The sequence below is a fragment of the Aristolochia californica genome, unplaced genomic scaffold (assembly GCF_029961685.1).
Source record: "Aristolochia californica isolate CCGP_79_NKW_82.1479 unplaced genomic scaffold, dmAriCali1.0.hap1 SCAF_1, whole genome shotgun sequence".
Lineage (NCBI taxonomy): Eukaryota > Viridiplantae > Streptophyta > Magnoliopsida > Piperales > Aristolochiaceae > Aristolochia > Aristolochia californica.
Genome location: NW_027181770.1, coordinates 56449763 through 56521851, shown reverse-complemented (window position 1 = coordinate 56521851; position 72089 = coordinate 56449763). Strand labels below are relative to the sequence as shown.

Genomic DNA, 72089 nt, shown 5'->3' with positions numbered 1-72089 from the left:
AATAACTTTTTCCTTTTCAAATTTAAAAATAGTGGGGAATATTGTATGTTTTATACACTTGAAAACAAATGCACAAGAAAGTCTTATATGCGCATGTGACTTACCTTTGAAGTTCAGTTCCACATTGCTAAAAGCCATGTAAATTTTAAGGCTTAAATGCTACAACATCTCACTTGTTGGCATGTGAAACACATGCACGTGTGCGTGTGAGACACCCAAGCTCACACGTATGTATGGTTTCACATGAGTTACAACTTGCTACACTTGTAAGCCTATACACACGTGCATGCATGTGGGTCACACATGTGATCTATGGAGCTAATCTAAACCATCAAATAATGTGGTTACAATTTTGGATGGTTAGAAGAATCGTATATGTACAGGGAGGTTTTACTCCAAATTGCAAAAGAGTTCTATAATCAGAGCTTCAAAACGTAGGAGATATACATAATAGAAAAAAGAGAATCCTGGTTGTGTTCGTGTGTTGTAGTTCTTGAGTTATTCTTTGTTTATTGAAAGAAAACAAAAAAAAAAAGAAGTTTCATTTGATCCATAATTTCAGTTTGTGGGTGGTTCGACAAATATCGGTACCAGCAGCTTTATTATATTGAATTTATTTGTATTATTTAAGTTTTAGGAGTGATTATTTCATTCTTTCCTCCCAGTGGTGTTCGTCAGTTAATTCGAAATTGTTGGGCAGATTTTAGGGTATTTCTGTAATCTGAAACGCGTTCCTTCCACTCGCATTTCCTCCCCGAGCGTAAAACATGGAGAATGATTTCTCGGAGATCCAGCTTTCAGATCTCGCATCGGAAGCTGCAACGAAAAATGCAGGATCTCTACGCGTCTCCTCAGCGCAGCTTTTTTCTGTAAACTTTTCTTCTTCCTGAATTATCTTTATTTTTAGTTTTTTAATCTCTTTTGGACTTGTTCTCCGATCATATCTGTCACACTAGCAATATTTTCATTCTCAGTGATGACATTTCGAATTTGATCCGCCTCTGCTGGAAGCTTTTGCATTTGAAATTCAGTATCCTGAACTTGTCAATTTTTTGATTCTGAAGCTAGGTATTTAATTGGGAGATCATGGATCTAGCGAGAAGCCCTAGAGATGGGATGGGCAGGCTGGTTCTTCTCCTTCTTTCCATTGCTCTGGTCTCGTTCATGATTTCACATGTTTCTGCTCAGGTAGTTGAAACTTTTCCGCTCTTTTATGGGTGGGGTCTGTTCTTGTACATCTTTCATGCTTGACTATGTTATTGGTTTGACCTTAGGACCTTGGGGAAGAGGCTGGCGATAAATTAGCGAACGAGTCTTTCAGAGTTTTGGATCGGCGTAGTAAAGTAAGTTTCGTTATAAAGTTTTATTTCCTTCTATAGGCCTTTTTTTTTTTTTTTCATGTAGAGGTAGATGGACTTTTTAGTTTTGTACGCGTCAATTTCAGGAGAAACCTTTTTACAGGAATCCGGGGGTAATTTCGCTTGTTAGATAGAAAGCTCTTGAGACCATTATGAAAAAAATCATCTTTGTTATAGTTTATTGTGTTCCTTTCTTTTTGGTGGATGTATTCTTGTCTAATCGTTGTCTAATCGTTGTGACCTGCCGACAAGCAAAGACTAAACTACTTGACAAAAGTGGAACTTCGCTATCTTTGTTGGAACTAGTTTACTTTTTTATTATAAACCATGTAATCATCTGTTGAGTTTCTTGTGCAGATAGTGTTACCTGCCACCAGAGAAGGAAGGGCTGCTGGAAATGATGAAGGAGAGTTCTCTGTCAAGAGTGTTGATGGCCTTGGGCTTTTTGATGCTCTTTTTGCAAGTTTATCAATGATCATGGTCAGCGAGGTTGGCATTCTCAACCTTAGAGTCAAGTACTTGCCCGGATTCGTTGGTTGATCTTTCTGTGATATAAATTCTGCACACTAACATAATTGTTTACAGATCGGGGATGAGACATTTATAATAGCAGCACTCATGGCAATGCGCCATCCCAAGTCAATTGTTTTATCTGGTGCACTCAGTGCACTTGTTGTGATGACGGTAAGCCACAATTACTAAAATGTGGAACTTGAATCTTTACTTAATATTCTAGGGAGGCATATTTATGTTTCATATCTTCTAAAACATGCATACATTGTCCTAGGTGCTTTCAACTGGACTTGGTAGGATAGTTCCCAACTTGATTTCAAGGAAGCACACTAACAGTGCTGCTACAGGTATTCTCTTTTTTGTCTTTGATCTGATCTTCCAATTATTTTAGTTTGAGACGGAAGTGTCATTTGGAAGGAAATAGAGTTATTAATTGGCAAGTTTTGTATGACCGATAGAAACTAAATTTCTTGTTGCGTCTGATAGTTCCAACTATAAATTGATATGAAAAGCATCTGATATTCGGTTGTTACCTTGACCAGGTTATATAAGTACAAATGCTGCAGTTGAAGATAATAACACTTCTAGATATGGCAAAATTCTTAGTGTTGCCAGTGCCATATCTGTGGAAATTTAACTCTGTTCGCTAGATCCTGTCCATTTAATATTTTTATAAAAATTTCCATGTTTTTCATCACTACTTTTTTTAACAGTGTTTGCTTATTTATAACATGATCAACCAAGTAGTTTGTCGAGCAAGTTTATCACAGCCTTTGGAAGGCCTGCTTACATAAGCAAGTCTACTGTTATGTGCTCAATGGCTGTATAGCATTACATGCTACAAGGTGCTGAACGTATATCCCATTATTACTTAAGCTGCTCTATTTATATTTTTAATAATTTTATATGCCCAAGATGCTAAGATTAGTTGCAGTTTTTTTGTTGGTGTTACTTTTAGCATCTGAAATGGTACCTGACTTTTAAGTGCCCATTTGATTGTACTGAACTGTTGCTAAAGAGGTGCTACATGAGTATTAATTAACAACTTTTGGTGTTTGAGGGATCTTCCCAGAGGATGAAAACAGAAAAAATTAGTAGTTTAAATAAAGTGTTCCCGTCTAGAGTTCAAAAGAATTGGCATCCTTGAGTCCAAAAATCCTTTTCATTATTTCATTATTTAAGTTTTAAATTGACCAATCTGAAAGGTGATTAAGTTTCATGGCATGAGTTGGACTTACCGAGTCTTCCACCCATGTAGTAAAAGTATCAGTGGCAACCAAAATGGTATAGGCTGTTTTGTTGTGTATGAAGTTTCTATGTATTTTCTAAATTTCTTTCATTTTTCAGAAAAGTTATTATTGCTCTGAAACGGAGAATGAACACAAGGGCTTATTGGTTGAGTAATGGGATTGAATATGGTCGTGTGATAATTTTGTTCATTCTTTTTCTGGAATTGAAGTTGTATAATATTAAGTTTGGTTAGCTTGTAGCTCATTGTGCATATGGTGTTTGCTGGAATGCCAGTTTGCTGCTCTTTCTTAAACATTTAAAGACTAGGAAAGCATGCTTGTCTCAAGATTTTAGCTTTGGTTGTGACTTGTATTGTAAAATGACCACTTGCGACTCTAGAATATTTGTATACCATTGACCAATGGAAAAACATCTTTAAAGTCTTGTAGGCTGTTAGCTTGTTTGTGAGCCTACCCTCTTTTTCTCTTCATATTTGTTTCTTTTTATGCAGTTCTTTATGCTTTCTTTGGGCTCCGGCTGCTTTATATTGCTTGGAGATCAACAGAATCTAAGGCATCGCAGAAAAAGGAAATGGAGGAGGTGTGTATTTATTTTCTTAATGCATGAAGCTGCTATTATGCTTTAGGGCTGCTTGACGGTCAATATAAAAGCATCTTCTTGACTCATTAGTTTGAAGTCTTCTTCTGAGGAGGGTGGATATTTTCTTCCATGTTTTTGCACAGAGTGTGATCTAATTCTTGAAGGAAGGCTTCAGTGACTGCGGATACTACTTTTGTCGTGCCTTGGACTGTACAACTTATATGTTAGTCAACGATAACATTTGCTTTCTATGACTAAAATTTCATCTTAATTTTGTGAATTGAGTATTTGACTCAATTGCCACATTTTTGAGGTTTTTCTTTTATTTTATACTTTTTTTTTTTTTGGGGGGGGGGGGGGTTGGGGTGGTGTTCTATAATGAGATCTTGCATGATTCTATTCACATTGCGTTTGAAGGAGTACTTTGCATGAAATTAAAGTCCAAAAGAAAAGACTTTCATTTTCTCCTATGAAATACTAGTTTCTTTTCCTGTTTTTTAATAGTAGACGGCTATTATTAAGAAAATTATAGATATTTAATGATAAAATAGTAATGGTGGCATTTGGAGTGAATGACTATATTGTGATACTCTGAAAATAGACGTGTAAAACAGTTGGGTGTAACCAACCTTTGCTGGACTTAAGTCCAGAATTGTTACCCTTGCTGACTATGCTGGAAATAATTGTGACATTTATTTATTTTATGTTGCAGTTGTATTTTGTTGGAATCTGTCAGTTGAAAGACCATGTAGTTGAAAATAATTGTGACATTTATTTATTTTATGTTGCAGTTGTATTTTGTTGGAATCTGTCAGTTTTACAGATTTTATAGGTCTATGCAAAATTTCTTTTGTTTTGTTTTCTGATTTTATTTGGTATGTTGGCCTTTTTGTGTTTCAATATTATCTGTATTATTTATAGACTTTTTTATTCTTCCCTCCCAATGAATGAGTGGCTTGGTATACTCATGGTGTGCTTTATAACACTCGAAAGTCTGCTATGTATTGGTCTTATCAGTCTGTCTGAACCTTCTGGTCAAGCTGTGTTCATCAATATGAAAAATTTCCTTAACTACTGATATGCTGAGAATTATCTAGTAGATCATGGGTTTAAGCTCCAAGGCTTACTTGTAATCTATTTACTGATTTAATTATTTAAAAAAATCAGGTTGATACTCATCTGCATTTTCATACTTTGGGTTTGTTTGTAGAATGACTGGTATACAAACACTTGGCAGACATGATTCAACCTAAGTTTCATTATCATTTAAAATTTGGATATGGTATTGATCAAAAGATAAAGTGTGGAACAGAATAGTTCTTATCTGGCTGTGATGATACCTTGATTTGGTTATCTAGATGCTGCATTAGTTCTTATCTGGCTGTGATGATACCTTGTTTTGGTTATCTAGATGCTGCATTGAACTAAATTTATGTAGGTAGAGGAAAAGCTTGAGAGCGGTCAGGGGAAAACATTCTTCCGTCGTTTCTTTTCAAGATTTTGTACACCAATATTTTTAGAGGTATCCATTTTATTCAAATTATTTCTTGGGAAAATATCTATTTAAATGGCATAATATATTTATTCTTTGTGCAACAGTCTTTTGTTTTAACCTTTTTAGCTGAATGGGGGGATCGTAGCCAGATAGCAACTATTGCGGTAAGCTGATCTATAACTTTCTTTCACATTCTCATTATTGTATTTGGCTTTGATTTTTTCGTATTTGCATATTTACCTTTCTGAAGAGGGAGTATGTGAGGATACTCGATATGGGTCTTGAGCATCAGATCATGGATCGTGCAAATGAGAGCTGCAGTTGTTGACTACTCAATAAAGTTTTAGCGATTTCCTCCTTTATTCTTTATGATTTATCCAGATCTTAGGGCATATTTTCCAGATTTTGTGTTACTTTAGACATATGATTTAACTAAATAAGTCTCATGTTTCGATTGTGACCTAGGTGATAAGGTTGCTCTTTTGTAGTGTACCTTATTGAATGAAAGAGCTATTTTACCAAATCAATAGGAATTACTTGTACTAGTGTCTTGGTTTTTTGTGTAGGAGAGCCAATTAATCTTTAATGATAATCCACAGCTTGGTCACAACCATGATCGTGGCTAATGGCTCTGCATGGATTATAATTACCCAGACAAAAAAGGATCATTATAGCAAAAACAAGAAAGGCAATTTTTTTAATTTTACACTCTTGGGGCTTTTTTTAGAATTTATTTTTCACCATAGTTGCTTGGACTAATCAAATGGTGGTTTTCGTCCTGTATGCTGCTTCCTATTTGTCAGTAACACATTCAGCTTTAACACACACATACGCCCTATGAAAAAAAGGAAAACGGTGGACAAAGTTACCTGATGGCTCTGAGGTCTCCCAAATAATGTTGTTTGTGCTTCTGCTAAAAGAGCAACAATCTTTTAACTTGTTTGGCAATCATTCAGAAAAAAGAAAAAGATTATTCTGATGATCATATTGTTGTGATTATGTTCCAAGTCATCTTCTTCGTCTGTGTTCCAATTGAGTTCTTCCTTCTGTGACTTGCTCTCACTCTGGTTACGTTTATATTATGAACTTGCAGCTGGCAACCCACAAGAATGCAATCGGTGTTGCTGTGGGAGCAACAATAGGACACACAATTTGTACGTCAATTGCAGTGGTAGGAGGGAGCATGCTGGCTTCCAAAATTTCACAACGTACGGTTGCAACCATTGGAGGGTTCCTCTTCCTCGCCTTCTCCTTGTCATCATACTTCTATCCTCCCCTGTAATTGTACAATGTATACGTGGTAATTCTTTCTGAGCTTTTCTGCTGGTCCATCAGTTGTATTTCAATATTATTTAGAGTAATTCAATACAAGGCCAGTTATATTCAATTTTGTATGTGATGCACCAGTTTGTCTTTCTGCTTGAATTACTTAAAAAAATGGGTGTTTTTTTGTTTTTCTGTTTTGCCGAGATACAGGGGAGATCATTCGCGATGGTGTTGACAAAGCCATTGGAGATGGGTTTTTGGGGTGGGAAACATGATTCCGTAGAATGAAACGTTCTCTGGAAGATCCAGAAACGCTTAAAAATATGTATTTCTTGTGATTTCAAGAGGGAAGGGAGGCTGGATTAAGTAGAGAGAAAAGACGCTGGATTTAAAAATATGTTTTTCTTGTGATTTCAAGAGGGAAGGGAGGCTGGATTAAGTAGAGAGAAAAGACGCTGGATTTTAAGTAGGGCTCTAATTCTAAATGGATTGTATTTTGTCTGGAAATATTTGTATTTCTGGCTTCAATCCCTTCAGGTATCTGAGATCTGAAAATCCCAGGAACTATTCCAAGACAGATTTCCGAATCCGATTTGTCTAGAATAACATCCAGATTCAGATGCTATTCAAATAAGAAAAATAAAAAAATAGTAAAAAAAGTAAAAATCAATAAGATAACATGGCCAAAATACAACCTAGTCAATTACATTGAAAAGGAATGAAAAAGAGTAGAAAGAAACAAAGTTTGGATTCTAGTACTTAAAACCCAAAATCAACAAATTATAAGAACTAAATGGGTCTTTTAAGAACAAAGCCAATGAGAAAAATTAGGCAGTGAAAAACAAAACTAGGTAAGTTGCCAAGGGATATAACCAAGAAGAAATTGATCTCAAAGAGACCTACGCACCTGTGGCAAGACTAGAGGCAATTAGAATCTTATTAGCCTATGCTTGTCATATAATACTTAAATTGTACCAAATGGATGTCAAGAACTCATTCTTAAATAGGCATATTCAAGAAGAGGTAGGAGTTGAACAACCCGAAGGATTCAAAGACATGAGTAAGCTTGACTATGTATACAAATTACATAAAACATTATATGGGTTAAAACAAGTTCCTAGAGCGTGGTATGAAAGATTAAGTGAATTCTTAGAGAAAAACGATTATAAGAGAGGTAGTGTGGATAAGACTATTTACTAAGAACCATGATTAAAATTTGATTATTGTTCAAATTTATGTGGATGGTATCATACATGTTTTACAAACCCCTCTCAATGTTAAGAATTTGTTAGAGTAATGAAAAATGAGTTTGAAATGAGTTTAATGGGTGAATTCACATTCTTCCTTGGATTTCAAGTAATGCAAAACCAAAAATGGAACTTTCATATATTAGTCCAAATACACTAAAGGATTGATTAAGAGATTCAATATATTAAAAATCTTAAGTCAATTAGCACACCCATGAGTTCGTCCTGGAAACTTGACTCAGACAACTTAGGTAGTGCCTTAGATAAAAAAACTTTATAGAAGCATGATAATATCCTTACTCTACCTATCAGTTGTAGACCGGACATAAATATTTTTGGTATTACCTATGTGCTATATTTTAATCCGACCCTAGAGAATCTCACTGAGTGGTTGTGAAAATTTTTTTTTTTTACTTGGAAAATCAAAATTAGGTTTTTGTTACTCAAACTCATTAGTCATTGATCTAGTAGGTTACTCAGTTTTCAGATGCAAAATTGATAGAAAGAGTACGAGTGGTAGTTGCCTACTACTTGGTAATATGCTTCTCTTGATTTTCTGAGAAACTACATTCAATTATCTTATCAACCACCAAGGTTGAATACATAACTTGTAAAAGTTTTTGTGCTCAACTTCTTTGGATAAAACAATAAGTAGATGATTATGACTTCAAAGTGAAATTCCAGTCCATTGCGATAATATGAATATTATAAGTCTAAGTAAGAACTTGGTTCACCACTCTTGATGAAAACATAGAGAAATAAGACATCACTTCATCAGAGAATTGGTACAAACCAAAATAATCATAATTGAATTTGTTCCCACTGAAAATCAACTAGGTGGACATTTTCACAAAGCCATTAGGATTTGATCGGTTCTCAAAGCTTTGAGGAGAACTAGGCATGAACACCCCACCTTCATCCACTTAGGTTGATCAAATTGAGTTTAAAAGACTCATCCCACAAAATCAGTGCCATAAAAGTGAAATGAAAACCAAACAATTACATTTCAATCACTTTGCAAAGGGCATTGATCAATCAGTGCATACTAGTTGATTGATTAACTTAAGTGATTGATCGATCAATTTATAGAGAAAGATCAATCATTCATAGTACCAAATGAAAAGTTGAAAATTTTGAAATGATGATTCACTTCATTTTTTTATTCTCAACTCTCTCAAACTCCAAACCCTAAATCTTTTGACTTCTTAGAGCCTTTCCTTTTCGATTTCATCCGATTTTAGAGGTTTTCCAACTCAAAATCCAAAAACGGCACATATTTCTTTACTCAATGCTCTTCAACTCCAAAAATCCGACTTTCAAGATGGTTAGGACCAAGTTCATGGGAAAAAAGCGTACTCCTTTGAAGGAACAAGACACATGTGATGAAAAGCCCAACTGGAGGGAATATTTTTGGATTCAACAACAATGGAATAAGTACTTTCAATACTTTCAATACTTCATTTCTTAGAGCATTGTGGAAGCAAGTAAAGTGTACTTGGATTTTTGTAGAAGGGAGATTCATGATTTTGTGGAGTTATTCTTTCCTTACATTGGATTATTGGAGAGTGAGTAGGTTGTTTACTCTTTGTTGGTAAAAGTTTTTTACTTAAATTTGGAGGTAGAGGAACTCTCTCCAAGAAATTTGAGAATCACCTCATACGTTAAGAAGACGATCACATCTATACAGTCCATAGAACTCAATGATGTCCATGGACAACTTTGATGGGCATAAGAAGGTACATAAAAGAAAATTGGCTCAAAAGATGTACAAATCCGTGTACCGACTCAGCGTAGGGCGTTGATTAAGCTCCACAACTTAACAATCCCTTTTCTACCCTTCTATTTAAGAAGAAATAGTTGGGCACAATATCTTCTCGATACCTTGTTATATTACCTTGTCATTACTCAACGTATGACGTTGATTAGGCTCTACAACTTAGCAATCCATTTTCTACCTTTCTATATTAAAAGTAGTTGGGCGTATTATCTTCTTAGTACCTTGCTTTTCACAAAAATGCATGTTTTCTACCCTCGTCTGATATTGACAAGGTATTGAGATATTTAAATATGGGCATGACATTTGTATAAGAGCCCTTTGCTTGGAGCTCTTTTTAAATATCTGAGAATTCTCTCCAAAGCTTGCCAGTGAATAAGCTACGGTTTATGCTTGTACTAACTAACCACACTAATTGCATGTAAAGTATTTGGTCTAGTCACAGTGAGATAAATAAGTTTTTTCACTAGTCTTTGATATTTTCCCACATCAATTTGAAGTTCTCATTTAATATTTATTTATATTGTTGTCCTTAGAAAACTAATTTTAATTTTTACTATATTATAATTAAACGCACATACTTCCATACTAGATATACCCAAAGGTAATTAGGTAACTAAATCATAATAAGCATACCAATGTATAAAATATGATTGATTGCTTATGTTGTTATTATATTTATTTAACTTATCTTAGTATGTCGATTACTAGATATACTGAAAAAGTAATTAGGTAACAAAATCATATTAAGCATACCAATGCATAAAATATGATTGGCTGCTTATATTATTATTATTATATTTATTTAACTTATCTTAGTATGTTGATACCATCACACTACAATTTTTGAGTTGGACTACTTTGATTTTTAATAAGCTTAAAAAGTATTTGATTGAATCTTATTTTTAAGTTCTTTCTATTGAAAAAATAATATCAACACACAATTAAACGAATAAAAATATAAGAAAATAAGCATATTACTAAATGTTAATGTGTTATGTTTAAGTAATAAAATTTTAATAATTTTAATATATTTTACATAAGAAATTAATTAAATATTATCCTTAGTTTTTTATATTTGAAATTTTCATAATCGACCCTTATTTCCATTCCTTGTGTATCCATAATACATTCTGAGAAAATTTAAGCCACCATGAACGAGTAAATGGATGAGTGCAGGAATGAGAGAGCTTCAAGATATTCAAAACCAAAACCCAAGAGAGAGAGCCAAGGCGAGGGACAAATTTTTTATGTGTATTGAATGAATTATAGAAGGATTACAATATGGTTTATATAGGTTTTTCAAAAACCTTAAAAGGAGAAATAAATCACAAGGACTTCATCTTACAAGTTGTAATCTAGGTGTCTTTACATAATTACATAAATCAATTCGAGATAGAGTTCAATAATTCATTACTTCTTCCTTTGATTTTGGATCTTCTTTCTTTGATTGAGTAATTTGAGATAATTTATCTCCTTGATTGATTTGATCATGATTTGTAGAAGATCCTAGAGTTTGATGTAGTGGGACCCACATGTGAGAGATTGAATTCTCTAGAACCATGCATGGGGACATCTGTTTTTGAGTGGTTGAGGTAGACATCACCCTTACATGGTTTTGCGTAGGCGATTTGTCTCTCTTTACCTTTTGTGCCACCTTTAAATGAGCACGGTCTTCCTTTGTAGTGAAGGGCTTCAGTATAACTTGGAATAATGTATCTCTTCTTGTATTTGTATTTGTATGTTCATATTTCTTTGTTGCTTTTCACATTCCAGTTTCCACAAAGACCAATACTTTATGTTTCTTCGATATCAATTAGAACATTGGTTTTGAGATCATGCCTTTTTTTTATACAAAGGAAAATATAAAAAAGTGTCTATGAAATCCTTGAAGCAATAAGCACCATTGCTACAAACCAAGCAATAGATTCTCAATTGACAATTTGCATGCCAATGTTAGCAATAGCTTCTAAGAGGAATCGATACTCACAATCAAGATCCAAATCCATTAACTGCCACTGACTTGCCATTCTTAAATTTAACCACGTTTTAACATTCCTTTACAAATCAAAATGTTGTGAACTGAAAGGCAGAGAGATCAGGAATAGAATTAGTATTATTATCAGCTACATGAAGCAGTAAACTCTGAAGATTGAGTAGAATTTCCCATATTTAAACTGGGGGTTTCCCCGGGCCTCTTCAGCAACAATGTGAAATCTACTAATGGAAGATTGTAAGAGGGAAAAGCTACTCACAAAGATCAAAGCATATTGACCATTTGACACTTTTACTGTGAAAAAAAATATCAGAACTAAAGAGGGATGACCATTGACCACTTAGTATCATCTCTTAATACAGTGACTAATGGAATATGAGTCTAAGGTTATCTTTGACATCCAGATGGGTAACAATTAACATTTACAGTACCATCATATATGAGCTTATCAAAGTTACAATGATTTAATAATATAGGCACTAATATGCTTTCCATCGACGGATCCCCACTAATTACTTAGTGGTGAGGCTAGAGTTTGTATCCCACTAAGTAGGCTAGATCATGAAAAATCGTCCATAAATAACAGTAAGAAACACACTTAGATTCAGAGAAACTGGCACTGTTCTCTTAGCCTTCTTGGTTGTGCAAGTTTTCTGGTTAGTTAGTCATTACTAGTGGCTAAATTTTCTTTCCTGTTGTCGGCTTCCTTTGATATATAACTAGCCTTGTGAAACTGTAGTGCAGAAAGAGAATGAAGATCTCCTTTCCATTACTACTCCTCATTGCCTTAGCTTCAGCCTTTTTCATCACCAAAACCCATGCATACGGAGGAAGAGTTGCAGGCGATGCGAGACAGACTGTACCAGGTATAGCTGCACTGAACCGTTTCCGCCGTAATGATCCCAAGATGGAGATCGCTGTGAGTCATGTCGTTGCTGGAAAATCTGATTCAGAAGTGATGTTAGTTGATACCCAAGGCAGCACAGATGACTCTAGCCCTGATGGCGGCCCTCGTACTTTAAGCTTTGAAGCTTACTGTAAAGCTATAGGAGGCTGTCGGAAACCACCCAAGTAATTTGCTATGCATAGGAGTGTCCGTTTATGTTCTTGAAATAAAGTGGAAGCATGTGATCGTCCTAGTCGATCAGATTGGGCTACTTCTGCATCCACGATTGCTCAGTTTACTTGCTAGGTAAGTGTTATCGTAGTCTCTGTCCTAACATGGCCATTTATAAACTAAGGAAGCCTTAGTCATGTATGAAAGTCGCATCAGGGCCTAGACTTCTTGCTCCTGGTTCTTAATATTCAAGTTTAGAAACGTGAACAAGCTTCCAAATTCAGAATTTATATTCCTATCCTGGGAGATGTAAATCTTTTGAGCCATAGTAGATTTATCACAATATCACGTCGTGAAAATTCGTATTTCATTTTTTACTAAGGCTACAATTACAAAAATCCTGCAGTTGTAGGTTGGGATATGAAACCTTTCTTCAACTTATAAAGGTGTTTCCAGAGTCAGCTTATAAGATAGTTTCTCAAATGTTCAAAAAACTTGATGCTAGAGCTAGAAAGTGACATTTTTTCATGTCATATAACTAAGTAAAAATATGTCCAAATTTGAAAAAATCCATTAAGTTCTATTTTTCTACTGAACAAATGGTAAGTCACTTACATCATTTAGAGACCTATAGCTCTTAGATTTGGGCATGAAAATATGATAGTTTGGTCGATTCCTTTTACTTTGGTCTGACTCCTTTTCCTTTGAAGCTCTTCTCTCTGCACAATGTGGTTGACTCATTTTTTTTTTTTTCATTCAAAACTCTGTTTAAAGGGTCCAACTTCTTTGGGGTTTGACACTTCAAGACTTCAACTTTCCTACTAATGTGGTAAACTCTTTTGGATTTTGGCACTTGAAGACTTCAATTCTCCTACTAAAGTAGTTGATTCCTTACTATGGTTGACTCTTCTTGTCACTTCTAGGTTGGCTAATTGCATAAGATAATTTTCTCTGTATTGTATGGTTAAATGGTGCTACGAAGTCATTCAAGCGGTGTACTTTCTAGTGGCTTCTTGTTATCTTTTGTGTATGAGTCACTAGAATATTCTTTGGCCAGTCGAACTATTATGCTGCTAATAATTTCCTTTTAAGCTTCTTGAGCTAGTCATTTTGGGATGGACCTTGGACCCAACTTCACATATTAAACTCTAGAATTCAACATGGTATCAGAGCTAGAATTGTAGGGTTTAAAGTAAAGTTGATCAAGTTATGAAAGTTTAGTGGAAAGGAAATTCAATTCATCCTTTTAGCAACAAAGGTTTGGTTAGTTTTGAAGAGGAGAAAAAAGCTAAAGTCAATTTAGCAAGTTCTTTCCTTAATCAGACAAGTTTTACCTTATGTGTCATATTACGAGGGATTAAATTCAAGTTTTTAATAGTCACAAAGTTATTTTTACTCAAGCTTTATTATCCCTCTCAAAATTTGTTTTTTCTTCATATTTAATGGTTGAAATCACTTTTTTTGTCACGTGCATGAGTTTCACATGACAAAAAAAATTGGCTTGAATATGGATTGTGACATGCAATAAGCTACCAACATGACATTTGATTCTTCCAATGTGGATAACTCTCTCTAGAAAGATTAGATAGAGAAACTATTTATTGGGATAGAAAGTACACTCACATATATGATTTTTTATATATAATTTCCTATACAAATTCTTGATCTTGATGGAATTAAAGATCCTGCAAATTGAAATTTTCTACTACGAAACTTTTTTGTTATCTGGCCTCTTTGCTTCTTTAGATTTCAATTTTTCTTTGTAGAAAACTCTAATTTAAAAATTTTAGTTTGAATAGTGTCAAAGATCCTGTCAAAAATTTAAAATTTTCTATACAAAAATTGTGTTATAATAGTGAGAAATCCAATGAAAAAATAATAACTGGGAAAGAAGAAGACTAAAGGCAAAAACGAATCCATTTTCCTCTTCTTCTTCCTCACCCTTTCTTCTCCATTTTCTTCTCCTTTTTCATGTCAAATCCTTACCCACTCTGACATCATGTTGACTTATAGGGTTTTCACATAAACACAAGAGATTTCTATGGAAGGAGAGAAGAGAGAAACTGTAAGTTTTTGGAGAGAGGAGAGAAGAGCTCATGGGGGTGGGTGGAGAGAGAGAGAGAGAGAGAGAGAGAGAGAGAAAGAGGATGAATTTCAAGAGGGGAAATGAGGCTCAAAAGGCAAGAGCTTTATGTTCTTCCCTATGCCCATTAGGCTATATTTATGGTTGTAGAGAGACGTACAATGTCAATAATGTCCTTAGGGCTACACCGCTTAAGAGAAAAAATATATAAAAGGACATTTACCATCTTTTATAATTATAAAGTCATGCCACCTCTTATTAGAGAGTTGTCCTATTTACCATAATGCCACCCTACACATGTGGGTGTCCTTTCACAAGGCTCATGTTAGACAATCAAACAATTGATTTCAAAATATAAATATAATTGATTTGTTTTGCTATGAGATTGAACTCTCAAAACCTCGCATATGAACCACATTACAAGTACAATTTGTTTAAAAAAATGACTATCCAAGGTATTCATGTCTATCATTCATGTGATCATCTTTGGCTCATTTGGATGGTTGGCTTCTATCAATACTGTGAAGCCAAAGACATGTTGGTCCACTTTAAAAACACCAAGCAATTCTCAAAATACTTTTCTTATATTACGTTTGGTTTGTGTGTATATACATGAATTTTTCATGGCATAAAAATTGTACTAGTAAGCCTATTTACTTTTCATTATCCTACATAAGTACTAATGATTGGAGAACCTATGGGTTTCAACATTTTGATATTAATTTCTCTGCTAGAGATCTCTCCTAGCGAATTTTGAAATTCATTGATATAAAATTTCAAACGAATTTAGTATTGGGAGAAGTTTTTGCCAGTGAGTTTTGAACTTTTGCAAAGAAAAAAAATCACTGGCGAAAGTCATTTTTTTGTAATGTGAGTTGGGCAAATCGTGTTTGTTTGAAGCGATCAAACCAGTGGTGCATGGTTGTGTGCCATAGTTGACATTTAGAAGTCTTCATTACAAAATCAATAAGTGAGGGTACTAGTTGTTAATGAGAGCACTCACAACTTCAACAATACTCACCATGCAAAAAAGTTAAAACTCTTTGAAATTTTATTGTTCACAGATACAATGGCAAGAGGGGTTTTTGTTCTTGGCCTACACTAGGGATGGGGAGGTGATGGTACAAAGATGCAAGGTCACCACCAACTTCTTTTTGCTGCCTATTGAAGGGCTGATATCATGCTTGACATGGAGAGGTTACACAAAGTCAAGGAAATTTTATGAAACCTCAGTAAGATGATGAAGTTCCACTTATTGGGGTTGTCGGCATAGTGGAAAGCAAGGCACGAGTGGGTAATACAAGCCCTAGACACTCAAAACCACATACCATGGTCTTCTGCAAATCAAGGTGTAAACATCTCGGTGTGCCCCTCTCCAAGTGTTCTCCTTGCATTTCTAATGCCTTACAACAATGTGTTGGCCCTTTTACATCGTTTAGTTACATGAACATGAAATTCACATTAGGTTGATGCTTCTCCTACAAACTCCATGTTTATCGGTATCTACACATCCGTAAATTAGAAATTGAGCTAATAATGAAAAAAATGTGAATATCTTACCTTTAACAGTTGTTTTTTTGTTCATTCTTGATATCTCTCATAACAGTGGACAAGAAGTGGTATGGTGGTGAGGAATATTAATGATGTGGGTGATGAAGCTTAAAATTAATATTGCTTGGGTTCTTCTTGCTTGGTCTCAACTTACTAGCAATGTGGGTCTCACTACATTTTCAAATCATGCCTTTCTCATAGAGTAGCACATGTGAAATCTCTAAAATATGAATCAGTACCATTGCACCAAACCGAGCAATAGATTAGCGTGCTTCTAATATAATCAAGATTGTTAGATGGAAACAGTACTCACAAAGATCAAAACCGAAGGAGGATCGTAACCGGGAAAACAGTAATCACAAATATCAAACAGTATCAGGCCACTGTTTCTGTGAAAAAAAAATATCTAGACTAATGCGGGGTAGCCATTGACCAATTTGTATCCTCCATGAATGCTGTAACTAATGGAAGATGAACTTATTAAAATTATAATGATTTAGTATTTGCCACTAAAATTCATCTCATTCAACGCTCCTGCGGTGATTCCCCACTACTTAGTGGCTAACACTAGGATTTATATCCCACTAAGTAGGTTATATCATAAAAAATGCCTATAAATATTATAGCGACGCACACTCAATCTCATACGAAGGGAGCACCAACAACTCTCCTCAACGAAACTGGTACTAGTTGTCTTCTTCAACATGCAAGGAATCATCTTCTAGTTAGTCATTATTACAGAGAAAATTTTCTTTCCTTAGTTTGTTCACCTTCCTTTTATATATCACTAGCTTTGTGAAATTGCAGTGCAGAAAGAGAATGAAGATCTCCGTGCCATCACTAGTACTCATTGTCTTAGCTTCAGCTATTTTGATCCCCAAAAACCATGCAGGAAGAGTTGCTGGCAATGCGAAGAAGACTCTACCAGGGACTGCTGAGCTGAACCGTTTCCGCGGCAATACTAAGACGGAGATTGGTCATGCCATTGCTGGAAAACCTAACCTGAATGTGATGTTAGATGGAACCCAAGACAATTCTCCTGATTCTCGCCCTGATAGCCATCGTACTTTAACCTTTGAAGCTTATCGTCGAGCTGTAGACGCCTTTCCTAAACCACCCAAGTGATTTGTGATGTGTAGGAGTGTGTTTATGTGCTTAAAATAAAGTGGAAGCAAGTGATAATCCTTGCCCATCATATTGGACCACTACTGCTTCCACGGTTGTTCAGTGTACTTGCTATGGAGTGTAATCCTATCCTAAACTGTCCTATATGAATGGTAAGCTTTAGTTCCATCTTAATTCTAGCTTTATTTCCATCTTATGGAAAAACGCTTACTCCAGTCATATCTAAATTTCAAGTAAGCTCATAATATTCATAGAAAGATTCAAAGTTAGAGAGAGCTCGTGGTTAAACAAGCAGAAGCCATGTCAGATGTGTCTCCAGTATGGTCTGTTGATGAAAATTGCAGATATTAAGAAGACAGGGAGATCGGGCTTTAGTTTATAATCAAAATTAAAAAAGACTTATCTTACTGGGACTTAACACATTCTAATTACATTACATTTATACTGTTAAGACTCCTAATACTAGTAAATTACATATATAAGAACAACTATAATGGGTTGATTGCCTTCATACCCTTGAAACATAGTATAGTTCCCTAGATTTCCTAGTAATATGGCATAATTGCCTGCATACTCGTGTAATATCATCAAATTATTTGCATTCTCCTAATAGTAAATACACTCATAAAACTTTATGCTAGCATATAAAAGACATAAATGCTCCTACAATAATGGCATTATACCGCATATTTCTAAGGTTTATTTATCTTATTTTTGTACTAAGTTAGAGTTAATTATTTGTGTTGAGTCGTAGGACTATGTGGGAACTTGTGATAACACTTGAAAGCCTGGAGCACGAAACAAAAGCAAAAGAATGAGAGGAGTGAAACCAAGGAGAAGGGACTAGAGTTTGCTAGAGAAAAAATTGAGAAAAAGCAAAACAAAAAGAAGACTCATGAGGATCATGTGTGAGGATGCCATTGTGAATGCCTACTCCTTTTACTAATCATACGATTATAAGAGTGTTCTTTAGAGTGAAAGAATAGAAAGCAACTTCAGCCTCATAACACATACTTTCTTGCACTCTCTCTCAAGCTAAAGAGTATACATCACACATACTTAATTTATTACATAAAGAAGAAAACCCTGCATTAGGAAGAACTTTGGTGAAGAAATCCTTGTCGAAGAGCAAGTATGAAAGATTCTTATGTGAGTCTCATAGTAAGAAGTCTCACAAGAGCTAAAATTATTATGGTGGAGTCTAAGAGGAATTTCACATGATGAAGTCTTAAAAAAGAGTTTATTTGAAGATGTTTTAGTTATGTTAGTCTTCTATTTATGTTCAATTGTACAATTGTTCTAGGATTTATCTTTTAGTGTTTGACTTTGGGTGTAACTAAGACACGGGTAAGTTAATTGTAATATGATTATACTTGTTTCCTTTGTTATAAGTAGAGTTCATTGTACTTAGTTATAACCAAGTAAATGAATTATCTCTTTTCCATAAATTCAACATGGTATCAAAGCAAAGACAATAAAGTTATTCTATCAGTTCTTAGTATTATTTTCTTAGTCATTAATCTTTTTCTTTTTCTCTATCTTTATTTCTATTCTATTCGACCTTTATTTTTTAGTGTAATATATTACATTAATGAACATCCAAATTGCATAAGATCTTTTTGTTTTCTTCCCATAATGGCCATTCTTTGCTAGTCTCCCTGGTCCTCAACTATGCCTCAATGTCGAGTGGCATCCCAAATTTGTCTCTATGACCTGTGAAGTCGGGTCCAAAGCCTATCCCAAAATAACTAGCCATCTTAGGAAACCTCTTTCCCAACTAATAAACTTAACATATTTATTCTCACTAATTCATGTGGGACTATTTCTTAACTCTCCCCCCACGTGTACGCCCTCTGGGCTCTTACATGTGAATAATTTGGGTGGAGGTCTACAAATGAGTATCTGCTCTGATACCATGTGAAGTTGGGTGTCCAAGACCTATCCCAAAACGACTAGCCAACTTAGGATACTTCTTTTCCAACTAATAAACTCAATATCTTTCTACTTACTAATCCATGTGGGACTATTCCTTAACACTCCTCCTCACGTGTAGGCCCTATTTTGTGGCTCTACATATGGATAATTTGGGTGGACGCCCATATATGAGTACCTGCTTTGATACCATGTGAAGTCAGGTCCAATGCCCATCCCAAAATGACTAGCCATTTTAGGAAACCTTTTTTCCAACTAATAAAATCAACATATTTGTTCTTACTAATGCATGTAAGACTATTCCTTAACAAGACCAGGTCGCAATCCTATAGCTTTGTGTGGTCTGTTCGTGCCGTTTGATTTTGAAGGAATAACAACAGGAGTGGCTATAGTTGTTCTCATCCATCTACGCATTCTTGTCTCTCTTAACAGCTGCTACAACATCTACCCCACATCACCAACCTCTGAAAAGAGTTCCTTAACGTCCTCGTTAGAGACCCCATCAACACTTTGCTTGCCCTCTCCCTTGGAGTCGAGCAAATGATCCGTTGCTACAATGCAAGGATTATTGCAGGTTGTATCTGAACAGCGGTAGCTGGGCTTGTCTCATCCTCTAGCAAAATAGAATAAGAAATTCTCTACCAGTACAAAATCAATCGAATCACTGGAGCTATATTGCTGCTACTGGATTTCCTTCAAGCATGAACGAGAAGTTGAAGAAGGAAGCTCTTGTAAATCCAAACACAGTGCTTTGTGTAAAGAAGCTATTGTTTCTAGCTAATGGTAGTTACTATTCCACCTACATTGTATTCCTTCCTTCCTTTTACTTCGAGTATGATGCTCTCTCATAGTAAAAATGGCATTTAATGTCCCAACCAAATCTCAATTAGAACCCTTAATTGAATCACTCGATCATCTACAATGACTTTGGATGGATTCATAAAAATCTTTGGAATAAAAACTCTTCTTTGGATAAAATTTTGATTGATTGCTAACCTTTGTTTACATTATACATTTAACTTATTTTGTAAAGTTTTTGAAACCAATATAAAATTAAAACGTTTAAGAGAGATTCTCCAACATTTAGATTAATTTCAACCTAGCTTTTCTCTTGAGACTTGACATGATAGGAAATAGTTTAAATTTTGAATTAGCTTTTCCTTTTAGAGACTGATTTCTAGGATCTTGTTGGAGAGAATTAAGGTGGGTGATTGTAAGACAGGATTTGTAGGAGATAATTCTTCTGCTTGACTTGGGTCCCTTGTATGTGGGCTTGTTATGCCCCCGGCAAAGATAGGCATGCCTGTGGACAGTAGCCAACAGCTGACTATGGCTGGATGTTTGGTTTGAATTTCAAAATTTTAGGTTGGGGCCTATCCAAATGGATTTGGATGGGGTTCTTTAGGGATTTTAGGTATGCGTGATAATGCCATGTCTTAATTTGAATAAACTTAGGATTTTCCTTCCTTAGGTGGCAATTTCTCATAAGCTAGGGTTTTAATAAGGGATAAGGGGTTTTATCTCTCTTTTGCCTATGAATGGGGTTTTGTAAATCACTTGTAAACATATCATTTTTGTGCAAAGGATTCCCCATTACAGTCAGACCTGAGTTTCTCTTCCTTTTGACTTTATTTCTTCATAAACGGGAAGCTGACTAGTTTACTTTTTGTCTAGAGTAAGCTAGGCCGCATGCTAAGGGATTGGGAACGATTTCTTGCTAAATCTAGCAGTGTGACAGAATGCATGAAATACAACAACAAAGTATTGATTTTTGTGGCTAAGGGATGCCAATTGGTTTCTCAACTTCAAAAAAATGAACCCCAGTCAGGCAACTAGACCAACCAAGACAACCACAAACAGCCAAACTCAGAGACCTTTTAAGCAGTTGACACTTGAAGAGATAGAGAGTTGTTACTCTCAATGCTGATGATTTAAGTGAAATTAGAAATTTATGTCAAGACTTTCATGTAAAAAAATTCCAACTATGCCTATGTCAAAATAGGAAGACTTTCGCTATATGGAATCACTTAACCCTGCCCCTTGACTTGGGGTTGGATTCATTAAAAATCAATGGTTGAGGCTTTTGGTAGATAATGGGAGTACTCACAACTTCAATGGTTATCTTGTAAAAGATTAGGGATAGAGAATTGAAGGTACAAGTAGGCAACGTCACCACCAACTTTAATTTGTCGCCCATCTAGGGTGTCGATGTAGTACTTCACTTATAGAGGTCACTCATATATAGTTGAGGAAATTTATGGAACTTGAGTAAGCTGATGGTGGAGTTTCAATTATTGGGGATGAGAGTGCAGTGGAAAGCTATGCATAAGGGATAAATACAACCTTTGACACTTAAACCCATGAACACATGGTCTTTTGCTATTAAGGTGTAGTTCTTTTCCAACTCATGGGTGACAAAGCCAAAAACATCAAGGTCCATCCAAATGCGTGACCAAGATAGGCATGCCCGCGGGCAGCAACTAGTAGCTGGTTATGGCTGGATGTTTGGTTCAAATTTCAAAACTTTAGTTTGGGGCCTATTCGAATGGATTTGGATGGGGTTTTTTAGGGATTTTAGGTATGTGTGATAATGCCATGTTTAAATTTAAATAAACTTAGAATCTTTTCTTGCTTAGGTGACAATTTCTCACAGGCTAGGGTTTGAATAAGGGATAAGGGAGTTTATCTCTCTTTTGGGTATAAACGGGGCTTTCTTAATAACTTGTAAACATCTCATTTTGGTGAAAATGATTCTTCATTACACTCATACTTGAGTTTCTCTGCTTTTTGGCTTTATTTCTTCATAAACAGGAGATTGAATAGTTTACTTTTCGTCTGGAGTAAGGTAGGCCACATGCTAAGGGACTAGGAATGATTTCTTGCTAAATCTAGTAGCATGACAAGATGCATGAAATACAACAACAAACTATTGATATTTGTGGCTAAGGGATGCCAATTGGTTTCTCAACTTCAAAAAAATGAACCCTAGTCGGGCAACCAGACCAACCAGGACAACCACAAATAGCCAAAGTTAGAGACCTTTTAAGTAGTTTAAACTTGAAGAGATAGAGAGTTGTTACTCTCAATGCCGATGATTTAAGTGAAATTAGAAATTTTTGTTGGGATTTATATGCAAAAAAATTCCAACTATGCCTATGTCATCATGGTGACATTATCCAAAAATAAGAAGACTTTGAGGGGAAGAACTATTAAATCTCTCTCTGGAATCTCTTAATCCTACCCATTGACTTGGATTGGATTAATTAAAAATCAATGACTGAGGGTTTTGGTAGATAATGGAAGCATTCACAACTTCAATGATCATCTTGCAAAAGATTAGTGATGTAGAACTGATGGTAAAAGTATGCAATGTCACCAACAACTTTAATTTGTTGTCCATCTAGGGTGTCGATGTAGTGCTTCACTTATATAGGTTACTCATATGTTATAAGGGATAAATACAACCTTTGACACTTAAACCCATGAACACATGGTCTTTTGCCACTAAGGTGTAGTTCTTTTCCAACTCATGGGTAACAAAGCCAAAAACATCAAGATCCACCCCTCACCTAGTCTCCTAGAATTCATGAATTAGAAATCAAAAGACTCATGAAAACGTATCTAACCTCAAGTTGAATCTAAGGAGAGAATAAATTTAACTTGTCGTTTAAGTGGTAACCTTTCCTTTTTTTTTCTTTTTTTTTGTTGAAAAAGTGATCCAACTTGGCATCCTCGATATCACTGATGGTGGACAAGAAGTGGTGTGCTGGTGAGGAATATTAATGATGTAGGAGGTGATGCTTTAAACTAATTTTGCTTGGATGACTTCTTATTCGGTTTAAATTTACAAGCAAATGTGGGTTTCATTGTATCTTGCATTGACTATATGTTGCTTTGACTCATTCTCTATACGTTTCATAGCAAAAAAACCCCACAATATGGCCTACATCCACATGTGAAAGAGGAGATACACTCTTATTCATCAACTGGTTAAATTTTTACAGTAAGTTGACGCCAAGAAGTGGGAAATAATTAATATAAACTGTAACATCACATATGAACTTATTAAAATTACAATGATTTAGTATTTGCCTCTAAAATTCACCCCATATGACGATCCATCTGCACCAACTCTTATGTACTCAGTGGCTATTCACCACTATGTACTTAGTGGCAAACACTAGGATTTATATCCGACTAAGTAGGCTAGATTATAAAAAAAATATTATAAATAGTAGTCATGCACACTTAATGACATGCCCAGGGAGCAGCACCAACTTTCCTCAGAGACACTGGTAGTACTTGTTCTATTACTCTCCTTGATCAACTTCTTTCCTGTGTTCACCTTCATTAGACAACTAGCTTTGAGCAATTGCAGTGCAGGAGGAGAATGAAGATCACTTTACCATTACTAGCCCTCATTGCCTTAGTTTCAGCCTTTTTCGCCTCCCAAAACTCATGCATATGGAAGAAAAGTTGCAGCCGGAGCGGAGCAGACTCTACCAGGGACAGCTCATGAGCTGAACAGCATCCATGACAATACCAAGAGGGAGATCGGCGTCCGTCATGCCGTTGCTGGAAAATATGATCTAAATGTGATGTTAGATGGCACCCGAGACAGGTCACTCGATAACCATGGTTCTACAAGCTTTGAAACTTATTGTCAAAATGTAAAGGCATGTATTCCTAAACCGCACAAATAATTTGCAATGTGTAAGACTGTTTAGGAGCTTGAAATAAAGTGGAAGCATGTGATAGCTAGTCAATCACACTGAGCTAGTTCTGCATCTATGAAGTGTAATCCTAATCTATTTCCTGATATATAAGCTTGCATCACTTTGTGATAACAAGACAGATTGAGCGACTTCTCAGTATTCAATCTTCTGGTGAAACGTAACTTAAAAAATCATCCTCTTCGTTCATAGTTTTTATAGAAAGATTGAAAGTGAGAGGCCCTTCTTTGTTAAGAAGCAGAAACAATGTTAGATGTCTCAGTTCTAATCGTTTTCAGTATCTAGTTTTAGATGTCTCCCAGCAAGGCCTTGGCTTCTTGCTCCTGCAGGTTCTTAATTTTCAAGATTAGGCATGTGACCAGCCTCCAAATTCATAATTTATAGTTCTATCCTGAGAGCTGTAGACTTCTAAGTAGTCAAGACTGGTCTTGTTTTTTTTTTTTTTTTTCCCTCCTTTTTCCCATCACTTTAACTTTGAGTCCTTCACCATGAAATAATCAATAGAACAAGACCTCTAAGTAGTCATTATTGGTCTTCTTTTTATTTTTATATACCAATCCCTCTTTTTCTCCCATCACTTTGACTTTGAGTCCTTCACTATGAGAAAAGATAGGGATAACCCTAAATGTTGATGAATAAATATGAAAGAGTCTTATATGACTCTCATGGAAAGGAGTCTCATGAGAAGAAGTTGTAGCCAAGGAGAAAGTTGAGCATTTTTAGATTTTTATTTTGTTAAGAGTTGTTTAATTATTCTAGGTTTTATCTTTAAGTCATTATTTTCTTTCATTATGATTAAAAATTCTATTATAGGTGTAACTGTGACTTGGCTACTCTAATTTCTTGATAACTCTATGTATTTTCTCTATTATAAATAAAGGCATAATGTAGTTAGTTTTTACAACCACACAACAATCAATGAATTATTTTCTTATCCATAAATTCAACACGGTACAAAGCAAGTTCTCATGTTAACTCAGTCAACCCACATAGATAATGTGATCTTTTTCTTATCTGTCATCTCTATTAGTTTAGGTTTGTATTTTACCTTTTATTCCTCATTTATGTTTTCCTATCCTTATAACCATTTTTTTTTTTTGGACTTTACATCTTCATACAATAGTTTCCATATTAAAAATTATATTTTGACAAAAAAAGGTCTTTCAGTTTACTTTCCAACACAAAATAATTTTTAGAAATCAGATTTTTCACAAAGAGCAATCGATCTACAACAAAAAAAGTCATGTAGCAGGAAAGATTCGAGTGATAGCAGAAAAAAAAATTTCAAGATATTTTATTTAATCAAGAACAAGAGTTTATATGGATAATTATATCTCAGACGAAATATATGTGAGTCTATTTTCTTACCTAATAAAATGTTTCTTAATCCAATATTTCCAGAGATATATCAACATCAAAAGAACCAAAAGTCATGCATCCTCTTCCATTCTGAAATATGAATTTAAGTCAATTTTTTCATTCTCCCCCTGTTGTTTCTATTGCTTTATTATACCTTAAAGTTCCTTACATTGATGTTTCCTTAAGTTTTTTAAAGGGTTGTCGTTGGTTATTAGTTATTGCTTTGTCACTATGAGTTTTTTGCTTAAAATTCCATGCTCCACCGTTTTTTTTGTTGGTGCTATTTATTCAGGTCTTTTCCTACTACTCATGAATTTTGGAGCCCCCTCTAGTCTAATCTTATTCATCTTTGTCCCTGGAGATGAAAATCAAAACTTTTTTTTATCACAACTATGTATGATTGATCAATCAAGGTTCTATTGATTGATCATACGTTGTAGATTGTCTCTTTTACTCTTTGTCCGCTCTATCAGTTGGGATTCTACTGATCGATCATTCGTTATAAATTGTTTCTTCTACCCTATTTGATTAGACATCCTTCATAAGGGTAGTGATCGATCATCCTTTATAACTTTTTTCTGCTATTGATCTTCTCCTTCTAATTTTGCCACTTTGTTGTTTATTTTATCTACCTTTTATCCCCTCATAATTTTTTTATTTTATCTACCTTTCTCCTACCATCTCTTTTTTACTTTGGACTCTTTCTCTTACCTCTTCAAACCAATCCCTTGTTGAGTTTCTTGGGTTGGTCCCTATTCTTTTATAGTATATATGGATGATTTTTAGTCCATGATGGCTTTCTTTATTTTGCCCTTAAGTGGATTTCTACTACAATCGCCTTTCTTTGAGTGATAGGCATCGCACTTCTTAGTGGTTATCATTAATATTATTTATGTTCAAAATCCATTGTGTTGGTTTTGACTCCTTTCATTTTTTTACCACACATATTTTCTACTATTTATCAAGAGTTTTGATGGTCTAGGTGGCTTCTCAAGAGGAGATTTAAAATTAAACTCTAACGTTCATACAAGGTGCAATCAATATAAATAAAAAAAAATAAAGCACATGCACACAACAATATGAGACAATGAGTTTTTGTTCTCGATGTTCTCCTATAGATAGTCACTGCCCAAGAACCCTTACCCGGAAAAAATTCACTAATATGCTCTATAAGCTAAATATACAAAGAGATCCAAGGCTATCTTTAAGCCACGTGTAATCCCCAATAAAAAAAATTGAACTTTCCCTAAGATATTCAATACAACTAGATTTCGGCTCTAGCGGGAACTCCGTGTCTAGATTTCAAGCTCTAGAATGCCAATTGACTCGAGTTTTAAGGTATTAAAGAATCTCTACAAAATAAAGTGTAAAATACAAAAGAAAATCAAACTTACAATCTTTCTTAGCGAGAGATAGCCCTTCTCTAAGTGAGATCCAAACCTCTAAAATATTAAGCATGAGATATGAGATGTATAGGAGCTTGATGGAACTATTGAATGCAAAGAGAGTGAAGAGAAAATGATTTGGGCATGTTGAGGTTTTTCTCTTTTAACGGATAAAATAAGAATTTAAAGCTAAAAAACAATCTTTCAGAGGTTAGGTATGCCAATATAAGCTCAAGTTTTGATCTTCTATGAGTATGGGGCCTATTTATAAGTTTTCTAGCCAAACTAGCCATTTTTTATCCGTTACCAAATGAGTACAAAAAGTGTTGATCAATCACTGAAAAATTGTGATTGATCAACCATGTATGACGGCTATATTTTTTAGGTTCCCTAAGCCTATTGATCGATCAAGGCATCAATCATTGAGGTTTCAACCTTTTAGAAAATTCATTGATCGATAAATCCAATTCGATTGATCGATCATGCTTTATAAAATTGGCTATGTAGAAATTTGTATGATCGATCATGAAACAAAAGATGATCGATCATGCTTTATATGTTCTGTCAGACTACATTCTAGATGATCGATCAAACCACATGTCTAATCGATCATGGCATAAGTCAGTGTACTATTTTGACATCTAAGCACGATTAGGCTATACTAAGCGTTTTACCAATTGTAATCATTTATATATATTCAATTAAAATATGGTTTTGAAATATTTCACATCCTAAAGCTCCATAACATAGATGTGTTTAAAAAACAAAGTTTGGTTGTTTATCAACTTACATAGTTAGAGTTCTTGAGATTTTCTATTTAACTTTTGACTCTAGTCTTCAAGTCTTCAGTCTTCTTCTTTTTGTAAGTTCTTTTTCTTAGCAACAATCTTTAATGAGTTTTGCTTCAAGTCTTCAGTCTTCTTCTTTTTGTAAGTTCTTTTTCTTAGCAATAATCTTCAATGAGTTTTGCTTCAAGTCTTGACTTGGCAACTTGGTTGATCGTCCTTTTGTCTTGATCTTTTGCTGTAGACCTCATAATATTTGTGTTGAAATTCTTGTATCTATAATACACTGATAACACCAATAGTAACACACTTCAAGTTACTCATTTTGTTATCATCAAAATGATGGAGATCAACATGATTTCACCATTGGTCTAACAAGTTTGTGTTTACTTTATTATTTATTCTTGGAACACCTTAAGATGATGGAGGAAATGGTTGCTATAGCTATTTTTATGTTCAAACTGGGATCATTGTTGTTACCTCCCAACTTGAGGGGGAGAATAGAAGGAGACATATGAAGGATGAGGTAGGTGACAAAACCTACGATGAAGGATTTTACAAGTTTATGGTTATGGTACACTATGGAAAAAGACTCTTCTTCTCCAACAATGTGAAGAGTGGGGATGTGGAGCTATTGCTGCAAGGATGCAAGGACATCGGTTGACTTCTATTTGTTGCTTATCTATGGGGGAAGCAAGACATAGAGAAGAGTTACGATCCTTGAAACTCAAACCCATGGACATATGGCCTTATACCATTGACGGTGCGGTTCTTTTTCTACTAATGGTCAGCATATTGAAAGCATCTAGGCTCACCCCTCTCCTAGTATTAGCATTGTCCTACAACAATTCAGCAATGTATTTGTAGCCTCTATGAACCTTCTACCTCATTGAACACATGATAAAATTTTCACCAACCTGGACTCTCACCAATAAACGTCCTCGCTTATCAAGACTAAGAAGTTAATTTGTGTTTTAAATATCTAAACCTTCATTTTTTTTAAAATTGAGACCAAGTTTTCATCCTTGTTTTCTAATGGCGGGTGAAAAGTTATTTGTTGGTGCAGGAATAAAAATGTGAGTGGTTAATCTTTGGACTAATTTTTATTGGGTAACTTGTACTCGTGACATTAACTGTATCAACTCATTCTTTATACTCCTGATAAAATATTATATATATAAAAAATTCAAAAACGGACACAAAACTATGAAAACATAAAGAGAAACGTTTTAACAAGTAATATAGGATATGAAGGTGTTTATCACACACAAAATCTTCTTCTAAAACTTCATCAAAATGTTTCTGTCTTTCTATAGAAATAGTTAAAGTGATATAATTATTCAAAACTATACAAAATACAAATTAATTAGAAGTGAACTTATATATAAAAGAAATAGATAAATATAGTTAGATTGATTTTAGAATAAAATTGGACCTATCAACTAGTGGACTGGCTTGAACTAAGATTAGATCACATGACTCTAACTTCTCATGTGAGAAAAAAACTAGCTCAATGTGTGGGTTCAACCAATAGTTGGTCGAAACTGGCTTGCCCATTTGATTCATCATGAAGACAAATCAAAGAAAAATAAACCAAATTAATTAAGATCTGGAATGAGTTGGGTTTTTAAGATAACCATGATTCAATGGGATTCAGAATCTCTCCAGCCACATAAGCAATCTATCATTAGATCTTAGAATATTGAATATGTGCCAAATGATTTTAAAATTATTTTTTTATTTTACCTCTAAACCTACTAATTTGATAGACTTCCATACAAAACTACTTTTGTAGCCTTTGTTTGATCATTTTATTTTCAAACATTAAATAATTGTGTTGCTAACTATACAGGTAGATTCACCATAAGATTGAATGTAATCGTTTATGTTTGATTTATTCTACTACGTCCCTATTAAGGGACATTATTGAACTACATTTTAAAAGCAAGTAGTTATTACAATTGTAAACTAATGAAGAATTCAATAAGCTAATTGATAGTTTTTGAAAATCCCTTTGTGAGTCGAGGTGCTTGTACCTAGTGGTTACTAACCGTAAGTCCTAGGTCTTGGCTAGATGACATAATTGGAACCTTGGGGTTTATTAAGAAGTTATGACATATTATATTTTTAATTCTAAAACCAGGATTAGTTTACAACCTTAAATCAACCATTAGTGATCGTTATATAATAAATAATGTGATAGCGAGTGATGTAAGTTGTCAAATGACTTGGCATAGTTAGACCTGCTACTCTAAGACTCAATATTGTTAAGTTGTCGAGCTTAATCAATGTCGTACGCTGAGAAAAAACCACTTGTAAGTGTGTACTATTTTTTTTATAAACTATTTTATCTTCTTAGTGGATTACTATAGTGGCGGAAGATAGGACGTAGTCTCACCTTAAGGCGAACTTATATAAATTTTATTGTTTGTTTCTGTGCTTATTTTTTCTTTTTCTGTGATTATAAATATTCCTTTTATTAGTTTGGAATTTGGGCGTCTGATTCCTAACAAATATATACTTTGGTTTTGAGAATAAACACTCACTTTTAAATTCAAATACTTTTTTTTTTTTTTTTTTTGCAAACTCAATTGGGGGTAAATATATCTCTTTTGATTGGTATATGCTTTATCAAGCAGTATTAAATTCATATGTAGCAGAACTGGATTTATATTTAGAGGCCTTGCATTCGTATATAGGGGCGCTGGCTTTACATTTACTGCACTCAATTCTATCCAAGCACCTATTTTATATTTAGAGTGTTTCATGAACAAGATTGGAATTAAGTTGTATTCTAGGAAAATGACTTCTGTTTAACATGGTAACAAAGCCAGTTACACTCGGAGTGATTCAACCTAGTTCAGAGTAACTGAGTTGTTGTGGGTCAACTAGTTACAACTATTCCTGACCTCCATTATGTCAGTGTTTAATAACTTTGGGTTCAAGCCAAGGCAAATGACCATTTCCAGCATGATCTTCTTCTTTCCTATTAGTGCTGTTGCAGCTGGAACAATACTTAAAAACGCGGCAGACTGGCACTGAGAATGACATGAACAGGATATTGTGACAGAGATAAAGATAAGAGTTAAAGATGAGAGTTGATGAGTTTGACATAACTCAAACTGTAAATACTGTATCCGGCTACTAGCTGAAGAGTTAATCTTTATAATCGTTAATGGGTCTCTGTAAATCTCTATAAATACCTTATTTTTCATAAATGAAAATATAGCAATTACTTCCCTCTTCCTCTTCTTCTACATACTGAACGCCCTTTCCAACGAGACATTATGATTTCCGCTTCCTTAACAACGAACGATCTCTCGCTTGATCCTTTTATGCGCTCACTTTACTCTAGATTTCTGGACTCATAGACGGAATGAAATCTGCCCCTTCTTATGATTTCTGATTTGCCTAGCAAGTACAGCGAACAACCGTGGATGTGGTTCCATTTTTATTCCAAGAACAGAACAGACACTGGTTAAAATCACAAATTACCTGGGTGGATTAGGACAGGCCCCTACAGCTTGACAATAAGCTTCAAAGGTTTTAGTACGATGGGTATCAGGGTGAGAGTCAGGTGATTGGCCTGAGATGTCATCTAACACCACAACTGGATCAGGTTTTCCAGCAACTGCATGGCTTCTGACTCCGATCTCCGTCTTGGTAAAACGCTTCAGCTTAGCTATCCCTCGTAGAGTCTGCTTCCCATCGCCTGCAGATCCTCCATATGCATGGGTTTCGGAAATTAACGAGGCTGAAGCTAAGGCAGTGACTGTGAGGACTACAAATGGTAAGGAGATCTTCATTCTTTTCTTGCACTACAATTGCACAAAGCTAGTTATCAAAATGAAGGAAAAACAAACGAAAGAAAGTTTTCCTGAAAGGGAGACTGACAGAACAAGTACCTGTTTCTCTGAGGAGAGCTACCTCGACTTGTGATTAAGTGTTTGTTACTGTTATTTGTACGCGAATATTCATGATTTAGCCAAGCCACTAAGTACACAATAATGGGGAGCAGCCGCAGGATCATCAAATAGGAAGAATTCTAGTTGCAATTACTAAATCACTGTAAGCCTAATGAGCTCATATCTGACATCGCTGTAAATGTTAATTATTGCTTATCTTAATGTCAAAGATAACCTCAGAGTCGACTTCCATTAGTTACAGTATACTTGAGTGGTGAAAAGATCTCTCATTAGTTTTGATATCCTTTCAAACTTAAAAAATGCTAAATGGCCTGATCTTTCCTGGCTTAAATCTCTTCCAAAGTTCAAACCTAATGAGCTCTCTTCCTGATCTTTGCTTCTTACAATCTTCATTATCTCAGAAGCATGCTAACAATTGTTCAACTGACAAGATATTGCTTGGTTTGGTGCAGTGGCACTACTTTATTTCTTCAGAAATTCAACATATACTTGTCTTTATATATATCTTTCCTGGAAGAAAGGCAAGAGCTGGAACCAAGTTGATTTAGTGCTCAAAAAGGCATGATCTGGAACCAAGTTGATTTAGCTGATGTAAATGTCAAAAACATTAACAAACAAATGGGATCGAAGCCCTTTATGCATATCAAATAGAAGATTGTATTTATTTAATTTGGAGTACATTTTCTTTCAATTGTATTATTAATGTAATATATTTACAAACATGTCGCCTTTTAAATGTATAAGGTACAAATTGCTCTAATATTGAGCAATTTTAGATTACTCATCCGTCCAAGTATGGATGGCTTGAGGGATCTGAAGAACAATATGTAAGTATAATTTTGTTTTAAATTTCTTAGAAATAATACATTTTATTTTAAGTAAAAAATAATTATAACTTTCTTATATTATTTTTCACATGAGGAGATGCAACGGTTGGTACGAGAAGCACAGGAGGCCGGTGAGCAAGTTGTTGAATGTGCCATTGTGCGTAATGCTCATGGAGCTAGGTCTAGGTATGTTAAGGAGTTTGATTTAGCTCGATCTACTATACTCAAGATGGCTTCATCATCTTTGGCTTAATCGACTACAAATGGAGGAGGAGGAGTTGCGGCAGACTAAAGAGGCGTTGACCCAAACTTCGGAGTTTGAGCATCATGTTGAAGAGTAGCTAAATAACCTATTAACAATGAAAATAAGATGAAGGTCATCGTGGATACGATGCATTGGTTCTTTATTGGTTTTGTATTGTTTGCAAATTTTTAATATAATTTGTTAAGTTCTTGAATAACTTTTAACATTTTTTTTACAATTTGTAAAAAAAATGGATTTTTTTAATATATTTTTCTTTTTATATACATTTGATTTTATAACTTAATTGATTAATTTTTATATTTTTATTATATGTATATTATATAGGAAAATATAATTTTGAAAAAAAAAATTTAATTACAATTTTTATGCTTTCTTAAAACAAATCAAAATTTTGCTAAGACTAGTTGTAAATAATATTAAAATTAAAAAATACCCTTTTTCCAATGAATTTTTAAATTCTATGCCATCAAATTTGAAAATTCATTGACAGAGAGCACCCTTTAAATTATTTGCCAGCAAAACATTTAGTCTTTAAGATATAAATATATAAATATCCATGTAAAAAGTGTTTTCATATAAATTTTGTGTTCCTTAAATAACCCAATTAAAGTTAAGAAATTACCTCCTTTTGTTTATTAAATCTAATATTATTTTAAAATACAAGGCGCGCATTACAAGTATAAATCCCTGCAAATTGGGTTCGGGACCGACGGGGTTTCTTTTCCATCCCCGTCTCCACATCGTGGGTGGAACTTGGAAGAATAACCTTGTCCTCGCTTGTTTTTTCAGGTCGGGTCGAGTTCCCGCCAAACCTGCTGCCCACCCTTAAAGGGAAGTGATCGATTCTAAGTTGTTCTAGAGGCAGTTGCTGTGGAGCTTTCCTCGGGCTGGAAGTCTCCGGTGCACGACGCATGCGATTGCTTAGAAAGGATGTTACTGCTAACGTCCTTCGGAAACTCCCGCCCTTTGTCCACTTCGCAATTATTTCGTCCTCTTCGAAAACCCCACACTCTCTCATCCAAAATGACTCTCTCTCTTATCATCCATCCCGTTTCTTTTCCTTGCTGCATGAATTTCCAGAAAATTCCCTTATATATTCCATTAGGAATGCCAAAAATTTCAAAACTGTTCGTCTTTCTGACGTGGAGATTTTTCATTCACAAGTAATTAAAAGGGGTCTGTCACAGATCCAAGAAGTGGTTAAGGGTCTTCTGAATCTGTATTGCAAATGTAGACAAATAGGTCGTGCAAGTCAACTGTTTGAGGAAATGTCCGTAGGAGATGTCTTTACATGGACTGTTCTCATCTCAACCTGTGCTATCATGGGTCTCTTTGAAGCGGGATCAAATTTATTCTGTCAAATGTTAGCTGAAGGTATTCAGCCAAATTGTTTCACTTTGGCTAGTGTCTTCAAGTGTTATGCAGGTGACGGGAATCTTGGTATGGGGAAGAAAATTCATGGATGGGTTCTGCGACGTGGAATTGAATTTGATGTTGTTTTGGCAAACTCTATTGTCGATCTCTATGTAAAATGTGGGGTCTTTGCTTATGCAGAAAGAGTTTTTGAATTGATGAATGAAAAGGACACCGTCTCATGGAACATTATGATAAGCGCTTTCTTACAGATAGGTAACATAGACAAGTCGATGGACTTGTTTAGGAATCTGCCTTATCCGGATGTTGCCAGTTGGAATACAATCATATCAGGTCAAATGCAAAATGGATTCGACAGAAGAGCATTGGAGCTTCTCTATGAGATGGGAAAAGCAGGTCCAAGATTTAATAAATTTACCTTTTCAGTTGCACTGGGTTTGGCAGCTGCACTTGCTTTGTTGGAGTTAGGAAGACAAGTTCATGCCCAATTATTAAGAACTGGTTTTGGATCTGATTCATTTATAAGAGTTTCACTTATTGATATGTACTGCAAATGCATGAAGGTGGAAACTGCTGCTACCGTTTTCAATAACACATGTCTGTGTTCAATGACCTTGGAAATTTCTAAAGTGCATAATAATGGAAGCTCCATTTTGTGGAGTTCAATGATCTCCGGATATGTACAAAATGGTAGAAGTGAAGATGCTCTCAAGTTATGTTGTATAATGCTCCAGAAAGGGATAAAAATGAGTCCATTCACCCTGACTAGCATTGCTTCCGCCTGTGCAGATGCTGGCACATTAGAACAGGGAAGGCAGATTCATGCCACTATCGAAAAATGTGGGCCCAAGTCCGATGTTGTTTTGACCTCTGCCATCATTGACATGTACTCTAAATGTGGAAGCATTCAGGACGCTCAAGCAATTTTTGATAGAACTGCTGATCGAAATATTGTATTATGGACATCAATTATTAATGGTTGTGCTTTACATGGCCAAGTCAGTGATGCAATAAGGCTTTTTGAGCTAATGTTAAAAGAAAGTATTATGCCAAATGAAGTAAGTTTTGTAGGTGTCTTGTCTGCTTGTGCCCATTCTGGTTTGGTTGAAGAAGGCCAGAAATACTTCAAATCAATGCAAGAAAATTATGGGATTATTCCTGGGGTTGAGCATTTGACTTGTATGGTGGATCTTTTTGGTCGGGCAGGTCAGCTTCAAGAAGCAAAAGACTTTATTATGTATTATGGTATCTCTCATAGCAGTGTTGCTTGGAGGGCATTGTTATCTGCTTGCAGAATTCACAAAAAAATTGATATGGGTAGGTGGGCATCTGAGAGATTAGTTCAACTCGAACCATCTGATGCTGGATCATACATATTGCTATCAAATATGTGTGCTACAACACTAAGGTGGGAAGAGGCAGCCAAAATGAGGAAGTTGATGAGGGATAGAGGGATTAAAAAGGATCCGGGTCAATCTTGGATCCAGCTGAAAAGTAAAGTTCACACATTCGTGGTTGGCGATCAATCCCATCCACAGACTAATCAGATATACACTTACTTGGAAATGCTTATAGGTAGAATAAAGGAAATAGGCTACTCGACAGAGGTTAACTCAGTTTTGCAGGACGTTGAAGAGGAGCAAAGAGAATCTTTTCTCAGTTATCATAGTGAGAAGCTTGCAATAGCTTATGGGATTATGAGCACACCTTCTGGCTCATCCATTCGAGTTATGAAAAATCTACGTGTATGTGCTGATTGCCACAGTGCCATCAAGTATATGTCTCTGATTACTGGGCGAGAGATCATTCTTCGAGATGCACACAGATTTCATCATTTTAAGGAGGGTAAGTGTTCATGTTCAGAGTTTTGGTAAGTTTAAAGTTGAACTTTACTTTGCAATCAATGCCCCTTGACAAACCTTTTTAAAGGGCTTAACCTTCTGCCATTCCACTGGATACCAAGTTGTGCCTTTCATATCCAATCTATGGGTCCCTAATGTGAGCCATCACTTTCCATGATTGCATATGAATCAGTAACCTTATTGAAGAACTCCAGCTGCCATGAACACTGCTTCATTTTCTAAAACTTAGCTAGCTATTTTTGCACCTAGTACAGGAATGACATTTAACCTGGTTCACCCTTCATTTGAGCATTTAACTTGAGCAAACAATTCTATGGATATATCTGTTAAAGATTAAGTTTTTTTTTTTTTTTATAAACATTTTTATATAGTGATTATTACGTAATTATAGTTCAATTTAGGGACCTAATTGTAATTATAAGATTATATAGTTTGTTTGTAATATTTTATATAGAATATGGTAAACTTGTCTTAGAAAATGTAAATATGTTTTTGTGTTAATAAAAAATCTCATGGTGCAGAAAGAAGAAGCTCGATATTTCAAAAATTCTTTATTAGATTGGAAACCTTAATCTACTCAAATCTATGGCCTTTCTCAAAAAATTAATCTAATCTAAGTAATATTTCACAGTATTATGAGCCCGATTTAGAATCTCCTCTCAAGAAAATTTAATGTAATTTTAATTCAATAAGTTGAAATTACATATTATGCACCATTTATTCCCTTTTTTATGTCAACTAAATAGTTTAATTTAACCTATCATTTTTTCTTCTTCTTTATTCCCTTAACCAGTTCATAGTGAGGAGTCTCCCATTACTCTGTGCTTCTTTGGTTTGCTTATCTGATTCCAGATTAACCAAATTATTTTTAACCTATAAATTTATATTTCACATAATTTAAATTTCTAGTTGTTTTCTCCCTTTTCTCTACTGCTGTCTTTAGTGTAATTTTTTTTTTCTAGCTCCTCCCCCTTATCTCTTGTGCTTTTTATATGTAACTTTTAAGAATTTATTGAGGTAGAGGCTCATAAATCTGTTGAATTATCAGTAAATCACTAATTCTGTAGAAAATATCATATTTGTTTAGTCTCTAGCTAATCCCTTTCATTTGTTTTTAAGGTTTCTCAATAAATTTCTACTAGTCCCAAAGAGTCCTAGACTAGTTTACTGATTCTTTTTGAAAACTAGAATTGTTTTACCCAGTTTCTTTTGTTTTTTAATTCCAATATACACAGATCTAGTATTGATTAATCATATATGAAGTTACTCAAACATCCTCAATCCAAAGTCACAATGGTTCTTTTGATTTTAAACTTGGAAATCATAAAATCACCACCATTAATCTGAGTGAGAGTCAAATTTATTTCCATTAGCCAATATTTTTAAAGAGATTTATTATGATAAGAGGTTTATCTAATCATCTTACAAGTGAACATCAAAAGCTTCATCTGGGGGTTAGGGATGATGTGAAAATTATTCATTGAATAGTTAATATGGAACATTGTATTTATTCAAAACCATATTTATTCATCAATTTTGTGCTTGGAAACAACAAAAGAAATATGGGACAACTGTGTATAAAAGACCTTGTAGAAGTTGTACAGAGTATTTTGAGAATCAAAATTTTCAAGTCAAGAAGAAGACTTGTTAAAGTACTTTGAAAAGTGAATCTATTCTCTCTTATATGGGAAATTTATCAACTTTTATTGAAGCATTTATTTATTTTACCTTTTTTTTTTCAACCATTTAGTTATATCATGTAAGGGAAGACGAATAATGGCAGTTATGCCTTTTTCTTCAACATTAGAGACATCAATAAAAATAGAGGTCAAACTACTACTTGGAAGATGAATTCTTAATTTTTTATTCTATTTTCAGACTTTAGAGACCGACCTTATCAAAATGGCACCAAATTATCACATAACCTCTATAAATCACTCTATTTCTCTCTTGCTCTCTCTTTTTGTCTTTTATATTTTGTTGCACTTTAGAAGAGTTGTATTATTTGGTATCAGAGCCATGACTTTCTATAGTTAAAGTATTGAGTCAATTGGTGTTAGGCAAAGGGTCTCTAACTATATTTTGTAAAAAAAAAAAAAAAATTAAAGGGGATAGTGTGAGCAATTCCTCCTCGGACATCAACATCTATATTTTCTTGTTGGCAAGTAGCACAAGGATCAAACATTAGGGTTGTCCAACTAGGTCAACAAAATTCTAGACTATATTTTCAAGAAAAAAAAAAAAAAGTTGTTAGGAGTAGATATGGTTGTCACTAGACAAGCTTGCATGCACGTGGTAAACAGTTAATATAACTAGTTGGAATGGGGACTTTATTTTTTACACTAAAATTTTGAGAATTTGAGACGATCACTCAAAGCAAAAGTCACAAATATATTATTTCAAGGACATTGAGTCAAGGCAAAAAAAGAAACCTTAAACATTTTTGTCCATTGAGCACTCGAAACTGTAGCACGACACAAGATTTCGTGCCAGAGTCATGAGGTTGGACCACCTCAAGTATGTCAATTATGGTGACCCAATGCCTTGGGTGAAGAAGGTGGAGCTAATTTTTTATTAGTATAACGTGATGGAAGATTAGAAAATGAGTTTGGCCAATTTTTACTAGGAGGGAGAACCATTATAATGGTACTATAACCATAACTATAACCAGAGGATAATGGGGAGTTGAACTAGGTAGAATTTGAAAGGACCTTTTTTGTGCATGTTTTGACCTGAGTATGAAACTTTGCAAGACACTTTAGTGAAGTTTTGGTGGATCAGTAGGAAGCCAAAGTAGGTTGTTTCATTAATGGGTTAAGGAAAAGACATTACAAGACTTTCAATCCCAAGACTATGGTTGAGGCTACTTATATGGCAAATGTATAGGAAGAGAAATTTAACATACTTTTGAACCTTAGGAACAGTTTAGAGATACATTACAACCCAGTTGAGTGGATTCTATTCTATTGCAAGAAGAAATTTTCTCCAAAACATAGATGCAAACATTTTTTAGTACTCATTTATGAAGAACTAGATGAAGTGGTTAGTGAAGATGATCTTGAAGTATAAGCAAAGTTACAAGAGCCCTCTTGCACAGTTTCTATTCATGTTATGACAGGCAAATTTAATCCCCGGATAATGGAGTTGAAATGCACTATAAAAAGGAACGAGGTGGTAGCACTACTAGACAGTGACAATTTGCGTAATTATATTTTTGCGGGAGGTTTTTTTTCGAACATTTTGCTCTACAAGGTTTTTCTCCTATCAAAATTTGTTCAAATAGTTTGTTTGATCATTTATTTTTTTCTAGGCTTTGGGGGCATAACTTCGTTTCAAATTTTGTTAAAACATTACTTAAAAATACATGGTAAGTACCAAATGTTTATCACCATAAAAACTTGGTGCAAAGAGGATCTTGAGACCAACATCCTCCCAGTAAGAGGGACCTGACTTCAAGTATAGGAAGAATTTCTACATTAAGCTAAGTATCTGCCCTTTTTTGTACTAAAAGTTTGTATTTATTCATAAAAATTTGAATTTATTACTTAGACAATATTACATGCTATTTTTGTGTTATGTTTCATTCAATCAATCAACTCTGACTATTAGGTGGATTAGTTAATTATTGAAACAATGGGAAAAACAAGAGTGCTCATATCTATCAACCCTTGTCACATCAAATGGTACATGTTAGAATTATAGGTGCGAGTATCAAAAAAATGTACAATTTGACAAATGATGTGTTGTATCATATTTAGGATAGTTTATTATAAAACTCAAAATCAATGCCCAACACTATTGGGAAAGGTTGTATACTTTTAATTTGAATAAAAAATATTCTTTCCCTTTTTAAAGTTTGTAGTTGTAATATCCTTAACCTATTCTCTATAGAGCATACAATCATATCCTTAGTTAGATAATGAATGATCAGTTACCAATCTTTATACCAGGCCCGCTCGTATGCATCTTATGAAATTGCAAATATGAAAATTACCCAGAAAACAACAAAACATATAAAGCTAGGGGTCCTGAGTTCAATTTCTAAACGGAAACTCGGGCTCAAGTGGTGACCCAGTACTGACTCCATTCAAGGAGTCTTTGTTTGCACTATTCCTACGCCTTGAAGAAACTCACCTAACCCACCTGAAAGATAAAGAAACCGCAACAACAGTGTGGCCAGACTGAGGCACAAGCGTTGTGATTTTTGTGGAACTCTAAACCAGAATTAAACCCCACAAGACTTCAGTTTTAATGTCAAGTACGAAAGTGGAGGGACCACGGTGAAGAGGATAGTTCTTTAATACTATTTGGCGTGAACGATTCAAATCCAACAGGAAGTTTACAATAATGAACTTCCAAATATTTACAAGTTCTTTAATACATGGCCTTTAACAAACACCCACTTCAAGAACAAGACAGTACTCATCGCGTATATAATTCCACAATAACACAAGCAAAAAGAGAGTTATCAAAGAATAATCAGTAACGAGTACAGAAACAAAAAGATAGGGAAATGGGCATTCTGGGAGTTAAAATCTTCTAAATTCCTTCTGTTTCACTCAAATGTGAAATCACGGTATGGAAGGAGTCCATAACAAGTTAGAAGAAGGAAAGAGAGAAGTGGATAGAAAACGTTGTCTTGGTATGCACGGGAGGCTAACAAGGTGAAGAAGCCAGGAAGGGAAATTATGCAGAAGAAAAGCAGATTGTGGGCTCATCAGTGGCGAATAAACTGGACGCGAATCAGCAGATAATAGGTTGGATTTCAATGCTGGTAACCAACAAAACCTTTACGACTCACTCCATAATAACCCTTGGGCCTCTCATCCTCGTCTACATCTCTCTCTTTCTTTCACCAAACGTGGGAGGCCCTCATCTTTCCATACGTAAAATCATTCTCACTTGCTATCTAAGCCAACGGCACCCAATATAACAAACTGCTACACTTAGCATGGTTTCATGACCACAACCACCTCTTCTTCTTCTGCCTTTCTGTTATCGTTTCTGCTCAAGTTTGATGAAGAGATGAAAGACCGGATGGAGCGGCTTGTGGTTCTTCCCTTCTCCATCGGCTGCGTCTCTCAGTCTAGTGTTGCTGTTGCAGAGACCCAGCCGAAGAAAATAAAGGAAGTTTCCACTTCTGCTGGTAATTTAAGTCTCTCTTCGTTTTGCTTTCTTTCTTTTGGTTGATAAGGTTCGTTTGCGTCTTTCTGGGGTGTTGAAACTTGAAATATGACGCAGGAGGAGAAGATCAAGATGGAGAGAATGTATCTGGGGTGAAAAACAGGAGCTCCTTTGGCTTCCTTCTTTTTCCAAAACAAAACATCTCGACTGGCTTCCACAGACTGATCAAGGGCATAAAGAGTTTTTCTCAGTTGTTTGGTATGTTAAATTTCAGTTGATCTTGTAGTTTCACTTATTCTGTTGAAATCAAACGATGAAAATTTCCAATTTTTTTCACTTTACATGAATTGCAGTGTATAAGGAAGAAGAGATTGGAGAGATGCAGATGGAGATTGGGTTCCCCACAGATGTGAAGCATGTGACCCACATAGGATGGGATCGATCCACAACCACCGCCACCACCACCACCTTCAAGGACTGGGGAGATTTTAAGACCCCAGAGCTGCTGTCACTACCTCCCATATCCCTCAAGCAGTTTGAGCTGGCCATGTCTGCCCAAGCTGATGCGCCTCTTCCTGCTTCCTCTGCTGTTAGTAGCCTTGCTTAAACATTTTGATGTTGAAGATGAGAAGCAGTTGCAGTATGATGATGTGATGATGGCTGTATCCAAGACTTGTATAGTTCACATATCAATCTTTTTTATTTCTGGTGTTTGCTCCATTTGTAAGCTTCTTTGGCTTCGTTCCGAAGCTCCAACAACTATGTCATAGAAGAAGAACACATTAACCAATGTTAACCATTCATACACACGATGTTTGTTAAGTCATGTTAACATTTTTTTCCTTTTCGATCTTTGTCTTTCCAAAATGGATAATTGAGCTTTATTAAGACTAATAACTAACTGGGTCAGATCGAGGAAACCACTGAAACCCAAATCAGGATTTGGCTTTCATCAGCCCGAGGGTGGACTTCATGGTGACTCTGCATCTGGACTTGAAATAAGTAAGAAATGACAGCGGATCGTTAGAATTTTAAACAGGTGAGTAGGAATCAAGCCAAGAGCTTATTTCCAATCAAGGGATTATTAATAGTGGCTCCTTGCTGAGGTTTTTATGCGATATGCGGAAGCTTCCTTCGCCTTCAACATTATATGGATCAGGAACAGTACAAACGAGGGGTTGGAGGGTCACCATCTAGCAGACCCGCTTCACTGGTTAGAAGATTCTCCTTGTCATTCACGTCAAGGGGGTGCACACCATTTTAAACAGGTGAATAGGAATCAAGCCAAGAACTTATGTGTCTAAGATAATTTTACTTGTACTTGCACACCATTAATTAATAAATTATCTAATTATTTTATTTAAATTTTTAATTTTAATCAATTATTAATTATTACTGTTAACTACCAAGATAGAAACATTAGGTATTAATTAACATGTATTATAGACATAGGTCATAAAAGTGGTAGAATTAGGTGTGGGAGGGAACAGAGGAAAAATCAGGGTCTTCCCAGGTCTCTCCTAAAAACAAATCATCCTAATTACCACGTAACATCGTTGTGCTAAAATAGAGGGGTGTGATGCCTGATAAGTGACATTATTGGGGTACACCCCATCTGACATATCAAACTCTCCTTCCACTTGAAGTTGCTCAGTCGGCCCGGTTCTTGTAGGCAATCCAGTTGTGTAGCTCCGTGTGGTCTTCCACGCTGAGATTCCCAGGGTTAGAACGGTTGCCAGAACACCGTTTTCAACTTTGCACAACGTAGGTACACTACACGCAGTAAAGAAAACCCAACAAACATCCCCATGTCCCCATTTGATGGATTCAACCAACAGAGTTTCAGAAGCTTCAACCAGAAAAGATAGCTAATTGAAGCAGCTCGGCTAGGTCAGGTCAGTTGGGAATCAATTGAACCTCCAACTCCAGGGTTCTTCAGATATTCTCAACGCTGATTTAGCCAGCTGTACAACTCAGTCAGGTCTTCCACACTTCCAGGGTCAGACCGGGTTTCTGAACACCGTTTTAAATTGTGTAATGGTATTATAAATTGTAGCCAGTAAAACAAAATGCAGTCAAAAGACACATTATACACGCATATACTGTAATGGGCGACAGATTTCCATGTTGAAGTGTTCTCTTGAACGATGGTGTCTGTTATGGTCCTGGGTACTTCCATCTTGATGTCTCGATTTGCTGGAATCAATCAGTAGACTTTCAGAAGTTCCAGGCAGAAAAGGTCCCCAACTGAAGCAGGTCAATTGGGTTAGGTCCGTTGGTTCTCAGTCAAACCTGTCGGCCACAGTCAGGCTCCTCAGATGTTCTTAGTGCTAGGTGACTCGAACTGTATAACTTGGTCTGCCCTCTTCCACACTTCAGGTTCGGACCAGGTTTCAGAATTTACTGTTTCCAAATTCTTCACTATTTATTAGACTTTCTAGTCAGAATAAAAAACGTAACAAAATACCCGCATTTTACATGCATCTACTGTATAACAGGAGGATTTATCCTCCTCTTAAGGATGCTGACCTCTTGTTTTCTTGGGGAACCCTTCATTGCGTCATCCCCTTGTCTCCATTTGTTGGATTCGATCATATTACTTCAGTAAATTTCAGAGCCCAACTTAATAAAGTTCTTATCAACAGAATGCCATAGGATTTTCAAGACCATGAAAGAAAAGTAAAGCTTCTTTTAACTATACGACCAGTGCTATCTGAAACAGTGCAATGCTTCCAACCACTAGCAACCATTGAACTAAATTTGGTAAGTAATCCCTCATGTACAAACAACAATAGAGACAAGATGGGGATCCGCTGCCCCACTGATCTCAGCACCCTTATTCCTAACATCCAATAGATAATCTAAAGCCCCCTCTGTGATATTTTCACCAGGGACTAGTACAGGAATTCCGGGTGGGTATGATGATATAAGTTCTCCACATACCTCGCCAATGCTTTCTTCTATACTTACCTTTCTTTTACCAGCAAAGAAAGCATCTCTAGGGCTCAAAGTCGTGCTAATAACTGCACAGGGTGCATAAACACTATCCTTCACTTCTTTCTTCCAGTTATTTACTCTGCTTTTCTCAGATATTTTTTCTAAACCAGACACAAGCATCTGAATATGTTCTCTGTTGGTCCCTAAATTGATAGCAAATGTCAGACTTCGTGTCCCAGCTACCTCAGCTATCACATTATGTTCCTCATATAACATCTTATCTGCTTGGTATCCAGAGATCCCAAGGTCCCATGGACTAATAGTAATACGTAATGGATCAACAAGAGGGCAGTTAGAGAAGCTAAGGGGCTCCATCAGTGAGAAATCTGAGTTTTTCTTTATCAGATGCCTAGCTTCTGAAGCTAAATCCATGGCCCGTTCAAAAATTGAACATGGAAGCTCACTTAATTGAGCTCTTGCAGCATCTAATGAAGCTAAGAGGAGATAACTTGGACTCGTACTTTGAAGAGTTTGAAGGCATCTGCTTATTTTTTCTCTGTCAACAATATCTCCTGACACATGCAACATAGAGGATTGTGTAAGAGAGGAAAGCACCTTATGTGTGGACTGAACTGCAAGGTCAGCACCTTGCTCAAGGCAAGAACTAGGCATCAGATGGTGAAACTTGAAGTGGCCACCATGTGCTTCATCAACTACAACTGGAATACCATGGGTGTGACAAAGCTCTGAAATAGACATTATGTCACTACATATACCATGGTATGTTGGTGATGTAACCAACACAGCACCTATTCTTCTTCCCTCCAGCTTCAGTTTTTTTATTGCTTTCTCTACCTGTGAAGATGTGATTCCACCAAAAACATCCCATTGTGAATTATACTCTGGGATTATATAGTCTGGTATTGCACCAGATAACACCATGCCTGACATTGCGGAGATATGGGAGTTCCGCGAAAGAATTAGGGAATCTCCCGGTGAACAAGTTGCCATTATAGCTGCTTGGACTCCACAGGTTGTCCCACCAACAAGAAACCATGTTTGAGATGCTCCAAACAACTCAGCAGCTAGATTTTGGGCCTCAAATATGACTCCCTTCGGGGAAAACAAATCATCAAGTTCTGGCAACTCAGGTAGGTCATGAATAAAAGGTCCTAAGCCAAACAGTTCTATTAAAGATTGTGGAGCTGCTTGGCCTCTATTGTGTCCAGGGAAATGAAAACCAGCACAAGTCTTTTCAGCAGACGCTTTAAGGGCAGTAACTAAAGGAACAGGTTGACTTTGAATAGGTGGCCAACAAGAGGAAAAAAAATAACCAGGATCTTTGGTGTCTTTGTCGCCCGACGTAATTGTCTTTCCCTCTTGCTGCTCTTTGATTTTTTGCTGAGAGATGGATCTAGAAACACATCGATTTACAGGTTCTGTCTTTTTCTTGAAGATATTGCAGGCTCTGAAATAGAAGAATCTGTTCTTACAAAAAGTACAGAGGAAAAAACATGCTTTCTGAAAATTTCGATAAGCCTCGAATAAATATATGAACACTGTTCATGTGCTTCTACTGAACTACTTTTGAAAAAGTTGCATTGCTACAGAAAAATATTTCATGTAAAGATTCCTTTGGTACCTTCCACAGCATGCAGTCTATTTTCTGAGCAAATGATGACGAATTTATGTCAAGAATAAAAGTTGCCCTGAGGCACATCAATGACAGGCTAACTAATCAAATAATGCGACATTGTCTTGAAATAATGACTTGGATTAAGAGTATCACTGAAACATCCTAAAGGTAAGAATTATAAAAACAATTTAAGAAAAAGCCAGACATAAGTCTGGTTAAAGAAGTTCCACATATACAACTTCAGTCTAGAAATCTTTCCGAAAACAAATAGAGAAGAACTCGGTCTATCAAGAGAAGTCAGAATTTAAAAAATTAAATAAAACAGAGGCAAAATGGAAAAGGAAACGTAAAAGACGAAATCAATGGAACCACAACAAACCTGGGAGGTAGTAAGCTCGATACGCCATTTAAGGTAAGGGAGAACCTGGAAAAACAAAGACAAAAAAAGACGTCAGTGTCGGGAACTGTAGGAGAAGGAATTGAAGGCAACACAGATTCAAAGGCCACAACATTTTCGTCCGGAGGGAGAAGATAGACTAAACGGAATCTCGACTCCGTCTTTTGCTGTATCGCTTCTGTTGGTACGATACCACATGATAAGAATATTATGCTCAACGGCGGGGCATCCAAACGGGAATTTTAATAGTTTCATAATTCAATATTACACTATGTAATGTTAAGTTAATAGCTAGTAGAATATTTTACACCTTACATTATACATTCATTTACTTTTAATTATAATATTAATGCTTGAAGCACTTATTTCTGTAAGGGGTGTGTGTGCTTGCTTACTCGGTCAAAGCGTGGAGTCTTAGTCAAATAATATGTTTTGATCTCAACCTCCAATCTCTATACTAATTCATTATGACCTTCGTAAATCACTTTATCGTCCTCCCTTAATTCTTGTAGAAAAATGAGTTGGCCTCGGTTCAACTATTGATCAATTATTAGGGAATTGGGGCAAGTGCTGGTAGGGTGAATTTGTGTTCATCCAAAGTATTGTCAATTTCAGTAGGCCTCCGTGGGATATTCGATAAAGGGTGTCCACTTAGCAAGCTTCAGCCAAAGTTATTGCTTTTTTTCCCCTCATTTTACATGTGATCTCATCCCTTGCTTGTTATTCATGTTAGCTTCTTGTGTTGTTTTGCATATGGCCTTTAACGAAAGGAGACAAGAAACAACAACAAGAATTTGTGTACCCCCATTTGACCCTCCATCCCGTCCCATGCATGTCATTGACGTATTTTTCATTGATATTGAACAAGATCAAAGTCCCAACCTTGCCATTCTCCTTTAACCCAAGTATAAAACTCAAAATTCCTTCTAACATTTTCTCATCCCCTCCACCACAACATCATTGAGGGAAAAACTACCAAATAAGGTACCACTTGCTCTGATACCAATTATTGAGCCCCTAAAGCATAAATCTAGAGGGTGTTAAGTCCTAACAAGGTATAAACTCAGAGTAGAAGAGGGGTGAATAGATAGGCACTAATGGCACTTTTCAAATTATTTTTCACAAAACACAATTTAATCTTTACAATGTGCAATGTGAAAAAATGAATTTGGAAACTTTACAAATTTACTCAACCATAAGTGAAACCCAAACTTAGGTTGCTAATCCACTCCCCAAGTGTTTCCACATTTTGGAGTTTACTTCACAATGTGAAAAACAAATACAACAAAGACCACAAAAGCCAAATTATAGCTCAAGGGCAACAAATACCTTTCTCTAAGAGAGTATAAAACTTATTGAACCTCCTACAACACAATCACTATCACAAAGGTTATCCAAGTAATGTAGGGAGGTGGACTTGTCTACGCAAGACTTATCCATTTATAAATGTGTCTACCTAAATATGTCATAGTTATGGACTTGTATACACAAGGCTTGTCCCACTACAAATGTGTTAGCCTAAATATGTCTTACCATGTTATAGCAGCTCAAATTGAGTCCCTAATGTGATGATTTAAAAGTCTAAAGGTCTTTGGAAAAATCTCAAATATGAGTTAAAAATATAGCCTTTATAAAATACCTGAAGAAAGAAAAAAATTTAAATATGAGTACCAAATTTATGGTTGAACCCACACAATTGATTTAAAACTAAATGAGTACAAGTTTCACCTGCAAATCACCAAGTATAATAATAAGATTTCAAAGAAATGGATCGCATGTACTTAGCTTTTAGAAAAGCTAAAATATGAGTCTTTAAATCACAAAATTGATCTTCCCTAATTATTTGAAAATTAAAAAGAGTTTGGGAGTGATGATAGATTGTTGTAGGATTTATTGGTGGCTCAATTGGACAAAAGATTGTTTAAATAGGGGATTCTGACATTCTAAAAACTAGTTGTTTAGGCATGAAATATCTTTTATCCTTTAAAAAACCTAATGAATTTTTTTTTTAAATAAGTATGAGAAAATGTTTCAAATTTTTTTTTTTAGCTATTGGTAACAATGGTAGGTCACTTACATAATCGGTGGCCTAATGAAATCGAATCAAAGATCAAAAGGTTGCTTTTCAAATTTTTGTCCATCGACACTCATATGTAGGGTGCTTACAGGAGTACTTTTGTTGGCTTAATCAGTCAAAAATTGGCTAGTTTTGCTAACTTGGGATTTGGAGTTGGTCTCATGATCTCCATTAAGATAGTTTTGATGATAATTAACTCTTTACTACTAATGATATGTATTAAGTATGTCTTGCAACTAGAAAAAAAAACTCCAAATAATCAATATACAACTGCCAACCAGACAAACTGCTATCAACAGGATGACCTACCCGAAGATAGGAATGCAGAAATGTTTCTCACATTCAATTTGACTAAGATAGATTTCTAAAATTTGTAAGTGACTTATACGTGTAATTAACAGCTTATAATGAGAATTTTAATTATTTTTCTCATGGATTTTAGTCAATATTTCATGGAGTTTTTCAAAAGGATGAAAGGTCCCTTTCCAAACTCAATGGTTCAAAATTTGAACATTGTGAACTTATCTATTTAAGTTTATTACTTTTAAATCCTACTTGCTTAACTTGATTCTTGCTGGACTTCAGAACGATTACTTTGAAATCATATTATTTTGTCCTAGCAAGCAAATTTGAAGTAACTTTTAGATTGATTTGAAATTATTTGAGGCATTTGTCAAATGGCTATGACATAACACTATTGTTTGTGGGACTAATTTCAAAATCCAAACAACGTTGTGCTCTTACTTTGAAATATTTTTTGAAATATTTTTTATTGATCTTGGTCTAGTAAATCTAAACTAAGATTTAAGTCTCTAACTATTGTGCTTATACGATGCAATCTATTTTAATTCGAGATGCTTCTATTTCCAAATCAAATGAATTTTAAATTTAAGCTTAGATTTTAAAATCTGATCATTTTCGGACATTATTGAGTTGCCATTGTATGGAATAGATACTTATGATTGGTGTGCCTATTTGTTTGTGCCTGAATTATGAAATCTCTCTATTGCAAAGGCAATTTATTTGGACTGAAGTGTAAGCAACTTACCCTTGCAATTTGGGTTAAGCCTTGACAAAGGCAAAACTGATTTCATCTCAATTTGATTGAGAGTGGCTTCCATGGTAGTGGTAGAAGTTGTTGTAAAATCCTTCATAAATTTGAGTTACTACTTAGTGGGGTTGTTGTATTCCTAAGAGACAAAAGGTGAGAAGTCTTGTTGTTGTTGTTGGTGAGCCGATAGTTCTTGTATATATATTGGTTGGGCTAAAAATTCTAATTCTTGAGTCTAGGCTTGGTGTGTTTAGTGAGTTGTTGTAGTAAATTGCCTATGGCTCTAGGTAGGATTGCCTAGTTAGCTGTTGAAAAATCCCTTTGTGGGTCATTGGTTGGATAACCTAGCTTGTTATTGTTCCTAAGAGAGGGTGAGCCTTTATGAGTTGGTTGTTGTGGTCAATTGAGTTTTGTAAGTCCTAGTGTGGATGACATTGTAATTGACTTTAGAGACAATTTATTGTTAGTGTCGTTTGGCAACCCCAATATCATGAATGTTTTAACTCTAAGGTGAAATGTCCTTGGCAATGGATTAGCAATTTGGAATACAATAATGAGCCATTATAATAAGTTTGTGTTTTTGTTGTGGTTTGAAAGCTTGTTTATGCTTCTTTGATTGTTAAACTAACTTTGCACATTGAATTACTATTAATATTTTGAACACACTGGTGATTAAGAGAAAAACTCAAAAGGAGTTAAAGATCAATAGCAAAGCTAACAAACTTATTCAAGGCCTCCCCCCCCCCCCCCCCCCCCCCTCCTCTATGTTCATTCATTAATAGACATAATATTTGGATGATGAAAACGCTAGCATTTTAAGTCTTTCAAGTTCCCAAAATTTATTGTTTTTGGCTTGGAATATTGAGCATTGCAGCACAAGCATCATCAAAAGAAGGTTTAACAGAAGAACAAGTTGGCAAGGCATATGGCAGCAACCAATACTTTTCTTTGTCTTTCTTGGGTTGTAATATCAATAAAATATGGTTGTACAACTTTTCACACTTGTAAGAGACCTTGAAATTAAGCAAAGTACTCATGATCATTGTCACATTGCTTTGTCATATACATCTCTTGGAAAATATCATAAATTTTATAAAGACTATTAGGAGGGGAATATAACTTAAAACAGGTCTCCCAAACATCTCTGGTTGTTTCAAGTGAACAAAATTGTTAGCTACGTATTCATTTATGCTATTTATCAGCAAGCTTATGACTAAAGTGTCTTCCTTCAACCACTTTTGATAGGAAGAGTCATTTTCTTCAACAAGTGTAAATAGGTGGTTGTATCATGTTAAGTTTTGGAGCCTAATCAACACCCTACACGGAGTCGGTACACGGATCGATTTTCACGATAAGGTTGTCGTGGGGGTTAGAAGGGGGGCAGGAAGCTCCCCTCTCGGGGGTGTGGAGGCGGAGCCCCCGCCCGGTCCACGATAGATTAACCGTTATTTCATTAAGGGTAGTTTAGGAATTTTACTCTTGTATCGCGGTTGCCCTAATTTTCTCTTTATATTTGAGGGGAGCCATTATTAGGTTTTATCATCACCGAAAAGGAGCTAGAGTTGTAGACTAAAAGAGGTTACAGTGTTGAGGACTCAATAGCTAACCGAGTCATACAACGGAGTCGCACTGAGTCACAAGGTTAACAAGAGACTTAATAGCTTTCTTTCTATATTGTTTTAAATTTGTTTTTATGCATTATTTAAGTTAAATTGCCATAGAGGCAGAATTGTAATAATTAACCCTAAAATTGTGGTTGGCGTCAACCCTACTTAGAGGGAAATGGAATGAGAAAAAATGCAAGTCTTGAATTAGGTTAAACAGGATTTGGAGTTCTCCTTGACGAGCTCTAGGGTTTGGAGGTCTCCTTGATGAGCTCTAGGTCCAGGTTTCCTCTTGAATCTGAATTTCCTTCTTCCCTAATTTGATTTCTATTTACATTGATCCATACCAAAGAGGAGAGGGGAATTCCTGCCCCTTTTTCGAGTTCAAGCTGAGGCTTCAACCTCCCATCCATCCACAATAGCCATAGAGGGTTTCTCTCCCTCTTTCCGAGCCAGGGTTGAGGCTTCTCAATCCACATACCATGAGCGGCACAAGTTAGAGTTTTCTCAGCCTCATGGCCAGCAAGAAGCAAGGTAAGGAACCCCTAACCTTTGATCCAAGGATTGTCCAAGTTAGAGGTTTTTCAGCCCCTAACTACAGCAGCAGCAAGGAGGGGTCTAACTCCTCTAAAATATGAACAAAAGTATGTTTTACCGAAAGTTAGCAGCATAGTTCCATAAAGGAGGCTGCTTTCCTCCTATTCGAGATCAGACCATGGAAAGACTATTTTCCCATCCTTACCGAGAGCAACTACTCTATTACATTGTTGGATTCTCAAATCCCACGCCGAGTTACTCGATCCATGACTAGGGATCATAACATAGAGAAAACACTTATAAGTGTGTGTGATTTCTCTTGTAAATTATTTCATCTTTATAGTGGATTACTGTAGCAGCGAAAAACAAGATGTAGTCTCACCTTGAGGCAAACTTGCATAAATCTCGTTGTTTGTTTTTGTGCTTATTTTTCCTTTCTTTTGTGATTATTATTATTTCTCTCATTAGTTTAGAATTAGGGCATTTAATTCCTAACATATCAAGTGCCCAACAAGACCTCTTGTTATTAGAATTTTTTTTATAGATTGGGACCATGTTGAATAATTACGTAGCCCATTGAGTGAACTGGTAGTGATTCTTAGAAAATCATGTTTATTGGATTCAACATAGAAAGACCCAACTTTTTTTTGGTGAACTTTCGGCCATTAGACCAGCCACAAAAAATAAATAAATAAAATAAAAAATAAATCAATTACTCAAGAGGAAGAAGAATAACACAATTAGATAACTAAGGAAACCAACTGGAAAAATCCGTGTTGAAATTAATTAAATGTGCAAGATTCCAACACTTGTATGAAAAGCTCACTTACATGAAAAACACCATAGATGAGCTACAGGATTTAAAACACAATGGTTGAAGCAAAAAAATCACTTAGTTATCCCTTCAATGCCCACAAAATTTTTGAGGCATGGAATATTATTTAAACACTTGAAAATGTTAATTTCTAGGGCCAATACACAAACCTAAGAGGTCTCAAGGGAATGAGAGAAGAGAGGAACTATAACTCATGGGAGAGAGGAGATAATAAACTAAGGGAGAGAAAGAAGACAAAAAGAGAAAGAGGTGCAAGCACAAATTTGAGCTAAGAGGAAGAGGCTTGAATACTCTACCCCATGCCTTGAGGCTATACTTTAGTTGTGGGAAGGTGCTTATAAATATTACAATGCCCTTAGGGCTACATGTTTCAAAAGAAAAAAGACATAAGAGAACTTACACCCATAATTATAATTTTGTGTCATCTCTATGAAAGTTCTCCTTATTTACTAGTTATACCACCCTTACACACGTGAGTGTCTTTTAACAAAATTAAACAACTTGTCATTCAACCATTAGCTTGAAACCCTAACTTAGGGTATAATAGCTTTAAGATGATAAACTCTTTTAAATTCTAACAAATTGTGATTAAAATTCAAAGAGGAGTTTTCAAAAATTTAGAGTGATTTTATGGCATATGAAAAACTGTTTTTTAAAGCCAAATAAACAGAAAAAACTCTCTTTTGGTCCTCTTATTGGTATAAAAAATGATTTATTTATGAAGGATTTCAACAATTGACTTGAGAGATCAACAAGGGGACTTAGATTGATGATTTGAGAATAAAAAAAAAATAAAAGGAATACCCTAACATCTTGGTTTAATAATGTGGTCTTGTTGGAATTTTCAGCAAATTGTTGCTTCAAAAATTGGTGGAGAGCGTCTCCTTTCATGTTCTTTTGCATGACTTTAAAACATTTTAACAAAGCCCTATAAATCTTGCTCTGATACCATGTTAGACTCTATAATTTCATTTTTGAAAAGACTATGGTTTAGGTGAGGAAGAGGTAGGAAGGAAAGGAAAAAGAGATAAGAGAGAAAAACTTAGAAGGAGAGCATGTAAGGGAGCACGAGCAAGGGTAGATTCAACCTTCACAACAAGAGCTCGAGTATACTCCTCTTGTTTTTTATTATGTCTTATCATATAATCAAGGGTAGAAACCCTAATACACATAAGATAAAAAAAAACATAAAAACACTTATTAATTACAAGGTATGTCGGTCAATGCCTTAATTACAAGATATGCATTAATGCTTCTTCAACATGGTTCAACACTAGTTGCCTAATTGGCAGTGGCCCAAATAGGCTTCCCATGTATCTTCCAACATTGTTCAACAACACAATTAGGATGGCCACAGTGAGTGTACAACCAAAACATACCATCACCAACACTTTTGTCACGCTCTCCTCCACACCCCCCTCATCTTCGGTCGCAACCACCAACTCAATTCCCCTACTTTAAAAGAACATGAACAAAGTCTCAACATGAGGATTGGATGGTTTGAAATGAATTTGTAGCATTATGGCATATGTGTCATCAATGGATGACAAACGGGCATAGAATTTGTGATTTAGCCACATCCAATTATCAATTTAGATTGGCAAGTAAATTGCAGAAACTAAGGCCTTTCATTGATGTTCTTGAACGACAACATCTAATGAGCAAGGTTGTGCCACCTTTCACTTTGGTAACAAACTTTTGAATGGGGCAACGTAATCATGTAGGTTGTCCCTTTGTTTTGTAGTGTAAATCTCCTAAAACACATCATAAATTTTAGAAGACTATCAAATCTAAAGTATAAGTTTACACAAATATCCTCAATAAGTTTGGCAATGTCCAAACATACCACATAGTTGGGCACACTTTCCTTTATATTAGTGACAAGCCAAATATTGACTTGGGCATTCTCTTTAAGCCATTCTTTTTTTGTGGCATCTTGTTCATCAGTGAGGGGAGGAGTGGATGGTGGCTAGCAAGGTCTCGAGGAAGCAAGAACCTCTTGATAGCTTAGAATAAGGTGAGATAATTAGACACTTCTCTCAAAGGAATGATACTAATTTTTAGAAAATTAGTTTTGAAATCGATAGGGAACATATAAAGAAATATCAATACTTAATGCATTAGCCATGATAAACCACAATAAGAGAAAACCAATAGTTGAAGAGAAAAAAATAGCAACACAATAGAGGTAAAACCACGAAAGAAAAAAAGAAGTTGATGCAAATATACAAAGACTTTAGGAGACCAAACTAGGAAAGTTTTAACGGCAATCCTAGTTGAGCAGGGATGTAAGAGAGCAAGTAATCCTAGGAGGTTTTAATTCAGTATAAGAAACTTAAGAGATGGTGTTTCAAGCAACATGACGCTAAGATTCTTAGAAATATATCCATAACAACATGTCGAAATCTTGGAAGGCTAAGAATGTCAAGTTCTAAAAGAGCAAGGTAGTAGGTTGAACTAGGAAACCTGTTGCTGTAGAAATAGGAGATGTTAAAGAAACAAGGCAAACGTTCTCAATAAAGGTATGAGGGTTTTGGAAAAAGAGACGAACCAGAACAACAAGAAGAGAATATGTTCAATGCTTGGAAAACAAATCTGAGACTTCTTGATATAAATACATACATGACATGATAAAAGAAATAAAGGTATATAGAAGGTTAGCAGCAATAGAGAAAACAACATAAAAGAATCAAAGAACTTATCTAATAGACGAGGAAGCCAACATTTTGGTAGCAAACATGGCAATGGACTTCCAACAAAGCAGGAAAAAGAACAAGGAAAAGAAAAAAAATCACGAAAAGGTTAATTGGGAGCAAAAGAGTGATATAAAATATGAAAAGAGGAATTTTTACATGATAAAGGGAAGAGTGTGGTCCCTTTCCCCATTGACATAAGGAAGTCAAAAGACGAAAGAGGAGTCTTTTTTCCTTCTTGTGAACCCCTTTGACATCGCCCACTATGAGAATGGAGACTTCTCCCTTGTTGGTGTTAGAAAAGATTAAAAAGGCAATCTCACCCTCTCCTATTTTTTTTTTTTTCACATGAGGGTAATCCCCCATATATGATTGTCACTAGCTTACTGGGTCGACAGGTTGAAGTGATAAATCAAATTGATTAATAAAATTTTAAGTAAAATCCAATTGTGGCACCCTAATTAGAACAAATGATAACTCGATTATATCATGCGATCGATAGGGACGAAGTTAGGAAGGGGGGTGGGGGTGAATTGCTCTGCGAATTTTGGAACATGATCCATTATTTTAAAATCTTAATTGAGTCAAGTGAAAGTATTAGGTTATCTAAAGCCAGCATATTTATTAGACATGTGTAAAACATAGACTTGAATCCAATTATTTCACTTAACTTATTAAAATATTAAAAATAAAATAAACGTTTTATTAAAAAACAAAATTCATGATCAATTAAATATATTAAACAAGACCTTTTTAAAATATCTATTTTTTATTATTTAAATCACACTTTCTCAAGTTCAAGTATTCAACCATGCCACGCCAATTAATTCCCCTTTGTATCAAGAATAGATTCTGATCAAATAAATAAATGGGGAAATTGCGAGTGATTGGGACCACTAGACACGCAGCATTGCCACTGTAAGGTCCGTAAGTACCGTTAGACATCTCAGAATAGCAAGAATTGTGTTTTTTTTTTAAGTAAATTTAGTTCTCGATGAGGGTAGTTTCGTACTTGAATTTGTGCTTCTACCACTTACCACCTGTCGACCTCGAGGCGTTCGAGAGTTATTACTCTTACGAGTTAATCGCCACGTGTACGGCGAGAGGAGAGCCGGGTGAGGGACGAAAGGAGGATGGAAATTTGAAAAGTGCTTTCAAGTCGTTTGGAGAGAGAGAGAGAGAGAGAGCGAGAATGATTTGGAGAGGTACCTGCAATCAACCAAACCTCACGCGACAGCCGTACGCGGCTGTTTCTTTCTCTAATCTTGAACCTTATCTTTCTCACCTTTCCCTCCGGCCGTCTCTCTCTCGTCCACTCTCTCTCCTTTTCTGTCTCTTTTCTGTCGTCAAAAAAATGATAAATTCCAGACTTACAGTCCCTCCGATCGGAGCTCCTTGTTTTATTCCTCCCTTCTCTCGCTCGCTCGGGATCCTTTTCCACCGGAGGAAACTAGGGCGTCTTCCACCGGCCTGCGATGCGCTTTTCTTTACTTGCAGTTTTTTGTCGGTTATATCATGGATAATGTTCTCCGGAAAGTTTGGGACACGTTTTGTGTCTTATGAGGTAGGTTTGGTTTTCTGGTTGCTGCATCGGATCCTGTGGCAAAATAGTTTTTTGGGATTTGGACGACTTACTGATTTCTTTCGAAGTGAACGTGAGGTTTTGTTTTTGATTCGTTTTTCTATATATTCTTTCTGCCGACCGAAGCTAGAATTATGAGAGATGAGGTTTCAGGTTCGGAACTTGAATCTTTGGAAATTTCATTTCCATCGCGTCGTGGCGTTTGGTTCGTCAAAGATGGCCGCCGTTGTATTATTTTATTTATTTATTTTGTCTCTTGTATGCCACGTTCTTTTGAGCTTGAATTATTTGACTCTTTGAGGGTTAAATAGGTGTATATTGACTTCACGCATTCTTTCGAATGCTCTTTATTTTTCTAGATCTTTCCTCCTTTTTTTTTCTTTTTTGTAGGCGGCGATGGTTGTTTGTATGCTTTTATTTTATTTTATTGTGGGGGGCCGTGGTTGTTTGTATGTTCTCTAACTGCTGTTTTTTGTGACATTTTTTTACGAGATTCGTGAGTTCTGACTGCGAAATTGAGTCATGAAAACATTTCGGCCCCTCTTCTGCTCTAGTTTGACGCTTCGTTCATTGTTTTTTTATTTTTTTTATTTTTTTATAAGGTGCCAACGCTTTGTTTATTACTGACCCGGTGGCAGTTCAAAGTTGAGGTTGGAACTGAGTCTTTGTTATGTGTTTTCGGGTTTTATGTATCTATTTAGTTTTTCCTATATGCTCTTTGACATCCGATAGGAGAAATATTTCCTTTACCTTGTCTTTTACTTCTCCGTTTTCTTCTTCGCTACATTGCCCTTCTCAGATCTTGAGTTCATAGGATCATCCAGGTCTTCATTTAAGCTTGTCCGAGTATCGTTTGTTATTTTAAGGTATCTTCAGAATCAGAAACTGAAAATTTTCCTTTAACATGATACACGACATTAAAATTCTAGATTTGTTCTTTAAATATGATCTAACCTGCTTTCTGGCCTTTGCTTGTGTGCTCCCCTTCTGCTTTCTTATCTTATACTTACTTTTTTTTTTTATGGATCTTAGCAGATGCTTTTTTGTGCTTTGTTTTGGCACTATTTGACAACGAGAGAGAGCACGCTAGTAGGCATTCATGCAAGATGCTATGATTTTTTACAGGCGTGCTCCCTTTCGTTGTCACATGATCTTCTCAGCAAAGTGACGAGCATGTGATCGAGCTGCGTGTAATGCCTCCACCCGGGAGAGTTTTCAGTCGCGTCCCTGGTAGATTCCACGTCTCAATTTGTTGGATATTCCATTATTTCTCTTCCACCGGGCTCTCATGTTAACCTGTAATGCTGGAATATTTTTCTGATTCTGAGTGATTCCTTTTAAACTGGGAAAATGGGTAACTTATTATGTTTTCATAATTGTATGAATTCAACTCTCTCTCTCTCTCTCTCTCTCTCTCTCTGACGTGTTGCTAAGAGCCGTTTTCACCGGTTAAACATTGAATGATTGATATGATTGATTTGAAAGGCTAACTGCAATTTGATTTAGCTTCTGAGGGCTATCAGTTTGGTAGGGTCTCAAAATTATGTCACCTTTTGTGTCCTTAAGTGAGACAGAATAATGTATACTGCAATGAGTTGTTTTCAGTTGTCCATCGATCATTGTCTCCTTTTTTTAACGCTAACTACTTTAGACCGTAATTTCTTGCTGAAAGTGGACAACTTACTGATTCCAGGCATTTTGTCTTCAGGTAACTGGCTATATCCTTTTTCATAGTTTGTGGCCAGTGTGTAGTTGAGTAATACCCATCTCTTGGGATGCTAAGAACTTGTTGACCAAGTTGGCTTTGTATAAGTCAAACATTGATTTTGTTGCTGGAAATTGCTTGTTGTACTTCTTTTTATGTTCATTTTCATGATTTTAACTAGCACAGATTGTGCTGCATGCTTGGCAATGTTAATTTACATAGCTCATTCATTTATGTGGTTTGTAGTTCGTTCATATATGTGGTTTGTAGTTCCTTCATTTATGTGGTTTATATTTCATTCATTTATGTAACTTATAGTTCATTTATTTATGTCGTTTATAGTTTGTTCACTGATGTTGTTTATAGTTTGTTCATTTATGTTGTTTATAGTCCGTTTATTTATGTCATCTTCATTAACTTATGTCGTATTTATGTCGTTTACAGTTTGTTCATTTATGTCGTTTAAGTTAAACATGTACCATCAAATATTTTTTCACCAAAAAAAGAAAAAAGAAGATCAGGATCAACAGATCCAATCCCCAAGAGAAGTTTGGAACTGTAGCAAGTGGGGGGAGAGGGACCATGCAGGGAGAACTTCCACTTTTATAGGTTGTGAGTATTAGAATATTTACAATGTGATAAAGAGTACAAAATCTGATGATGAACAAATGAGTCTGATCTTAAAAGCACATGATTTGATTTTAAGGACCTTTAGTTAATGGCCAGAAATTAGGATTAGATGTAATGAAAGCATTTTTTTCTGATGTTTATAAAGATGATCTCTCTCTCTTTCTAGTGTATTGTGCTAGTGTTAATGATTCACGATACCATTCATTTTGGATTGAGTTTGTGAAGATGTATTACTTAAAGTGTGTATGGTTCAAAGTTAATTAATAAGAAACTTGAAATGCAAATGATTGGATGTTTTCCTATACAATTGTGTCAAATTTTTATTAAGGGTATTCTTGCTATGAATAATGTGACATGGTTTGAACTGTGTCGCAATTGTCCACTTATCATATATCATTGCTAGGAATCCCTTGTTGACCTTAGTGCTGGCTGGAGCAATATTCTACGTTAAAAGCAATATTTGAAATAAGTTGGCTTTCAAGCGGGGTCTTAATCATTCTTGTTTGATTTTGTAGGATGACAACTAATACAATAGAAATCAATGATGATGAGTCAGATACTATTTGTTTATATTGAGAAGTTTTTACTGACAGTATGTTTAACACCCTCAACCTTAGGTTACTAAATTCTCCTAAACTTTCCTTTGATGTTTGTTACAGACACAGGTCTAACAAGTGGTACATGTACTTCAGCATGATATATCTTTAAACACACAAAGCCCTTTTTTTAATTAAAAAAAGGGGATTCATTCATTCAACAAGCCCAAAGCCAACAGCTGCACAAAAGGAAAGAGGGGGGTCTCTTACCATGAAAAGTTTTTACTGACAGTATGTTTAACACCCTCGACCTTAGGTTACTAAATTCTCCTAAGCTTTCCTTTGATGTTTGTTACAGACACAGGTCTAACAAGTGGTACATGTACTTCAGCATGATATATCTTTAAACACACAAAGCCCTTTTTTTTTAATTAAAAAAAGGGGATTCATTCATTCAACAACCCCAAAGGCAACAGCTGCACAAAAGGAAAGAGGGGGTCTCTTACCGTGAGAGATTGGCGAGAAACCCTCTCTCTAGCAAGAGATTTAACTAAACAATTAGCTATCTCAAAACATGATTCCAATAATTACTATTTTTAGCAAGACCTTTTGCAACCAATCTGACCTTAAGGCGAGATATACTACTATCAACATTTTGTTAAATAGTAAACACCCATCTACAATCCACAGATTTCTTACCATGTGGTAATGAGGCCCACGCCCATGTGCTATTGTCATACATGGCTCCATCTGTTCTTCCATTGCTACCCTCCACTTTGGATCTTGAAGGGCCTCTTGATATCTTCTGGGAAGAGTGATAGAAGAAATGGTTGGAAGGAAAGAATAACTATGGGAAGACAATCTATGTGCAGAAACAAAGTTAGAAATAGGATGAGAAGTAGATGGTTTTTATTGAACACAAGAACAAGGTTCTTTTTTTATAGCAATAGGTCTAGTGTCATATTGTGGGCCAAAAGGAACTATAGGTATTGAAGGAGGACTACTAACCTCAGAATCAGCAGATGACACAAGTTAGTGGGCAGCTAGTGGAGAAGAGGGTGCCCAAGTGGATGCATTGGGCAGGTGCAGTATAGGCATGTTCAGAGGCACTAGTGCTATAGGTTGTCCTACCAAAGGTGAAAAACTTGGATGAGAAGTAGATGCAGCTCGAGGATATAAGGTTGATCTTCAAAAAAACCTAACTTAATTTGAAAGAAAACTTCTATGTAATTATGGATGATAACTTTTTAGAGTTAACCAAGGAATATACACTTTAATGCTCTTGGATGAAGTTTATTCCTACCAGATGAAAAGTCCTAAACAAAGCATACACACCCAAAAAATTTAAGAGCAAGAGGGAGTGAAAGTAGTATTACAAAATAGTGTTGAAAAAGTGTGACTTGTTACCCAAAATAGTGGAATGCATACATTTAATAAGATAGCATGCCATTAGGACTGTATAGAACCAATACAATTGAGAAACATCCATGGATAGTAAATAGAGTACGAGCAACTTCCAACAAATATCTATTTTTGCATTCAACTATACCATTTTGTTGAGGTATGTAGGAACATAAGGGTTTGATGGATAATTCCTTATTTTTAACAATATGATTGAAACTGATAAGAGACATACTTGCATTATTTGAGCCGAATACCTTTATTTTAGTTTCAAATTGTATTTCCACCGTTGCAGAAAAAGAAACAAAGATATCAAATACTTTAGACCAATCATTCATTAAAAAGTACCAGGTTACACGAGTGCAATTATATACAAATATAACAAAATATCAAGATTATGTGATATTTGAGACATGTATTGGTCTCTACCACATCCGAGTTAATTAAATAAAAAGGATTAGAACTAACATTTTCTGATCGGGAAAATACACTCCTATGGTGTTTGCTTGACTCACTAAATCAGCTTGACTGACTAAATCACAAGACAAATTCGTAATTGACTTTGAGGATGGAACTAATTAATGTAACATGGACAACAAAGATGGCCTAAATGATTTTGCCGTTGTTATGCCTATTGTCTAAAGTTGTAATTTCTAAAACTACTACATTGTCTAAATAATAGAGACCCCCTTGTTCATGACCTCCACCATCTTGAAAAACGTAATGTGGTGGACAAAAAGTAACTTGACATCCAATTCTTTTAGTTATTTGATTGACATAAATAAGACTGAAAGGAAATTTGGGAACAAAAAGAACATTTTAAAGAGGTAGGTTTGGAAAGGTGAAGAAGAACCTATAGCTTGAATTTTTATTTAAGAACCATCAACAATGGATACTAAAGTAATTAGTAGGACAAGGAGACAATGTAGAGAGTAATAATCTTACTCCTCGTAAGATGTTTAGAGACCCCTTAGTCAATATCCAAGGAGAGGAGCTAGCATAGAAAAAAGAGGACATACTAAATTGGCCGACCATGCTTACCACAAAGGCTATGTCAAGCTTGGTCACTGTAACATAAATAAGCTGGTCTACTAACCTCCTATGCATAGTCTTATCTTTGAGCTTGTCTCTATCCTCCTTATGAAGATCGTGATTAACCTCTATTATAGACAGGTTTAACTCCTAACAAGCCATACTCGTGTAGCATATTAGTCAAATGCTTTCTTTGGGTCAGAACATTACTGCTTTGCTTCTCACTATTTCAAACCCAATAAAATATTTTAGTGTTCCTAGATCCTTGGTCTAAAAATGATGCACCAGATGCTTTTTCACCTTGTCAATTCCATTTTCGTCACCACCAAATAGAAATATGTCATCAACATGTACAATCAAAACCACAATTCCAGAGGACCACTTAAACACAAATAAAGATTGATTACAATGACTCCTCTAAAAGCCAAGGACAGTGCAACTGTGCTGAACTTATCAAACCAAGCTTTGGGACTCTGCTTGAAACCATTGATGTCTGTTAAAGAAATTTTTCATGCAAGGTAACCTTAAGGTAGGTTTAACCAAAGGAAGTCTAGATCCAATCACAAATTCGAGGAAGGGTAAGAAACTTATCTCTTAAAGGAAGATGTCAGACCTTCATTGTTAGGAATTAAACGCCCTAATTCTAAACTGAAGAGAGTAATAATAATAAACGTGGAAGAAGGAAAAAACAAGCACGGAAAACAAACAACAAGATTTATACAGGTTCGCCTCAAGGTGAGACTACGTCTTTTCATTCGCCGCTGTTGTAATCCACTATGAAGATGAAATAATTTACAAGAGAAATCGCATACTTAAAAGTGTTTCTCTCAAACCTCTTGGCCTGTAGCTTGAGATGTTCCTCGGTATAAGATGATCAAACCCTAATAGCAGCACCCCTCAATTATAAAGAGAAAATTAGGGCAACCGCGATACAAGAGTAAAATTCCCAAACTGCCCTTAATAAAATAACAGTTAATATATTGATCCGCGACCAACCCAACGCAGGGTGTTAATTAGGCTCCACAACTTAAACATTCATATGGTTCTTTATATCCAACAATAGAAACAGCTCGCAGCCCTATGATGCTTTCCGTAGCCAATAAAAAAAAGATTGTGAGCAGTAAAGAAAGGCTCTAAAACCTTTGCTCTGATACTGTATAAATTTTAGGGTCTTAATCCATTATATTTAGTATTTAGGTGAAGGAGATTGACAACGAGAAAGTAGAAGCAGAGGAGGATGAAAGCTGAGAACGATTGACAGGTTAATGAAGAAGGAGGAAGGAATTGGACAAGGAAGAAACCGAGGAGAAGGGAGAGCATTGATTTGCTTTAGCCCTAATCCTCATATTTATAACTTGGAGGAATAATTACAAGAAGAAGTCTATAATTTCCCTTTAAGGGAGACATCAATGTTGTTAAGGACTAGTCCCACATAGATTAGTGAGTACAAAGATCTTGAGTTTATTAGTTGGAAAAAAAGGCTTCTTTAAGTAGGCTAATCATTTTGGGATGGTCGTTTGACCAAACTTCGCATGGTATCAGAGCAGGTACTCGTATGTGGCCTTCACCCAAATTATTCACATGTAGAGCCACAAAAGGGGGCCAACACGTGAGGGGGAGTATTAAAGAATAGTCCCTCATAGATTAGTGAGTATAAATATCTTGAGTTTATTAGTTGGGAAAGAGGCTTCCTAAATAGGTTAGTCATTTTGGGATGGGCGTTTGACCCAACTTCACAAATGTAAATGACGAAAATCTGTAAAAGGAAAAGTCACAAAATAACTAGAATATATCAATTAATCCTTGTTGATTTTCAAGACTCCATGATTTAGATCATGGAGAAAAATACATTGAGAGAAAACAAGAGGAATAAAAGGTTATGGACTTGATCCAAACCCTCCCCCATAAAATATATTTATAGGTATCAAAACTACCAATATTACAAGTATACCCTTCACCCTAATAAGAGTGAAGAAGAGACAGGAAACGTAAACTAATTACATCAGTACCACCCTAATTACATCATATATTCCAACACCCCCCCCCCTCCTCAAGCTGGGAGGTAATGGTAGTGATCCCAGCTTGAACCAAATAACATAAATGTAGTAATAATCTCCTCCATCACAGTGTCCCAAGGATAAGTACGAAACTGGACACAAACTCTCAAAAGGTAAAAATGGGTGATAAAATATAAGTCGAAACCAAACTCGAAGGATTTTGAATGAATATAGTGAAAATAATCACTAAAGTGGGTTACACCTGTCATTCACAAGACAACAATAAAAGACTGGTTACCAATAAAAAGTCTCAATAGACTTAAACCACCCATATAAACAAAAAGGAGCAACCAAAGCAATGCTCCAACAGGATTGGTCAATAGGGGTAAGTGAGAGTCAAATAAATGATGGTAGGAGAAATATTGCCAAAGGGTAATGGGTAATGGGCAAAGAGAAAAATAAGATGTTGAGGCCACTGTGTGCTTTATTTTTCTAAGAAAGTCAAATTTTGCATCAGATGAACCAATGCCGACAACAATCAGCAAATAATAAACCCAAGGCAAGCAACCGAGGAGTTCTTCTTCATAAATAATGTCTCAATTAAAGAGACACAATAGCAGTAGCGGAAATGGGCCAATGCCCAAATAACATGCACCATATGTGTAGTTGTATAGTAGCGGATAACCTATAAATAATAGAAATCCTTAAGAGTAATAAGGACACATGAAATAGTCCGCAGCAAGTCCATCAAGAAATAAGGAAGTTACATCACATCTGGGTAATAATCCACGATAATAATCCAGTCGAAGAAAAAGAACTGAGTCAAACAGAGTAAGATATTAGACCAATATAGCCAAATTGTAGGGAAAATAGGTATAAACCTTATGGCCCAGACCCGTATAATGAGGCAAAAACACAAGTGGGCCAAGTCGAGTTGACCCGGCGGGTTTGGTACGACACTCAGCAACCAACTGAACTGGCGGTTTAAATCAGGTTTCCCATCTTAGAAAATCCAATTTTTCATGATCTTCCTCCGATAGAGTGGAATGGCAGCAAACCAGAGGGAAAAATTGTCGCGGCGTTGGCAGAGGCAAATATTTCCGGAACGAAAAATAATAGTGCCTGAAATAAATCACCAGCAGATAGGCGTCTTCGTCTTCCTCCCTACAACACTGATTGTAGAGAGTCAGCGGCGCAGCAAGATAACTCGGCGGAGTCATGGGTCGTCTCCTCCGACAACGGCAATGGGACTAAGATTCTCGCAAATCTGCGAGATTATTTTGCGCAAACGGAAACAGAGCCCCTGCTCAACCTCCTGGCTGAAAGTGGGAGCGAAATCAGCAGAGGCAGAGACCCTGCTCTGATAAGGGGATTTTGTGCTGAGGCGTCGGCTGGCTAGGGATTGTCGACGTTGTGGCCATCGAGGTGAACGGTGGCGACGACGAAGAGAGCGTTGACTATGGCTGCGATTTTTTATGGCGACGGGCGGCAGCATCAGGAGAGTCGATGATACGGTCCAGGTTGACCCAAATTAACTCAACCCGAATTAACTCGGCACGGTCCGGGTTGGCCAGAACGGGCTTGGCCTGGATTTAATCAGCGCTTTCAAACTTAGGAAGAAATATTAATTCAGTAACAATGTTTCTTCCCCACGGCGCCAAACAAAACCAGAGATACCGATGAGCAATAGCAGATAGTGACGAGTAGCAAAAATTCAGGAAAGTCAATCACGATCTTCTAATCAAGCTCCAACCGAATTGACGAAGCATAATATGATTTTCATTATAAACTCATCTGAATAAAAATCAATCCAGCAAAGGAAGATAAGAAAATTTTGGAAGCCCACGGGATCTGTATCTTGGTATGGAAATGCCGGCGGCAGCAGAAAAACAGAGATGACAATCAGAGGATTTTCTGAAATCTTCTATTAACCAGCTTAACAGTAGAGAGCCAACGGCTCCTTCCCCACTCACTTTTGAATAGAGCGGGACAACAGCAAGAGCAAAGAGGTTCCAGAAAGCCAGCTCTCTATAAGGTGGCAATGGAGCTCCGATCTCTGCAGCGGAGCAACAACAAGAGAGTTGGTGCTAGCGATGAAGCAGCGAGAATCAGAAATAGCCGGGCTTCGCCCTTCAGAAAACAGCAATGAAGAGGCTAGTTGCAGAAATAGGTAGCAGGATAATAGTAGGTAAAATGAGATCGGCGGCCGTCTTTCTCACGGCGCTGTATTGTGTAGGATAACAGACCACAACAATAATCTCCCTCTCGGCTTCCCTTGAAGAGCAACAAAATAAAAATACCGAGAATCCAAAAATTTATGGCCTAGCTATCCAGGAGAAGAAGAAAAAATCTTGTTGAGATTCTGAAGAGCAAAAAAAATAATCAGGAGATAGACGTGGGCGCACGAGCCAATGTTAAAAATTGGGAATTCTAAAAACCATAGCTACGGTCCTGAAAATCAATGTTCTGATACCATGTTGATTTTTAGGGCTCTATGATTTAGGTCATGGAGAAAAATACATTGAGAGAAAACAAGGGAATAAAAGGTTAAGGACTTGATCCAAACCCTCCCCTATAAGGTATATTTATAGGTATCAAAACTACCAATTTATAAATATACCCTTCACCCTAATAAGAGTGAAGAAAAGTCAGGAAACGTAAACTAATTACATCATAATAAGAATCATTTTTATTAACACTTTTAACCATGAAAACATGAAGATCCATTTTGCGCAGAATCATGTATTTAACAGTAAATTGTTTTTCTTGCTTTTTTCCGTGAATAATGGTGTCCCATCTCCTTACAATATGTAACACCTGCAAGTCTTGGTTAGTGTTCTTGGCTAAGTGAAAGTGGTGAAAACTTGGTTTTCATGTTATGTATATCTGGCCATTTGTTATAGTATAAAGCATTTCCATATTTTAGATGCCTCTGCAAAAATTGTTTTCAGCACTATCAAATCTTGCAGATTGGCATGCATGCAGAAACCTACAGGGTGCAAAATTTACAATGTGACAGGAGGTATCACTTTCTCATGTATATCTTTCAGTTGTTTATTTAAGTTTCTCATACATATGATAATCCATGTCATGCATCGAAAAGGGGTGGGATCTAAATCCTCAGTTTAAAGGAAGTTTTAACTGATGTCTGTTTCATACTAGTGGTTCTCTACAGATTCTTTTTAGGGGATTTAGTTGATTTTAAACATGAAGTTGTGGCTATATGTGCTTTGACACATCCTGTAAACATCATTTAATTAATTTTGAACCGATGACCTTTTCTAGGCATCTATTTTTCTTTATATTTGCTAATAAAATTGCAGGATTTGTAACCTGACTTCAGATGTTGTTTGTAAGCTGTCTCATATAAACATTGTACAAACAGTTTGGCTGACAAGCTTAATAAAGAGGGGTCCATCAGCAATATCTCATTGTTATGTTCTCCCCCTTTATGTATTGTTCTCTCTGTTTTGGGCTTTGGCCCTTAATGAAATCACCTTTTTCAATAAAAAACAGGAATACTGAAAGCGTAGTTTATCACAATTTGTGAACTGTTAATCTACATACGCCGAACCAAATTTAATGTAACCAACTTGCGCTCATAAAACAGATCTCAAGCAAGGCTGACTCATTTCAAACATATGGACTGGAGCTTAATTTCTATTTCTGAATAAAGCTCAATTTCATCTTGGAGTCGGGAATCAAGATCAAGGTGAAGTAGCCAAAGGTCCAAATGCTTGGCAGATTTTATTATTTTTATCCGTGGGTTACTTTAAATGTTAGATATTTAGATATTATTTTATTTTATTTTTTGAAAATCTGCATTATATTGTACGTCTAGCATACATTTGTGGATACACCTTTGGACACAAACTGACAGCATAGATATATTCTCTATCCCCCTCCCCATTTTAAGTATGGGTAACATGAAGAGCTCAGTTGAGCTGTTGCACCGCAATTTACTGCAATCGAGACTTAAGGTCAGCATGGCAGAGGCAATTTGTGTTAAATTGTGGAGCCTAATTAATGTTTTACGCATAGGATCATGTGTTGTGTGAGAGAAAGGTTATTTCTCTTGTAAACTACTTCATCATTATAGTAAGTTATTGCAACGGCAAAAGACAGGACGTAGTCTCACCTCGAGGCAAGCCTGTATAAATTTTTTGTTTTCATGTTTGATTATTTCTTCTTATGCGATTATTATTGCTCTCGTTAATATTGAATTAGGGCATCTAATTCCTAACAGTTTGGAGTTTGTGCATCTTAGTTACTTCATATTTGCTTAAGTTTGTCAGTTCTTTCAATTTGTTCTTGTACGTAACTGTTTTTTTAAACTTTTTTTTAGAGTCTCTAGTACACAAAGGCTCTTTTACCTTATTCACTTAAATTTTAAGGTTGTAGCCCAAATATTCAAATACGTGCATTTGTAAAAAAATAATTTTAGAAGGGTAGGCTTATCTTCTTCATTGTTACACTTCTCAATATTCTTGTTACCATGTAGATCTTTCCCTGGATAGTGGTGAGTAATACTGATTATTGAGCCATGTACATCATAGTAGATTTGGTACATCCTCTCATCCAGAGAAGTATTGGTAAAATTATTAATTTGTATTAGGCCATAACTATCTGGAACATGTGAAAGAGACATTGATACTGGTTTATTGGCCATTTCTCCAACGTCTGGGGTCATTTTGAAACAAAATTAAAATTTTGGAACACAGAAAAACCTTGCTGATTCCGTGGCAAGAAAAGCCATGCAGATTCTCTAGGAGAGAGTTTTGCCTTTTTAGAGCTACCACTCTGATGGACTAGTTTTTTCTGTTTCCTTTGTTTTTTTTTATCTCCATTTGTAAAGTAAGTAATTTAATTAAACTGTGATTGGAAAAATTTGCCTGTTAGTGATTCTGTTTATGATTCTGCACAAGTAAAGAGGTAATGTTGTTCTTTGTTCTTTTACCACTTTATGTAGTAGATCTCCCCTCTGTCATTCCTCCGGCTACTTCCTCCCACAATGAAAAGAAAAAGAAACCTGGAATTTTATTTGCAGGCTCATGGGCGTCTTGTTGTGGGAGAGTTCAATCCACCTTTGGCAACATATTCTTGTAATCAGCTGGTTTGTCCATTTGGTTGGCATGGTTGAGGATACCTGTCTTGGTTGGCTCTTGATTTGGTTTCTGCTCTTCAGCTGAATAAGGAAGTCTTTTTGTCAACTTTGATTTCTATGGATGAAATTGTGAAGTCTTTTCTTTGTTTGAGTAGGTCCAGCTATTACGTTTGTTGTATTATCTCTCTAGACTGGGAAAGCTTGTAGGCTTCTAGGCTACTCAGCTTCTCGTCTGAATTAGGAAATGTTGTCCAGCACATTGGTCTCAATGGATGAAACTGTTCAGTTTAACTTTTTTTTGGATAGTTCATTACTGCTCTTATTTTTTTCTCCTTTTTTCTTTTTTGTGTACTGAGTGTGGGGTGTTGAATTCTTGTTTGCTGACTTAATGATATCTTGGAGTGGAATAAAATATTTTGATTACGAAATGATTTAAATGAAGCATTTGCATATTTGACCGTTAGGATCCATGCCATGAATGTACCTTTTCTCACTGTAACTAATAGCTTTTGACCATTTCGTTTTTTATCTTTTCTAAAACTGCTTGATGTTTGGATTAACTGTCTGCATGAAATTTTGGTGGATTTATGAAGAATTTGAAAAACCAAAGCTTGGAGCAAAACACCTAAATTTGAGGAGCAATAGATAACTGTTGCAAATTCCTAGAATGAGGAGATGGGGCAAAAGATCAACATTTCTCCTTAAATACTACAAATCACAAGCAAAAGACTAGTAATCCTCACTATCTAACAGCTATTTAGTGACTTAAATTAAAGTGACAAATCTACCTTCATATATGTTTCAGCTTTAAAATATATTAGAAATTACAAATATGCCCCTAATCTCACTTCTCTCGGCACTCTCCCATCAAGTTGGAGCATGAATGTCATGCATGCCTAGTTTGTTACACATTATAGTAAACCCTTCCTTTGGAAAGTGCTTTAGTAAACTAATCTCCTAGTTATTCAGATGCTCATAAATAAGATGTACAATCTTGCAAGATATAACAACATCTCTAATAAGGCAGCAATGACCTGCATGTGCTTGGTCTGCACATGAAAGATTGATGTTTGGGTTCTGGGCGTTAAGTACCTATATCTTCCGCTCTCTACCGGCCGGTCTTTTGGGTAGTATTGGCTAGGTGCTTAACATTTAGTATCAGAGTTAGCTCTCGGTCGCGAGTTCGAATCCCTGTGTGTGCTACCGAAGCGGAAGGGGCCGACCTGGAGAACTGCGATGGGGCACTAGGAGTGGGGCAACCGCTTGTCAATACTATACTACCCAAAATACCGACATGTTAGGAGCGGAAGGCATAGGTACTTGACCCCAGGACCATAACATCAGCCCCCCCCCCCCCCCCCCCCCCCCCATTCTCTTTGCGAGCCGACGACCACGACGGCGCAACGACACTGGCCCAACCGTGATAATACCTAGATGCGACCTACTAGTAATTTTAATCCAACCTTTGCTCGCCCCGGGACTCGAACTCGCGATGTGGGAGCCCGTTCTGATACCAAATGTTAAGTACCTAACCAATACTACCCAAAAGACCGGTCTGTTAGGAGCGGAAGGCATAGGTACTTAACCCCAAGACCATAATAGGATCGTCCGTTATAACAATAGTTGCTTAATTATCACTTAACTTCTCCATGGTCCCACAAAACCAAATGCAAAACTTCAAGATTCTTTCCCACGTTAATTCATAGGCATCTTGTATCATAGCTTGATACTCGGGCCTTTGCACTTGGTTTAACAACTACTATTTGCTTCTTGTTCTTCCAAGTAACTAAATTTTCTCCAAGCAATGTGTAATTGACAAAATATGTTGAACTTAGTAATCATATTAAAAATTGAATAAGAAACAAATTACAATGATTTATATGTACAATATGAGTATCACTATATTAGGTAACTACCTAATCCTGGAGTTGCAAATCAGAATCAAATAAAAACTAATCCCCACATATTAGGAATTACAATCACTAGAGAAACTTAAATTCTCACAGTTGTACACGGTTTCTTTATACAGGAAAAATTGTATTCCCACACTCCCCCACAAGTTGATGAATGGATATCATCCATTCCAAGCTTGCTTGTTATTTTCTAAAAAACAGTATTAGACAATCCTTTGGTAAGCACATTGATTACCAGTAGGAATGAAAGGGCCCGCCATATGCGCGATCGAACCCCGATTTTCATAAAGGGAAACACCCGATAGAGAGGCAAACTCCTTGGTATGTAACCAACTTGAGATCAGGCCTACTGCATGAGAAGTCGTGTTTTTCGGGGTGCTAGCCTTGGAGTTGAATCTCCAGTTATTACGCTAGAACCATAGGCACCATGGGACATGTGCAAGGCATGCCAAGAGAATTAACTTGCCCAACCTAGGAAGGCGGATCCCCATAACCATCCCATAGGTGCCAAAGAGGTTCTGATGTAACCCCATTTAGAGTCATATCTTCTAAAAGATCTTCATCTAGACTTGCCAAGAAAAATCACAATGTAATAGAACATGTTGGACTGTTTTGTCGCACACGCCACAAAGGGGACAAGTACGATCAGGGGTTGTGTAGCCTCTACTATGGAGGTTGTTAGAGGTGAGGATCTGTTCCCTGATGGTTGTCCACACGAAAAAATTTGATTTTACTAGGCGTTGAGAGTTTCCATGCCAAGTTTGTCTTGTGTTAATGCATTTTGTAATCTTGCTTTATTATATGAGAGTAGGCGGATGCAACTGTGAATCGGCCATTAATGTTGGGCTTCCATGTCAGTTTATCAACTGCATGCTCACGGGTAGTAATGTTGCTGAGTCTGGAGAGGAGAGAGCAAAAAACCGAAGTTCCCTCATCATTTAATCACCGGCGAAACGTAAGACTCCACGAGTTGTCTCTTCAAGAATCTGCCACTGAGCAGGAGAGATCCCTCACCACCCTAGAGAGCTTCAGAATAGAGTGGGGGCGGGGGCCGCACCATTCATCCGACCAAAAGAGGAGGGTCTTTCCATTGCCTGTGTGAAAAGAAGTTGCATATCTGAATATTGGGAGGAACTTTTGAATTGATGTCCATATCAGGGATAGGAGGCAAGTGACGCTACCTTCCCTCCACCAGGCACCCGAAAATTGTAGGTAGTACCTAACCATATCTCTCTATAGGTGGTTATGCTTGATGTTGAAGTACCAGATCCATTTGAGCATAAGGGCAATTTTTCATCTCCTTCGTAGGTCGGAGGCCTTAACCACCCCGATTGTGGGGCATACAAATATCCTTCCAACTGTCCTTTGATACTCTCCAGAGAAAACACCGATGGATGGTGTCAATCCTGTAGCAAACGGAGGTCGGACAGTGCATGAAGGATAGTAAATAGTTTGGCAGTCTTGCCAAACAAGACTTGAGGAGAGTGAGTCACTTCGTAGTAGATAAAAGTTTGCCCCTCTAAGTAGCTAGTCTCTTTTCAAATTTCTCAATAAG

The 72089-nt window shown here is 36.0% G+C and overlaps 4 protein-coding genes and 1 long non-coding RNA gene across 6 annotated transcripts; 4 read left to right on the top strand and 1 right to left on the bottom strand.

Annotated features, from left to right (window-relative positions):
- The first annotated feature begins 477 nt into the window (after nucleotides 1-477).
- Nucleotides 478-6990, top strand: LOC137952048 (GDT1-like protein 4). Of its 2 annotated transcripts, XM_068799127.1 has the most exons (12): nucleotides 478-587; nucleotides 701-869; nucleotides 1065-1188; nucleotides 1275-1343; nucleotides 1716-1847; nucleotides 1944-2042; nucleotides 2146-2218; nucleotides 3613-3701; nucleotides 5140-5223; nucleotides 5301-5360; nucleotides 6290-6496; nucleotides 6673-6990. In XM_068799127.1, exons 3-11 carry the CDS (start codon nucleotides 1087-1089, stop codon nucleotides 6476-6478), a joined length of 897 nt encoding a protein of 298 aa, XP_068655228.1. In that variant the 5' UTR covers nucleotides 478-587; nucleotides 701-869; nucleotides 1065-1086; the 3' UTR covers nucleotides 6479-6496; nucleotides 6673-6990. The 2 variants fall into 2 exon arrangements, with proteins under 2 accessions (XP_068655228.1, XP_068655220.1); XM_068799119.1 differs by lacking the exon at nucleotides 6673-6990 and having other exon boundaries at nucleotides 481-587; nucleotides 6290-6583.
- A 26327-nt stretch (nucleotides 6991-33317) lies between these two features.
- LOC137952040 (pentatricopeptide repeat-containing protein At5g04780, mitochondrial-like) lies at nucleotides 33318-36052 on the top strand. The gene has a single exon (XM_068799108.1). The coding sequence runs from the start codon at nucleotides 33419-33421 to the stop codon at nucleotides 35753-35755; it is 2337 nt and encodes a 778-aa protein (XP_068655209.1). The 5' UTR covers nucleotides 33318-33418; the 3' UTR covers nucleotides 35756-36052.
- Nucleotides 36053-40719: 4667 nt separating this feature from the next.
- LOC137962400 (CRIB domain-containing protein RIC4-like) lies at nucleotides 40720-41573 on the top strand. The gene is made up of 3 exons (XM_068809245.1): nucleotides 40720-40889; nucleotides 40985-41125; nucleotides 41221-41573. Exons 1-3 carry the CDS (start codon nucleotides 40769-40771, stop codon nucleotides 41472-41474), a joined length of 516 nt encoding a protein of 171 aa, XP_068665346.1. The 5' UTR covers nucleotides 40720-40768; the 3' UTR covers nucleotides 41475-41573.
- A 1952-nt stretch (nucleotides 41574-43525) lies between these two features.
- Nucleotides 43526-46727, bottom strand: LOC137949082 (uncharacterized). The gene is made up of 3 exons (XM_068795360.1): nucleotides 46720-46727; nucleotides 45820-45864; nucleotides 43526-45272 (listed from the first exon to the last, which is right to left on the bottom strand). The coding sequence occupies exons 1-3, from the start codon at nucleotides 46725-46727 to the stop codon at nucleotides 43643-43645; spliced, it is 1683 nt and encodes a 560-aa protein (XP_068651461.1). The 3' UTR covers nucleotides 43526-43642.
- Nucleotides 46728-55945: 9218 nt separating this feature from the next.
- Nucleotides 55946-67500, top strand: LOC137962397 (uncharacterized). Its single transcript, XR_011115125.1, has 4 exons — nucleotides 55946-56198; nucleotides 57252-57446; nucleotides 66487-66539; nucleotides 67128-67500. It is a non-coding gene; the product is annotated as an uncharacterized lncRNA (long non-coding RNA).
- The last annotated feature ends 4589 nt before the right edge of the window (nucleotides 67501-72089 follow it).

Bases quoted from the DNA above. Each gene is read 5' to 3' on its own strand.
- LOC137952048 (XM_068799127.1), top strand. From the start codon at position 1,087: ATGGATCTAGCGAGAAGCCCTAGAGATGGGATGGGCAGGCTGGTTCTT. The intron at 1,848-1,943 runs GTTGGCATTCTC...AATTGTTTACAG, and splicing joins CAATGATCATGGTCAGCGAG to ATCGGGGATGAGACATTTAT. The intron at 3,702-5,139 runs GTGTGTATTTAT...AAATTTATGTAG, and splicing joins AGAAAAAGGAAATGGAGGAG to GTAGAGGAAAAGCTTGAGAG.
- LOC137952040 (XM_068799108.1), top strand. From the start codon at position 33,419: ATGCGATTGCTTAGAAAGGATGTTACTGCTAACGTCCTTCGGAAACTC.
- LOC137962400 (XM_068809245.1), top strand. From the start codon at position 40,769: ATGAAAGACCGGATGGAGCGGCTTGTGGTTCTTCCCTTCTCCATCGGC. The intron at 40,890-40,984 runs GTAATTTAAGTC...AATATGACGCAG, and splicing joins GGAAGTTTCCACTTCTGCTG to GAGGAGAAGATCAAGATGGA. The intron at 41,126-41,220 runs GTATGTTAAATT...CATGAATTGCAG, and splicing joins GAGTTTTTCTCAGTTGTTTG to TGTATAAGGAAGAAGAGATT.
- LOC137949082 (XM_068795360.1), bottom strand. The intron at 45,273-45,819 runs GTTTGTTGTGGT...CTTCTATTTCAG, and splicing joins TCGAGCTTACTACCTCCCAG to AGCCTGCAATATCTTCAAGA.